This window comes from Azolla caroliniana, unplaced genomic scaffold (assembly GCF_043228905.1).
Source record: "Azolla caroliniana isolate FFs.n. ecotype wild unplaced genomic scaffold, voAzoCaro1.0.p SCAF_18, whole genome shotgun sequence".
NCBI lineage: Eukaryota > Viridiplantae > Streptophyta > Polypodiopsida > Salviniales > Salviniaceae > Azolla > Azolla caroliniana.
The window spans coordinates 4,399,112-4,471,200 of NW_028230453.1; the positions used below are offsets into that span (position 1 = coordinate 4,399,112).

The 72,089-nt window shown below is 42.3% G+C and overlaps 3 protein-coding genes and 1 pseudogene across 7 annotated transcripts in view; 3 read left to right on the forward strand and 1 right to left on the reverse strand.

Moving 5' to 3' along the window:
- Positions 1–20,273: 20,273 nt before the first annotated feature.
- LOC147852161 (uncharacterized) lies at positions 20,274–23,676 on the forward strand. Of its 4 annotated transcripts, XM_087334344.1 has the most exons (5): positions 20,274–20,549; positions 20,911–21,085; positions 22,402–22,681; positions 22,763–22,848; positions 23,516–23,676. In XM_087334344.1, coding segments are annotated over exons 1-5 (804 nt in total). In that variant the 5' UTR covers positions 20,274–20,288; the 3' UTR covers positions 23,518–23,676. The 4 variants fall into 4 exon arrangements, with proteins under 4 accessions (XP_087190470.1, XP_087190471.1, XP_087190472.1 ...); XM_087334345.1 differs by having other exon boundaries at positions 22,405–22,681; positions 22,763–23,676; XM_087334346.1 differs by having other exon boundaries at positions 20,911–21,073; positions 22,763–23,676.
- Positions 23,677–29,708: 6,032 nt separating this feature from the next.
- PEX13 (peroxin 13) lies at positions 29,709–34,777 on the reverse strand. The gene is made up of 5 exons (XM_087334275.1): positions 34,644–34,777; positions 33,309–33,554; positions 30,874–31,286; positions 30,702–30,794; positions 29,709–30,306 (listed from the first exon to the last, which is right to left on the reverse strand). Exons 1-5 carry the CDS (start codon positions 34,654–34,656, stop codon positions 30,088–30,090), a joined length of 984 nt encoding a protein of 327 aa, XP_087190401.1. The 5' UTR covers positions 34,657–34,777; the 3' UTR covers positions 29,709–30,087.
- Positions 34,778–36,491: 1,714 nt separating this feature from the next.
- Positions 36,492–54,613, forward strand: LOC147852163 (uncharacterized; annotated as a pseudogene).
- Positions 54,614–67,027: 12,414 nt separating this feature from the next.
- LOC147852164 (magnesium transporter, putative (DUF803)) overlaps positions 67,028–72,089 on the forward strand; it is a 9,217-nt gene continuing 4,155 nt past the window's right edge. For both annotated transcript variants that reach the window (XM_087334086.1, XM_087334085.1), the window contains exons 1-4: positions 67,028–67,187; positions 69,251–69,349; positions 69,664–69,793; positions 71,011–71,099. In XM_087334086.1, coding sequence (XP_087190212.1) covers positions 67,077–67,187; positions 69,251–69,349; positions 69,664–69,793; positions 71,011–71,099 — 429 coding nt within the window. In that variant the 5' untranslated portion in view covers positions 67,028–67,076. The remainder of the gene's footprint in view (positions 67,188–69,250; positions 69,350–69,663; positions 69,794–71,010; positions 71,100–72,089) is intronic.

Below are 72,089 nucleotides of genomic sequence, written 5' to 3' on the forward strand. Positions count from 1 at the left end.
CCACTTTCACGTCGGGTTCACCACTTGTGTCGTGCCTTTCGGCGCCGGATCGTTGCGTGAGTCAGGTGGGAACCATTGGGGTTTTGGACTAGGAGAAAGAAGAATTTGAGGCTAATCTAGTTATGAGTAGATTACAAGAAAGCGATATAGAAACTTGTGAATCCCACAAGTATAGATTATTAGATTTATTACTATTTAGAATCCCCATCCTTATGTAGTGATGAGGGAGTCTTATCAATCCATGCTTTTTCTTCTCTAACTACAGACTCCATGCTTTTCCTATAGATAGACTATATGCTTTATCTAAAGTGATCATGCGTTTTTTATCAACTATAGAGTTCATGCACGCTAGATATGCATGCGTAGTTTTTTCTTTTAGCATGCGTTTTCTTTTAACTAAAGTTTATCCTAGGTGAACTAAGCTTTCTATGTGGAACATCTACCTTTTAACATTAATGAAATGCTAGTGCAATGGTAAGACATTACATTAATAATATGGAGGTGCAAGGTTCGAATCTTTCCCTATGCATGTAATGCTTATTTTGATATTTTCTTCATATTTATTCAATCAGTTATTTTATATTATTTTCACGTAGTGTACGAAATACACTACGACAGCGTCCCAACATATGACCAGTAATCGTGACTAGTATAGCTCTTGGACACCTCTACAAGAGCCCATCAGTGTTGTAGTCGGGAACAATGCTCGATGTTCAGCCAAAGGAAACGAAACTGTCTCCCTCAAAGCAACGACTGGCGGGACAAAGCATCTCTCTCAAGTGTTGTACGTGCCAAATCTCAAGAAGAATCTATTGTCCATTTCTGCACTGACCGACTGATAGGAACTACACGCTCCCGATGAACAATGCTCGGCCACAACCGAGCTTAGAATCAAAACACAGAAAAACGGGGAATGAATGCACGACACAATGGAGAGAAGAGTACACAGGATGTTTACGTGGAAAACCCAAACACAGGAAAAACCACGGCAGTCCACTAACTGCTAACTATCACTATGTAACAATATACAATAGATGAACACAGAGGCAACGACCTCTTGTTCACTGTCTTCGCCACAGGCAGCGGTTACAACAGAGATACGAACTCTTCGTCTCTTTCTCTCTATCTCTCTCTCTCTGTACACTGTTGCGCTCTAATCTTGCGCCAACAAGAATGACAACAACTCTATACTAAGTTTTCCCTAAGTCATATTTATACTAATATGACTTTTCGGCTATTTACAAATATAGCCCCGATGGCCTCTCAGGAAACATATTTCCGAATATGTCCCTTCATCCGGTGAGCACTTCTCACCGGACCTTCACCATCCAGCTCTTGCCGAGTACTCCTCATCCGGTTCTCACCGGGTCTTCCGTAGCTGGGTACTCCTCATCCGGTTCTCACCGGGTCTTCCGTAGCCGGGTACTCCTCATCCAGTTCTCACCAGGTCTTCCGTTGCCGAGTACTCCAATCCCATTCGGAGGGACCTGTTTCCTAACAAACTCCCCCTTCACTCCGGCATGGGATGTCTTACTAGTCTGATCCGCTTCCGACATGCATCCAGCTTGTCAGGTATCAGTACTTTGGTCAGCATATCTGGCCCGTTCTCGGCCGTGTGGATCTTCATCAGCGCGAACTCTCGGTCTTCCACTTGCTCCCGGATCCAGTGATAACTACGCTGGATGTGCTTTGTCCTGGAGTGGTACGTTGCGTTCTTAGCAAGGTGGATGACACTTTGACTGTCGTAGTAGAGCCAGTATTCATCTTGCCGGATACCGAGCTCTCCGATGAAGTCCTTCATCCATAGTATTTCCTTGCCGTCTTCCACAGCCGCCATGTACTCCGCCTCCGTGGTTGACCTTGCAACCGTCTTCTGCAGCCTCGACTACCACGAAACAGCTCCCCCTGCATATGTCATTACATACCCGGATGTAGACCGGCTGGTATCCACATCAGCTGACATGTCCGAATCGGTAAAACCGTCAAGTTGAGGTTTACCGGAGCCGAATCAGAGACACATGTTCGAAGTGCACTTCAAGTACCGGAGTATCCATTTGACCGCGTTCCAGTGCTCCTTGCCGGGATTGCTCATAAACCGGCTCACCACTCCGACTGCGTATCCTATATCCGGTCGGGTACACACCATTGCGTACATTAAGCTCCCGATGACAGAGGCATATGGAACCTTCATCATATCAGTCTTCTCTACTTTCGTCTTCGGGCTTTGCTTACCGGATAATCTGCAGTTTGTCAGGAGTGTCGATCCGACCGGTTTCGCTTCTAACATGTTGAATCATTGAAGCACCTTTGTCACGTCTTTCTCTTGTGACAGCCACAATTGCTTCGTTGGCCGGTTCCGGATGATATGCATCCCCAGCATCTGTCTTGCCGGACCCAAGTCTTTCATTGCGAAGGTTCGATTGAGAGCCTTCTTCAACATCCGTATTTTGGCTTGGTCCCGTCCGACGATCAACATGTCGTCCACGGACAGAAGGAGTATCAGGAAGTCGCCTCCTTCGAACTTCTTCACAAACACGTAGTGATCGGCCTGCATCTTGTGGTACCCTTGATCGGTCATGAAGGAGTCGAACTTCCGGTACCATTGTCGGGGAGCCTGCTTCAGTCCGTACAGGCTCTTCTTCAACCGGCAAACCAGGTGCTCCTTCCCTTTCTCCACGAATCCTTCCGGTTGCTGCATGTAGATCTCCTCTTCGAGGTCACCGTGAAGGAATGTCGTCTTCACGTCTAGCTGCTCTACCTCGAGGTCCATGCTTGCCGCTATACTCAGCACCATCCAGATGGAGGTCATCTTTACTACCAGGGAAAATATCTTGTCGAAGTCCACGCCCTTCTTCTGCTGGAACCCCTTCACCACAATCCTCGCTTTGTATCTCGGGGGGTTGCCGGCATCTCCCGGTTTCAACTTGTACACCCACTTGTTTCGGAGTGCCGACTTTCCTTTTGGCAACTCCACCAATTCGTACGTATGGTTCTCATGCAGGGAATCCATCTCATCATGCATGGCACTTAACCATTTGCGGTTGTGGGTGTCATCCTTCGCTTCTTCGAAGCTTTCTGGCTCTCCCTCATCGGTCAGCAGCACATGCTCTGCATCCGGAAATCTCCGGGGGGCCCTTCCCTCTCTGAGAGGATATCTCCGTCTTTGGGCTTCGGTAACCGGCTCCTCCATTTGCTCTTCATCCGAATCCGATTCGGGGTCTTGGCTGGTTCCGGTTTTAGCTTCCTCTTCTGCCGGTTCGGTATCCTCACCGTAAACGGCTGGTTCCTCAAGTGCTAACTGGTCTCTTGCCGGTTGGGTCTGCTCATCGTAGAATCAATCCTTAACGGTCGACTCGGAGTTCATTATCTTCTTCTCCGACTCCCAGTCGGCGAGCACCTTTCCTCCATGAAGATAATATCTCGACTCCGGAATACCTTCTTGTCGGTCAGGTCCCACACTCGGTAGCCAAACTCATCGTCGTCGTAACCGAGGAATATGCATGGCCGGGTCTTTGGATCCAACTTTCCTCTCCGGTCCTTAGCAACATGCAAGTACGCGAGACACTCGAACACTTTCAGATGCTGGTAGGACACTTCCTTACCGGTCCAGACTCTCTGTGGCGTGTCTCCATCCAAGGGCACTGAGGGTGATCTGTTTATCACATACGTCGTTGTCGATAGCGCCTCAGCCCAAAACGTCTTGGGTACTTTTGCATGCGCCAGCATACTCCGGACCCTCTCCATTATGGTCCGGTTCATCCTCTCGGCCAGCCCGTTTAGTTCCGGCGTCTTTGGCACGGTAAATTCGAGCCGGATTCCCTTCGAGCGACAGTACTCCTCGAACTGCCCCCGGTATTCACCTCCGTTATCTGCTCGAACCGCCTTCAGCTTCCGGCCGGTCTCTCTTTCCACTCTCGCGTGGAGCTCTTTGAAGACGGATAGCACCTGATCCTTCGTCTTCAACGGTGTGGCCCACAACTTCCGGCTGTGGTCATCTATGAACGTCACGAAGTGCTGCGATCCTGCATGTGACTTCGTGTCCACTTGACACACATCAGTATGCACCAACTCCAATGGTGCATTACATCCCATCGGTGGCCTTGGTCGGAAGGAGGTTCGGTTTTGCTTATTGGCCAAACAGTCAGTGCACTTCTCCAAGTGCCACAGCTCACCGGCAGTATCAGATGCCACGTTCACTTCCTCCGGACATTCATCAGGTATAGCGTGTTTACCTTCCGGGCCCGAGCCACAATCAGGCTTCCTTTGCTGAACTTCATAACACCGTTCCGGATGCTACCCGTGTAGCCTTCATCATCTAGCCGACCGGCTGATATTAGGTTTAGACGAACCTCTGGAACGTGTCGGACATCCTTCAGCAGCAGCTTGCATCCGGTTGGTGTTGTCAACCACACGTCTCCTATGCCGACAATTCGACATGTACCTTCATTCCCCATCCGGACACAACCGTGATCACCGGCTGAGTAGGATGAGCAGCATTTCCAGTCCGGGGTAAGGTGGAACGACGCTCCGGAGTCGACCACCCAGGTCATCTCGTCGTCCGCAAGGTTTAGCTCACTCTCCTCGGTGATGAGCATCAACTCTTCTTCACTTGCCGCGATTGTCGTCGTTCCCTTCTGGTCCGGCCCCCTCCGGTCTTTACCGTTCCGGTCCGGTGTCCGCTTCGAATCAGTACCGTCGGTTTCCTTGTCTTTTCGAAAGTGCCGACAATTCTTCTGGAAGTGTCCCGGCTTGCCGCAATAGAAGCAAGTAGGCCTCCCCCTTGACTTTGACCGTGTCCCCGACTTTTCCCGGTTCTGGGGACTACGGTTCCTTTGTCTTCCGCATTCCGATTCGGTAAGAAGCTCTTTGGAATCAGAGCTCGTATCCTTATCTTTCCGACGCGCCTCCTCATCTAGCAAGCTCGACTTCACTCTTGCTAGGGATAACCGTTTCCCTTCTGGCCCAGCGTTGCCCAAAGTGACAACCAACGTCTCCCAGCTATCTGGGAGGGAACCGAGCAGGAGTAGCGCTAGTACCTCATCGGCGAGAGGTACTTCCAATGATGTTGCCTAGTGGATCAGCCCCTAGAATGCATTCATGTGCTCCGCCATGCTGGAGCCATCTTGGTACCGGAGTCTTACTAGCTTCCGAAATACCGAAACCTGATTAACAGCATTTTTGTTTTGAAACATAATGTTGATCTTCTCCCAGAGCTCATGAGCCTTGCTCTCTTCATTGAAGTTGTTGTATAGGCTCATGTCGATGAAGCACCGTATGTAAGCCGTTGTCTTCATGTGCATCACCTCCCATATCGTGGCGTTGATTTTTTCCGGTCTCTTGTCCCCGAACTGAACCGGCAACCAAAGATCTTTAACCACGAGCATGTCCCTCATCTTCGACTTCCACACGGAATAGTTGGAGCCGGTGAGCTTGAACATGCCTCCCAACAATTCGTCCATTTTCTATGTCGTTTCACTCTGATACCACTTTGACAAGAACTACACGCTCCCAATGAACAACGCTCGGCCACAACCGAGCTTAGAATCAAAACACAGAAAAACGGGGAATGAATGCACGACACAATGGAGAGAAGAGTACACAGGATGTTTACGTGGAAAACCCAAACACGGGAAAAACCACGGCAGTCCACTAACTGCTAACTATCACTATGTAACAATATACAATAGATGAACACAGAGGCAACGACCTCTTGTTCACTGTCTTCGCCACAGGCAGCGGTTACAACCGAGATACGAACTCTTCGTCTCTTTCTCTCTATCTCTCTCTCTCTGTACACTGTTGCACTCTAATCTTGCGCCAACAAGAATGAGAACAACTCTATACTAAGTTTGCCCTAAGTCATATTTATACTAATATGACTTTTCGGCTATTTACAAATATAGCCCCGATGGCCTCTCAGGAAACATATTTACGAATATGTCCCTTCATCCGGTGAGCACTTCTCACCGGGCCTTCACCATCCGGCTCTTGCCGGGTACTCCTCATCCGGTTCTCATCGGGTCTTCCGTAGCTGGGTACTCCTCATTCGTTTCTCACCAAGTCTTCCGTAGCCGGGTACTCCTCATCCGGTTCTCACCGGGTCTTCCGTTGCCGAGTACTCCAATCCCATCCGGAGGGACCTGTTTCCTAACACTGACAAGGTTCTTGATGTTCGATTCAAGAAGTCGGGTGTAGAAATAACATATTCTGCTGGCAAGGTTGTAGGAATAGGGGTAAGGCGCAACAATCTCTATGAGCTTAGCGCACTTACAATTTCTACTGACCACAGCACTACTAACACAAAGCAATGGCATGAGAGACTTGGGCATCTCAATGTTGTTGTGTTGAAGGAGATGAAGAAGTCGAATATGGTAGTTGGGTTGCCAACCCTATCTGACTTAAGTCATGTTTGTGATGCTTGTATGATGGGCAAGCATCAAAAATCAGTTATTCCAAAAGAGAGTCAAAATCGGACAAAGACTCCTCTACAGCTAATACACATCGACCTCTCTGGAATAATGGTGACTCCTGCAATGGGTGGGTCTCTCTACTATATGCTGCTAGTCGACGACATCAGTAGAAAGATGTGGGTTTACTTCCTTCGGGAGAAGGTGGAAGCTTTTAAAATCTTCAAAAGATGGCATAAGTTTGTTGAGCGAGAGTCCAAAAAGTTAGTGAAGGAGTTACGCTCTAATTGAGGTGGAGAATTCTTATCAATAGAATTTTGTGAGTATTGCAAAAGAGCATGGAATTAAGCGCCAACTTACAATTTCCTACACCCCACAACAAAATGGTGTTGTCGAACGTCAAAATCGAACAGTTGTCGAGATGTCTAGGTGTATGTTGAAGGCACAAGCGTTGCCTGACCCATTCTGGGCTGAAGTAGTGAATACAACAGTTTACATCCTCAATCAGAGCTACGCGAAGGCACTTCAAGGGAAAACACCCCACGAAGCTTATTCAGGCAAGAAACCTTCAATGTTGCACTTCAAAACCTTTGGGTGTACGTGCTACACACATGTTCCAAATGTGAGCAGAAAGAAGTTGCATGCTAAAAGCAAGAAGTGTATCTTTCTCAGATATAGTGAAGAGTCAAAGGCCTATCGACTCTACGATCCAGAGGCAAGAAAGATATTGACAAGCCGCGATGTGGTGTTTGATGAAGAACAACCACAGCTAGCTGAGAACAGCGATTCTCAAGTTATCTCATCAACTGAAGAGGTATTTTACTCAATCCCGACCCATTGTCCAGAAAAGGAAGTTGAACCATCTAATGGTAATGGCTCACTAGTTCAGCCTATGCTAGTCCCACATGTAAAGAAAATACCTAAGTGGGCTCAACAACTCTTCAATGAGAGTACTCCTAAAGTTGAGTTTCCTGAAACTTCAACTGATGGATTATGAAGATCAAGAAGAATACATGAGCAAGGGAGAACCTTTGACCACATTGTCAACATGGCTTTGATGGTGGACATCATCGGCTCAGTGAGTGAGCCGACCTCGGTGGAGGAAGCCATGGCCAACCCAAAGTGGAAAGAGGCGATGATATCAGAATATGATAGCATCATGAAAAATGACACATGGGAGTTGGTAGAGAGGCCAACAAAGAAGAAGGTGATAGGCACGAAGTGGGTGTGGAAAGTAAAGTATAAAGTTGATGTGTTACCCCGTACGAGTTGTACGGAGAGTCAAGTGTGATGAGCGAGGGTCGAATATTATCATGATGATGTTGTATATGTGTAGGGAACATAAATGTAATTGTGAGTTGATATGTATGTGAACACATGCACACGTGTGTGCATGTGGAGGGATACGATGAGGTGTGAGTGAGTGTCCAGTATGAATGCTCTATGGGGCTTACACCCCTTTGTAACTACCCCCTCTTGTACTATTTAACCCCTTATGGGGAATGAATGAAGGATGAACCATTTTCTCTCCTAATCTCTCTCTTGTCATCCCTCTTTCTCTCTCTCTCTTCCCCTCAACGTTGAATACCCTTGGGAGGGGGGTGGAGCCATTCTAGGCACCACCCCCCACCCCGCAATGCTTCTCTATGCTTCTCTATACGATCTCTCATCATCATGCCCGTCATCTCCACCATTACACAATGTCTATCTTCATCATCAATCATCTTTATCATGATTATCATCCTTGACCCTAACCCTAAAACGTACAACACCTTTTGGCGACCACTACGGCGACCCCCCTTTGGAAACGGAGTCAAAGAATGATACGCGGTGATGAAGGCCATAGCGAAGGCCATAGCGACATATTTGTGTGAGTGCAGGAAATGACAATGCGATGAAAGAATTCATGAATGGAAACGATGTTTGTGCAAGGTTGCGATTGGTGTCCATGTACGTGTTTCCGAATGCGGTTAGTGACAATGTGCGTGTTCGAATGCGTGGTGCAAGATGCACGGCTGGAAAAACAGCGACGCAGAGGGAACCGGTGCCAGCACGACCGGTAAGAGAAGCCCACCTGAAGACTGCGGTGGAAGACGCAGTGTGTGGAGCGGAGGCCGGCAGGATGTGCTGCGAATGCATGGGCTATGGTTCCAGAAGAAACAACGCAAAGAGAGTGGAACCGGAATCGGAACAAGAACCAAAGTTGGTTATCACCGAAGGGGCATCGAAGACAGAGAAGAAGATGCAGACGTGGACCAAACATCGACAACCAGAAAAAGGGACATCACAACAAACACACACATGCAAAGACAGCAGGACCAACGAGGGTGACTCGACAACAACATTGACGGACAAAAGGCTCAGGGCGCCAGACGAAGACAACGAGAGATGAAAACGGTTTCTGTCGGAGATACAGCCGGACAGAGACGGAAAGGGCCAGAGACCCCAAAAGCCATGAGCAAACCCTAGGTCGAACAGCGGGACAAATGGCCGAACGACGACGACGCTATACGGCAGAGGCCGGACAGCGGCGGCGAATGGCAACCCGAAACCCTACACAACAGTCAAAGAGTGGCCGAAGAGCAGCGGCCAGATTGTGTGCAGAGCGGGCAAGCGACGGACGAGGTTGGACTATGACGAACCGGCAGAGACGACAACAGAAACGGAAACAGGGCTGGATGGAAAGGCGCCGGACAAGACCGAACAACTCGAGTGAAGGACGAATGGCGATAGAAACGACCAGAAAGCCAACGACCGAACGGAGAACGGTGATGAAGACGGAAGATGACGGGACGGTTGCAGAGATGGAGAGACAACCAGAGTGGTAACGGTCGGCACAGTGACAAAGCAATGACCAGAACGGACCGGACAACCGGACAAACGACAAAAACGACCGGAAAGACGAAGGGACGACCGACCACAACAGTGAGGGAGACAGGGACGAAGCGGCCGAACAACGATAGTTGGAGCAGTGCCCCGATTGCGGCCGAACAGTGGCGGCCAACAAACGAACATACAATCGACAATGATGAAAGAGAAGAAGAAGATGAAGAAGAGAAGAAGGAAGGGAAGGAAAAGAAGAAGCACAAGAGGTGTTGGCGGCCAGACAACCGATGGTCGTAAAGAATAGAGACATCTGGACAGAGATGGCAGACCATAGAATGGCCGGACAGGGCCGACAGAGACGGCAATGACGCCAACGATGGCAGAACAGGAACGGAAAGCGGCGGCTGGACAGCCAAGTCCGAGCATCGGAGGACACCGATGGCAACGGCGATGGACCCAGAGACGGAAACAGAAAAAAAAAAACAGAGACCGAGACGGAGATGAACAGAGAAGGCCGTACAAACACACAACGACACACAAAAGCAGAGCGTGACAGCCACGGACAATGGACATAGCATAGCGGTGGTGAAAGAAGGAAGAAAAACGAGAAGAGAGGATGAAGATAAAAAGAGAGAAAGATGAAACAGAATCAGAAAAGAAGAAGAAGAAACAAACAACGATAAGAGAGAGAAAACGCAAACAGAAAACAAGAATAAGAAGAAACAAGAGAGGAAGAAGAAAAAGCAAGAAAGAAAACACAAAAAGAGAGGGGGGGGGCATGTAACAAATATTGAAACCCTGAGGGTACTGAATGAAATTGTCAAAATTCGAGGGTATGTATAAAAATTTTAAAACTTGAGGGCACCGACGAAATTGTAAAACTCATCCACCTAGAGAAATGGATGTGATCAACAACGACAACTCACACAAAATTAAAGGAAGATACACATACACACAACATTTTTGGACCCATGACGAAGTTCGTAAGTCGACAGAACGAGAATGTTCGTGTCGCGGAGATTTGCTGACCAACAAAGATGGTCGAGTCAAGCACTCCGATCGAGGGAGTCGATCGTTGAAAGGACCGATGGAAGTTCCGGTCGAAGAAATATCATCATCAAGGCATGTGGGATCGACGTGCAACGCACTTTCCCACGGGCGTGCCATATGTGTTACCCCGTACGAGTTGTACGGAGAGTCAAGTGTGATGAGCGAGGGTCGAATATTATCATGATGATGTTGTATATGTGTAGGGAACATAAATGTAATTGTGAGTTGATATGTATGTGAACACATGCACACGTGTGTGCATGTGGAGGGATACGATGAGGTGTGAGTGAGTGTCCAGTATGAATGCTCTATGGGGCTTACACCCCTTTGTAACTACCCCCTCTTGTACTATTTAACCCCTTATGGGGAATGAATGAAGGATGAACCATTTTCTCTCCTAATCTCTCTCTTGTCATCCTCTTTCTCTCTCTCTCTTCCCCTCAACGTTGAATACCCTTGGGAGGGGGGTGGAGCCATTCTAGGCACCACCCCCCACCCCGCAATGCTTCTCTATGCTTCTCTATACGATCTCTCATCATCATGCCCGTCATCTCCACCATTACACAATGTCTATCTTCATCATCAATCATCTTTATCATGATCCCATCGTGGTCGCCAAAAGGTGTCATACGTTTTAGGGTTAGGGTCAAGGATGATAATCATGATAAAGATGATTGATGATGAAGATAGACATTGTGTAATGGTGGAGATGACGGGCATGATGATGAGAGATCGTATAGAGAAGCATAGAGAAGCATTGCGGGGTGGGGGAGGGCATCTCAAGGAGGTATACGTGAAGCAACCACCGAGGTTTGAGATGCCGAATTTAGAAAACAAAGTATGCAAGCTGCAGAAGGCGTTGTATGGTCTAAAGCAAGCACCAAGAGCTTGGAACAAGAGGATAGACAACTTCTTACGATCAATCAACTTTAAGCAATGTGCTTCGGATGCAAGTATGTATGTCAAAATGAAGGACAGGAAACAAGTCATCATCATCATTTATGTGGATGACCTAATTCTTACTGGTGACCATGAAGAGTGCATTGGCCAAACACTGTCAGAACCAAGGATAAAAGATAGAGTGAAGAAGAAAGGAATGAAATAGTAAGAGAAGAATGGATGTATAAGATAGAGAAAGAAAGAGAAAGAAAGAGAATGGATACAAGATATGTAATGAGAGCTAAAGACTGGTGTTGATTCGAATTGATTTGAGAATACATGTATGCCCTTATTTATAGGTTCCTATAGAATAGCTTAGAGATTTCTAGAATGTTCTAGAATGTTCTAGACCTAGAATGCTCTAGGACATTCTAGAACATTCTATAATAATCTAGAGGTTTTACAATAATCAGTAATACAAGAAGTAGCTTTTATTGTTTCATATAACAATAAGCTATCTTAATGGTTGAGGTTTTCAAGTATGGATTACAAGGTTCGAGGTTCAAGTCCGGGTGACGCCATAATGGTCATGTGTTCATGACAAACACAAGAGTGTTTGAAAACTGAGTTTGAAATGACAGACTTGGGGATTCTACACTACTTCCTTGGAATTGAGGTTTGGCAAACTTCAATTGGCGTCTTCATGTCACAAAGAAAGTATGCAACAGAGATCTTGAAGACCTTTGGGATGATGGACAGTAAGTCGAAGTCAACTCCAATGGAGTCAAACTGCAAACTATCCCAAGAAGACCCATCACCAATGGTTGACATAAGGAAGTATAGACAGCTAGTAGGAAGTCTAATTTTCCTATACAACACTAGGCCGGATATTTGTTTTGCAGCCAATGTGGTGAGCCGATTCAGCAACAAGCCGAAGGAGACTCATTGGAAAGCTGCTCTTCGTGTATTAAAGTACATTGTGGGTACTTTAAATTACGGAATCTTCTACAAGCCAACAATTGACGAACTTAGTGGGTATTGCGACTCTAACTGGCCTGGAGATAGTGATTCTAGAAAATCAGTTTCTGGATATTGTTTTTCAATAGGTTCTGGAGTTGTTTCATGGAGTAGTAAAAAACAACCAACAATGGCACTATCTTCAACGGAGGCAGAATACAAAGCAGCATGCATAGCGGCATGTGAGGTAGTTTGGCTAAGAAGAATCCTTACGGATGTGGCATTTCCAATAAGGACGGCAACGGTATTGAGGTGTGACAATCAGAGTTGCATGGCCATTGCCAAGAACCCCGTATTTCATGCACGTACTAAACACATAGAGATTCAATATCACTATGTGCGGGAGCTAATAAATGATGAGATTGTGGAGCTTGAGTATTGTCCGACATCAGAAAATGTTGCGGATATCTTCACAAATACGCTTGGAGCATAACAGTTACAACAACACCTTCGACGACTAGGAGTTGGCCCAATTCCAAGTGAACTCAATGGGTTGATCATTGAGGGGGTGTGTTAGATATAATCAATGATCAACCCCAAGTTGTAAATCTATCCCCATATATGCTCTTAGAGTGCACATTTTGTGATAGTGCCCCAAATGAGGAGCGGCTAGTCTGCAACTCGACCATATGGGTCGATAAGGTGTTAATCTAGGAAACCGTAGATGCGTAGGACACAATGTATTTAAGAAAGAGAGAAATAGGTAATAGGATTGGCTAATCAAGTCAACTAGAATATTTTGTGGGCAAGTTATGATGTACTTAGTCTTGAAGTATGCGTCATTGACTTCAAGATAAGTACTATCTAGCACTAGCTTGTACCTAGGGAGTTGGTCATATTAAATGACAAGTCAGTTGACAGAAAAGGAATAGCTCCACTACTATCAACTGACTTGCACATTTAATGTTATACTTAGACCAAACATAAAAAGCAATCCACTTTCTTTTCACAGTGGTTGGCTTGATTATCAGTCCCCACTAATTTTGTAGTGAGTTGGTCCATATCCTATCTAAGCTCTAAGGTGTGAGTGCATGGGAAAACTACCATTGTGAGCTACTCTCATATGTAATAGAAGTTTTGTTTTCATATATCCCATCTCTGTAGTTGTAACTCTATATACTTATCTAATCGATTCTCAATATTTCTAACATACGAGAGGTATATATGCATGTTAGCAATGAGATAAGGTTGAATACGATGAATATGCCTTCTTGCCTCATATAGAACACAACATTAAAGATTGATGTTTGCAATGTAATATTCTAATTATGTCTTTTTAGCATCCTTTCACTTCTTTCCTTAGTGGTTACATTAATCTTTCTTCAATAATTGCATTTTTGAACCATTTTTTTATGTCAACAACCCAACCAGATGAGAGAATTTTGCTCTTTTGAATCCTTTGTAGTTCATATTCAACATTCCAAGCATGATGTGGTAATCTATGATTTGACATATTCTTGAGTTTTGTAATGTGTCTATATACTCTCTGTAGCACCAATATCTCTATAGGTCGAGCACTTGTTTCAAAGAGCATAACCTGATAGGAGGTGATGGATTTAACTCCCAATTATCTCCTTAAAAACATCTTTCGAATTTTCTTCATCCCCTTCCATACATTAAGAGATATGGTCTCCCCACACTTCTACACCATAAAACAAAACTTGTGCTACCATAGTATTAAATAACATTAGTTTCACTTCCCATCCATGAATATCACTCTAGTTGCATTAATTTTCCAACATATAATAACTTTTGCAACCAACTAAAAGTCTAGAATCAAAGCATGCACTCCATTTATTTGTGGCAAGTACATCGAGACCAAGATACTTAAAGCTTTGCACAAATTGTACATGTTCTCCCTTATATATAAGCATAGGGTATCAATGAAGTTGAATGGTTCACATTACCATCATTTTTGTTTTATCAACATTTATAGTTAGTCCACTACTTTGGCAAAATGCTTCTAATGCTCCAAGTAAATGTTGTATACCATCAACATTATATGAAGGGATAATCACACCATCCGTATATAAAACCAAAATATGATAAGAGTGAGTACAATATAGAGAAAGATAAAGCATGAGTGTATTTAGAAGGCTTGGGAGATATGAAAGAACCAAGGACAATGCATGAATGAGTCATGGATTGGACCACAAGGCTATAAAAGAATACTATTGTAAACATTAACTCAAAACTAACATAGTATCTATCTTTCTCTATTTGCTCCCTCATTGTTTTCAACCTCATTGGGGAGTTTCAAGCACCCTTGACTACGCCTACAATAAGCTTCTCAATTTAGGAGGTAGGATTTTTATTTTATGAATGTAAGATTTGATCCAAGTTAGCACGTTTTTTATTTCCATGGCATATGCATGTACATCCATGACCCTCTTCAATCTCATTACAATTTGGGATTTGTGCTGCAATAACCCAAAATGGGCTAATGATATTTTGTATGATCAAGTACCTTCATATTATTTTTGTATTTGGAATCATTGGAAGGAGCTATTGTGTTGCATTTTCCTTTTCCAAATATTAGCTTTGGGGAGTTAGTGGCTACTTGGTTCTTTATAAATAAATAAAAACTGTCTAAATTGAAATGAGCTTTATTGCAGGATGATTGGTGATAGCATTTGGATGATGGATAAGTGATGTAAGGAGTGGATTTTGGAACCTAAATTTGATTTGTGTTATGGTGACATGATGGCCCTAACTTTGGTTCCCATTCTTGTCTCTCATTTAAGGACAAAGTTCTTATAATATAGAGTCGTAGTGGTTAATTTACCTATGACTTCTACTTTGCACAAGCAACATGTTTGGTATGATGTGTTCCTTTCAAACAATGTTTAATGAGGATTATAATCATTGGTTCCTTAAATGTTCATTTTCGTCGTACATTCGGACTTACCCTTTAAACATGTCAAATGGGTTGACATTTCGTACATTTTCCCCCTTTCAATGGGTTTTTGCTCAACTTGGTTTGTTTTTGCCTCCACCGTCCGGTGTATTTTGGAATTTGTGTTTGATTTCTTTTATTATTAGGGCTTGTGGCACATTGGGAAATACACAATGTTTTTCTTTTTATTAGTAACATGATATTGTGAATCATATCCTTCGCTTGAAGAGGCTTTTGATATGGCAAATTCCATGTTGTGGGGTCTGCTCAATGGCATATGATAATTCGAGTGTTAAGGGCCCCAAATGTGATGTTGTCATCGCTTTAGTCATGCATTTTCCTTTTTTTGTAACTTTGTGTCATATAACACAATACATTTTCGAGGAAATAAAACAATTAGGGTTGACTAGGTCAATTGATTTCTATAAAATTGATTTAACAACCTATATTCAAATTCTTACTCATCATTAATTAATTAAATATTCATGGAATATTGTTATGGATGGTTAAGGAATAAGTAACGATATACATATGTAACATCAATGTGATACAAATGGTTGGTTCTAAACTATAGTTCGGCGTTGGGATGGCCCTTATGTTTAAATAGATAGTGGTTCCCTAGAAATAAGTTTTGCTTATTTGAGACTAGTAATTGATATTTTCCATGATCTAGAAAACTTTCGGATGGGAAATAGTTGACCGAATCCCTAGGTTTGGCCCGAATTAGTTATGACTAATCAATCTACAACATAAATGCAACATCCTTTAGTTTATACAAAATATAAATATTCCTCGTCATCTTGTTGCCTTAATGTTATAGTTTATTATACAAAACTTGTAGAAATCACGAGACACACAACCATTTTCGAATGACATACAAGGGCATCGTAATTACCCATGAACTATTTAAATGATTAAAATTTACCAATTTCTTCCCCTAGAAAAGATTTAAGTTCAAACTTCCCCAAATCCTTATTCTATTATGTATACCCACTTATGTTGTTGCTTCCTCTAAGACATTTCAAACTAGCCCATTTAATATATTTGCACATGAGGGTCTCATGCTGTTTAAACACTCAAGCTAATCATACTTTATGGTTTGATGAAAATTGCCACGTTATATGATTCATATTTAAATGATTGTTTTATTGTTTGGACATTGATGCATATATTACATGATCTTGAAGCTACCCTAGCATATATGTCTTATGGGATTCAACTACAATATGTCATAGGGAAAAACTCAATATGTGTTCTCGTATAGACTTTTTTTAAGTATTACAATTGCAAAATTTGAAAAACAATTCCTGGGAGATTTATGGGATGTCATTAGAAATGCATGTCTATTTGGTAAGGAAGAGATCAATTTTTACCCTTATTTGATCTACTGTTGTTCAGCTTAGAAAAGACGGCCATGGGTTTACTCTCAACATGGTATTGTTTCATCTAGCTAAACAATGGAATAAGTGAGTTTTGAACACGAGTTTAATAGGTTGATCAATATATTCCCCTACCATCACTAAGATCCTATCAATGGGAAAATTTCGAATTATTTTTACAATGGATATGAGCACATGTCATAGTTCCAATTAAGGTTTGAGCTAGGATTACAAGTTTACCACATTATTTCCAATTATAAGATATTTGTTGGTGAATTACACAAGCATGGACATGAGTGAAGAAGCTAGAGCTCGTTTCCTTTTGAAATGGAGAGGTTCTCCGATGTTGCAAATGGTGGATGGCAAAGCAAAGTGGATTTATCGGCCACCATGGTGGTTGTTCCCTCCAAGTATACCTAACATATAGATGGGTGCTACCACATGAAGAGATTGGAGGATGTCTATGCAAAATTTGGGTTGTATGAGGCCCACGTTGAGGGTATGCGGTCGAGTAATTCTATGCTCAACGGATGATGTGGTGATTAGGAGTTTTTTGTTGATTCCTTTATAGATGTTTTCTTTTTCGCAATGCAAGTTGGCCTGTAAGATACGAGTTGTATATTATCCTATGTACATTGACTTAACTAATGGAAGTAGTTTTTTTTTTTGGAAAAAAAATATATAATAATAATATTTTAGAAAATGACAATAATATGAAGTGAATCAATGCAAAATTGAAATCCATGTTTCAAGAAATGAATTTAATATGAAATGAACAGATGGCGAATTTGAAATCAACTAGCATGGAAGTGCAAAGAGAAACTTATGACAAAGTGGATGTCTCGTAGGCTACGTGGACACGTCACATTACCTTAAAAGTTTTGAACTCAATACAATTTACCCTCTTGTCGTATTTATCCCTTTTACCATCTATCCTAGGATTCAAAGGTTGGATCCATCATTGGACTTTAAAAAGGAAGGGCGTGCCATTCCTTCCTCTTTGTATCATTGATAACCATATGTAGGTAAATATTAATAACTCGATTTCAACACATCTAGATAGCTTGATCGAGGTCATATCTTAGTTTGCCTTTTAACATTAATGACTAGTTTTTATTCTTTCCCAAATATATGAATAATAAACTGAGGTGTTGTTTGTGGTGTCATGGTCATTGAATCTCAATGGTTTTGAAAGGTATTTGCCTCCACACTCATAAATATACGAGTGAGATGTTTGTGGTAAAAGAATGAGACAATATTTGGTTATTTATATGAGAAATTCATCTAAACAGTTACAAGTTTGCAATTTCTATCACAACTTACCAATTGTTTGTTCACCTCATCAATTTTCAAGTATTAGCATGCTTGTTTTGTATCTCCTTTGTTCATGTATGCTAGTTTATAAACGCAAAACGTGTATTGATGTTTTCATGTAAGATCACAATCACCAATGCTAACAATGTAACAATAACAAATGTTGGTTACAATATGATTTTGGCCTATTTATGTTACATTGCAATCTTACCTAAATATAGGATATTGAGTTCTGTATTTATATATATCAATTATATGGTTGGATAAACAAGGCCATTTTCTTACAATTAAAATCTGCTTAGAATAGTACAATATACATAGTTGATACAAAGATCAAGATAAACCATTAATGAGGAAACCATTAAAGAAGAGTATCATGCAAAGATGGCTAAGAATAGGCATCAACTTGAATAAAAGTTGAAAAGCAAACTGTTCATAAAGTTCAAAGTAATGATGCAATTTAAATGTTTAGTTATTTTATGATTTGATAATATTCCTAAAGTTGGTACAGATAAGCATTCACTAAGCATAGCAATAGTTGTATGCTTTATTCATTGGCACAATGTGTCGGAGATGCTTTGTAGTAATAGGGCAAATCTCCTTTGCATGCAGGAAATGCGATAGCTTGAGATCCTTTGGTAAATTCCCAAGGAAAAGCTAGGTATAAATCACCATTTTAAAGTTCATTCAATTGCACAAAAAATAAACACTACATGAAGGGCTTCTGTTGGTTCTCAAACTTTATGTGTCCTTCACATAATCCATGATTGATTCAATACTATAAGTTATCAATTTATGCCCAACTACCAGTCCATGAATAGAAACCACATTAATTAGCCGTAGAATTACGGAATTTTTATTCTCACAACTTATGAGGTTCTCAATAATCTACCTAAAAGGAGTTATGTTGGTAGAAATGGAAAGAAGTCAAAAGTTTTCCATCCATTGGTTGGTACACTTGTTGCCTTTTTGGTGGGAGAAGTAGTTGAAGTGTATATTAAAAAGTGTGAACCTAGTGGTGGGTGACATTTCACCTTTGTGGTAGGCATTGTTTACACATTGTTTGGTAAACGTGTGTCGACTAGATGTATTAGTCCGTGCAAAATTTTGTAACAAACAATGGCCATATAGTAGACATGTCAACATAAAGGAAAACTTAACGACAATAATATGATTGGCATCATTTTATTGAAAGGATTGTAGTGAGATGTTGAAGACGTATTGCCGTCCAAGAAGATAACCCTTGGGACCCAAAAAGAGTGTTTAAGAAAAGCTTCAACTTTTGATAAAAGAGGGGGCCGTATATGAGCATATGAAGAGACATGGGTGTGTTCAACTTGAAGAGGTTGTGCGCGGTAAAGCCATTGGCTAATTCATGGTGGGAACCACGCTCAAATACTCTAAATATACTTCATATCTAATGTTTGATTAATCCCCAACCTCAAGATTATGATTAGGGAACATGTGCAAATGTGGTATGCTTTAGCTAGACCTATTTATGCTCCATTTTGAATTTCAAGACAGGGAGAGCGATTGCTGGTCTCAATTGGAATAACATGGAGATCATAAAATACACTTGGTGTGTCTCATTGTTTCCTTGTAGACATTCGAATATATTCATGTAGTGTGTAGAGTTGTTTCCTTGTAAATGTTCCAATATATTCATATAGTGTGTGTGGAGTTGATAAGTGACTCCCAATGTACCAGAGTATTACTATTGAACATTGTAACACAATTGAGAGGGAGAATTGCAGCTAAGGAGGAAATATGTGTAGGGATTGGAGAACACATGAATTAGGATAAATGATGAAAAGGTATCTTGTTTGTAGGAATGTTGATAGTCAAAAAATCTAAAATTATTTTATAAACTTTTTGCTTTACATGATAGTCTTACCCTAGTAGTAAGTTTTTGACAATCAACCCAAGATGGTTGTAGATTAAAACCCTTAGTTTGACACATTGTTTTTACGTGATATATCACGTTTCCTAAACTACATGCTAGATCCTTGCATTGAACTTACTCCTAGATAAAGCAATAGGGAAGGGGTCAAAATTGACTCATATTGGATTGGTACTAAAATCTTAATCACATTTACGCCTATAGATAAAGGGGTAGTTGTATAAGTTAGAAAGAGACATAGTAGTACCCGATCCTAGATAAAGTAGTAGGCAAGTAGGCAAGGGGCCAATTTTAACTAGTTCTGCTTAGTATTGGATTGGTACAAATATCTTCATCGCATTTACACCTAAAAATAAAGTAGTAGTTGTATTAGCTAAAAAGAGATATAGAAAGCACAAGCCAATCAGGCCATGGTTGAGATGGACATGTTAATACTTGGAGATTGTGAGGGGTTAGTTCGATAAGTGAGGATGAGTCAAGTTGTTTTGGCCACAAATATATGGTGTAACAAAGATGTGTGAAACTAGGGACAACCATCCTACATTGATAGGCCAAATAAATATCTCACCCCTAGGATAATTCATAAAGGACAAATATTACAATATATATTTTTTGACGTTATGGTATATAATTATAGACAACATTTAGATTTTGGATCAAATCATATGGAAGAGATTTGCAATGAGATACCTCCATTGCCATACATGCAACATATCAATCATAAACTCATAAGGCATGATGAAGAACATCGTTATGCATATGAATGCCCCATTAATCCTCAACCTAACTCTAGCCCTAATTCCCCCACACAAGCTTATCATATACACAAATTGTCCCCCAAAAGCACCCTTTCCAACATGCCCATCGATCCTAAATCCATGGTTAGCTCTCTCTCTCTCTCTCTCTCTCTCTCTCTCTCTCAAAATTTCTCCTACATTTAGAGATAAAATATGTATCATGGCAATCTTCTTTCTTTGATTACTCTTACTCATTCTCAAATATTTTGTGGTGTTTATAGAATGATATCTACTAAAGCATAGGCATGGCCATATAATGTAAACTACATGAGGGACTACACCATTTGTTTCTAGCCACTAGATGGCATTAAATTACATGATCTTTACCAATAAGGATGTTAAATTATCATCATCATTACACACATCATTTGTAGAGAGACCCATGTATGTATGGAGAATTCTTGCTCTTTGTTTAATTAATAGAGTCTCTTATCTTTTTGCATAGTTTGACCGATCGTTGTCGCTTCCAACATTCCGAAAATTGCTAAGCTTTAATTATCGACCAAAGCCATCAGAGAGTTTAATAAATGTTCGCTCATTCGGTAGTTGTAGTAGCCTAGTATTACTTAACAAGGAGCATGGATCTGACATTGGTATGCTCGCATCAGGTATTGATGAAGGTAACTTTGGAAATTAATAATTCTAAATTTACACCTTATAGTTCCCTAGACAAGACAAATTGATTTATAAGGTGATCTAATGCTCCATTTGGTTGTTCTAATGAGGTCAAAATGATTGGCAAGAGTCACATGTAATCATATATATATATATCCATTAGGTGAAAATGATAGCAAGTCTGTAAGGTTGTACAACGAGCTAAACATCAAGTTAATTCAATTTTTAGCATCAAATGAGAGGATAGAAAACCATTAGTAATTTGCCTAGTGTTCTAGGCCATGTATGTTCAAGTTCATGCAATATATACATTGCACATCCTTCTACAAAAAGTCAACTAGTGTTGTAGATCCCTAGTTCCACATGTAGCTCATTATCTAGGGTGTATTTCTTATTTTAGTATTCTACTAATATAGACTAGAAAATAATTTCAATATGATCATCAATAAGATGGTTTGCCTTTCTTTATAGGACATCATGAAAATGCTTTGATTTACATTTAGATATGTACATGAAAGGCTACATGATTAGATCTAGTAAACTAGAAGCCTCCAAAAGTATAAAAATGAGATACTTGCATAGATAAAATTATGAAAAATCCTAGGAACAATAAGGCGCTAGGCCTATTTGACTCCATGAACTTCATGATGTAATTTTTTTGCCTTTTGAACATGGCTATCATAAGGTCAACTATATCAACATGTATAACAAATATGGTATCTTGTGTGACCCTTGAAGTGATTGTTATTATCTTCCTATCAAGATGATTGATTGACAAACGAATCAAACTATTTATGATGACCAAGTGCCATCACAATAGGCCAAAGTAACGTAACATGATGACTTCACAATCTAACATCTAATAATTTTCCTATGACGCCTTAAACGATTGGAACACAGTATTCCGCAAGCATTTACATACTTGTGTATATGCTTGTGAGTCATAACTTTTAGTTATTGCGGAAATCCTAAGATGAAACATAATGCCTCTATGGAATGTTGTATAGGGTGGCAATATTGATAAATACATCATATGACTATCATGGAGCATGCAAAGGGCACCTTTGATGTAAATAATTGCGTGTCTCTTCTATATCATCAAGTTTCAATATAATTTGTGTCAATCATAATGAGTTTCCCTTTGTTACTTCCCACACATTTTCTCTTACTAATAGATGCCTCCTTTTCCATCATGAATTTGCCTAGATACCACAAAGTATGTTCTTGGAAGGTCATCAAGCTCTATTGTAAGTGCAAGAACTTGATGATCATGTTTTACAATAAATGGTATAAAATATACCTATCCTCTTTTTCCATGTAGAAGGTACAGAAGTCCTCAAAGAGGAAGCAATTTGTAGAATATGCATGCTCGAGCTTGATGAAGGTAACGAGACATTCAGGATGGAGTGTAGTTGCAAAGGGGAGCTAGCTTTGGCACACCGAGAATGTACAATCAAATGGTTTAGTATTAAAGGGAACAACCAATGTGATATTTGTAATAGTCAAGTGTGCAACCTTCCTGTATTACTTTTTCGTCGATCCACATCTTTGCGCCAAAACAATGACCCATATTTAGTAGATGAGGTTGTTGAAGAAACCAGGTAAGATTTCTTCAAGAGCGCTTTTTTTTCACATTATGTTCTCTAAAAAAAGTGTAATGACTAAATTTTTTAATGCTATAGCTCATGGCGTCAAATGACAATGTCTATTCTCTCTAGTGCGTTGGAAGCTTTATGGCATAAGCTAGAAGAACTTTCAGAGTTTCCATAACTAGTGGAGGTTTCTTCTCAATTTTTTAGTCGATTGTTGTAAGAGATGTTCGAAAAAGGTTTCCTAAGGGATGGCTACATGCTTTTCCATGATCTCAAATATAGTTACCAAAGTTTGTTAAAATATTATGGTAAAGCATGCAACTTTTATTTTCGAGTTATGTCTTCAACTATAATTAGAATTCCGGTTCGACCATTATTGATAATTACAATGTTAAGAAAGCATTTGAATACTCCCATGATAATCTTAGTATGGTAACCTGACAATCGATATAAGCATATTTAAAAGGTCCAACCATCTACATTGTGCTGGATTTAGATTAATTTCATAGCCAACACATTTGTGGTAGTCACGAAATTGACAAATGACACTCACATTACGACATGAGATTATTTACATAGAGTCTATATGGCCGATTCAAGTAAATTAGGGATATCCTAAACCTTATCAATATATAACTAGTGATAATTTAGGTAGTGTGTTTGAGATTACTAGGGAGTTTGTTATTAGTCATCATTCATTAAAATCATTTATAAAGACAACAATGTCCCTATTGAATATTATCATTTACAATCTTATCAACTTTGAATATTATGTAGAGATCCCAACATAATCTCTTACATCAATGCCAAAAAGAACACTTGTGTAGATTCTAGGTGTGCCACAACAAGCTAATGTCTTATTTAGCTAGAGTTTTTCTTCCATGCCATGTTTGTGATACGAGATTATATCGATGTTTACCCTATTGTTGGCTAGACGGATAAGAGTGGATGGCAATCACTCTTAAGTTGTCGATGATAATGTTAACCATCTTCTCTTTTGGTTCTATCATTTAAGTATGAAAATGACAACTATTCTTAAGACTTAACATATATACTTTAACTTGGTTAAATACTGCATGGAAATCTAAAGAGAATGTATCCAATGCTTTCAAGTAATTTATATATTGCGCTTATACAATGTTGACTGTTTAGTGGCGGGACATTTTAAGATAAATAAGACATATATATCGATTAATGTAAATTCATAAAACTATAGGATAGTTAGGTAGGGTCTAGTATGTAAATATTAAAAGTGCAGTGAGAGTGTTTTCATGACTTGTTTTATCAAGAAAATGTCAATGTTGCAACAAAGATAATAAATGCACATATATATATTGAAAGCATATGTAGTGGAGTCCTTGTCCAATAACTAATCATTGTGGCATAGGAGATATGAACACTATTAACTTACACATGCTATACAACAATCAACAATAAAGTAACAAGGGCTCCTGCATGAACAAGTAAAGATAGAAGTGATGTAGAGGGTAGCCTAATTGAGAATCTCATACAGAAGTCTATGCAAAATGGATCAAGGAAAAACACATTGAGAGGTGTTGCAAACCCATGTTTAATATGTGATGAGTGCTTCATATGTGTATGAGGTTGATACCTCAATTGCGTATTGCGCACACTATTATGGGTGATTCGTGAGCATAGGGGGCAGAGGCCTCAGTTATATTTTGTGATTACATCATTGTTGGTTTATTCATTATTTAGGATTAGTCTAAGTGTATATATGTCATTGTATGTGTACATATGTGATCTTATACGTGTTATATACATATGAAGTACACTGGATGATTCCATGGCATGATATTGCTATGTCGGATAGTGTCCTTTTGGGGGGGATAAAGATCATGGTTACAATCTTCACATTTTTGTAGGGAAGAGGTTATCATTAATCATTGTCCCGTTTGCAATTGGCGAGTGTTACAAGCATGTCTATAACTATAGTTTTGCATGAATGGGAGGTCAAGGGTTCAAGTCTGAGTTGGACCATAAGAGACTAAGTGTATAAATGGATGGAATGGACATTATAATTATTTTTTGCTAGCATAAGTTGTTAGAGGAAAGGAGGAATGTGCACAGTTGGGAAAAAAGCATGGTACATGCTAAAATAATAATATTTAAACATCCATTGTTTTTATTTGGGAAAGAGCCTCTTGAATCCTATACTATGTGTTTCAAAATTTTAATATATTAATCCACATAAATAAACTATCTTGTGCAAAACCTTGTTTAAACTAATCAAGATCAAGCAAGGAGCACATCAAAAATTTCGGCACAGAATTCCGAGCTCAGAGGTCAAAGTTACAAGATTTAGTGTGTCACCGAGCAGTCACACTAGAAATTTGTCGTGTCATACAAAGCCTTCATCACGACGGATTTTTCGAATTTTAATTCCGTCGTTTGTTGCTACCATCACCAACGTCATCCAACATTAAGATATTATATATATATAATAATTAGTAAATAGGTAAATAAGTAAATAAATAATCGTAATAATAATAAGAACAATAATTATTATTATTATGTTAAATTATAATAATAATAATAATAGTAGTAGTAAAATAAAATAAGTAAATAAACATAAAATAATAATAAGATATTAATAAAACATTTAAATTAATTAAGTATATATTGTGAAATGCACATAGAGGGAACCCAAACTAGCTTGCCTTGCGTCTTACTTCTTGCTCAATTTATAGTTAATACATAGAAACCCATTTGGGTTGGTTTGGCTACATGCATGTTAAAAAGGTGGCACAAGGGAACAAAGGTACACCATAATATAATAGCTAAATAATATCAATAAGATAATATTGTGGTGTGCATGTGTTCCTTTGTGCTACCCTTTTAGCACACCCTTTTTAGCACGCATGTAGCTAAGCCAACCCAAATGGGTACCTTTGTATCGACGATAAATTGAGCAAGAAGTAAGAAGCTAAGTAGGCTGGTTTTGATCTCTTATGTGCATTTCACATATTAGTGGAGATGTAGGGCAAAAGTTTAGCCGCTAATAATAGTATCTCTTCCATTAGCGTCGCCTTAGTTCACCAGTTAGGCCTCCCGACATCCACCGCTCCCTCCATCCAAGTCCTTTTGGGCGATCACCAACATCTATACCACTCTCGCACGCAAGCCCGTGGCACCGTCGCCTTAGGCAATCTCACATTCTCACAACACTTTTATGTCTTGTCCCACCAACTCTTCCCCCTCACCTTAGGTTGCGATTGGTTCCTCAAGCGTCGCGCTATAATTGATTTCACTGCCCACCAACTTCTTGTCCCACGAGCTCCCCCAATCCCCCTCCTACACGATAACCCTCTTGTCCCCCGCCTTAGCCAAGTCCAGGTGGCCCTCACTCCACAGGAGCGTTTGATCTCTATCTACCAATTGCTAGCTTGTTTTCTATCACTAGCCCCATCCAACTATTATCTAATCAGGGCCATCGGTTCCATGGGGATGTCCTCAACGTCGTTGCATCTCAACTAAGTGTCATAATTGATTTCATTGCCCACCAACTTCTTGTCCCACGAGCTCCCCTGATCCCCCTCCTACATGATAACCCTCATGTCCCCCGCCTTAGCCAAGTCCAAGTGGCCCTCACTCCATATGAGTGTTTGATCTCTATATGCCAATTGCTAGCTCGTTTTCTATCACTAGCCCCATCCAACTATTATCTGATTAGGGCCGTCAGTTCCACGGGGATGTCCTCAACGTCGTTGCATCTCAACTAGGTGTCCAACAGGTGTTTACATCCCCATACCATCCTCAGACAAAGGGCCTCACCGAATGCCTCAACAAGTCTACCCTCAAGAAGGAGATTGCCACTTACATCGATCCATGCCACAAAACCTGGGATCAAATCTTGCCTTTCGTCACTCACGCCTACAATACATCTGTACAAACGTTGACACGAATCAACCCTTTTCGAGCACTCTACGGGCATGACCCTCACCTCCCACCAGAATCGTCCATTGACATCCATTCAAAACCTGCCAACATGGATAATGCCACTTGGGGGACTCTATCTCCTAGGGATCGGCAACGGCTCGGCTCAAGCCTAAACCGTTTGGCTTAGCCAGCTTGAAAACGGCTTAACGACTTAACGGCTCGGTTTAGGCTTGAACTTGCCTTAACGGTTTGAGCTCGGCTCGGCTTGGCTTGAGCCTCGCCAAACCGGCTCAAGTTGGCTAAACCGTTTAAGCCATTTATAAACTTTAGAGAGAGGGGGAGAGAGACAACAAACAAGGGGAAAGAGAGAGAGGGAGAGAGAGAGAGAGAGAGAGGGAGGGAGGGAGACTAAACAGACGAGACGATGGGAGAGAGAGAGAGTAAGGGAGAACTACACAAACGAGGAGAGAGAAAGAGAGGGAGGGAGACAACATATAAGGAGAGAGAGAGAGAGAGAGAGAGACTACACAGAGGGGGGAGAGAGAGAGAGAGGGAGAGAGTCGAGACCACAGAAGTGAGAGAGAGTGGGAGGGAGAGCTTGTACAATGTATAGTATATAGTATATAGTATATAGTGGATCATCTAAGAGAGGGAGGGAGGTAGGGAGAGAGAGGGGGGGGGGGGGGGGGGGAGGTTTCTAAACCGGTTTCCAAGCCGTTTACCAAACCGGTTTAGGCTAAACTGGTTTGTGAACTGGCTCGGCTCAGGTTTGAGATCCCGTAAACGGTTTAGGCTTAGCCAGTTTGGCTTGGATCAGGCCAAACCGGCTAAGCCTAAACCGAACCGTTGCCAATCCCTACTATCTCCAACAGATGCCCCCCCTCCTTCGACAAGCCAACTCTCGAAACCTACAAGTCATACAACAATGCCAGAAGCATCGAGGGATTCGGCTCATTCACCGCAATTCGTGCCATCAGATCCACTACATACTTGCTCTGATGTGATACCAACAACCGATTCACCTCCACCCATGTTGCATGCATCAAGCCTTATGCCACCTTAGGCCCATCTTCTAACCCTCGTCCTTTCCCCATATCGTAAACCTCCTTGTTCTCAGGGGGGAAATGTAGTGTGCATGCGTTCCTTTGTGCCACCCTTTTAGCACACCCTTTTTAGCATGCATGTAGCTAAGCCAACCCACCCTTTTCGCACACCCTTTTTAGCACACATGTAGCTAACCCAACCCAAATGGGTATCTTTGTATCGACTATAATTTGAGCAAGAAGTAAGAAGCTAAGGAGACTGGTTTTGATCTCTTATGTGCATTTCACAATATATATACAATAAATAATTAGTAAATGAAAAATAATAAATAGTAATGCTAATAATAATAATTAAATAACATAATTAAATAAACCTAAAATAATAATAAGAGTTTAATACAATATTTAAATCAATTAATTCATTATTTAATTAATAGGATTAACAACGAATTACCTACCTCTCTCACATCGATAAATATTGATCAACATACATTAAACTAGACATGCACGATAATATATAGACATTAACACTGAAATACCTATACATCTTCACATTACACACATCCACACCATCACAAATGCCAAAATATTTATAATAGGCTATCTGTAAAGAACATCAACATCCTCAAACACTATACCTAGAAGACTTGATTTGACCCATCCTCTCCAGTTCAACTTCTCGATGGTCTCGTTCTAACTCACATGTAGGCACGTAACTTCGTGATAGGGATGTCATACTCGCTAAGTGAGGTGTGTGTGTGGTGAATGGAGGTGGCTAGTGTTTAAGCGATTGTGTGGAGAAATGTGGCGATGAAAGGGTGTGTGTGTGTGTGTGTGTGTGTGTGTGTGTGTGTGTGTGTGTGTGTGTGTGTTTGTCACGGTAGGGTTAGAGTATAGGGGAGGTGGGAAGGGTTTAGGGTTGGACAACCTTTGACCTTGCCTCGATATAGTCTTTCCAACTTTTATACATTCTCACACCTAGCCTTGGTCCATGTTTTCCATTAAACTACATGCCAGAGAGGTGTTATAGATGATGAAAACCTATTAGCCAAGACAATCCACCCATACCACATGACCTTTTGTATGATCTGATAGTTCCTTCTAATACCTAGCCATCAACCCAACCCTAAACCTTGATTTCCATATCATCCTATCCATTGCCACACATAAGGACATCCTCTCAACTTCTTTCTTACTCTTTCTCCCAATATTGCTCTCTCCCTACATCGTCCCCTACAAACTCAATTTAAAGTGAACTACATCTCACCATTCTATAGGAATGTATCATGGATCAACACTAAACTCAATTTAAGGTGAACTACAACTCACCATCCTATAGGAATGCATCATGGATCAACACTATATATTGCCATCATTCTTAGGCCTATGTGTGTTGTAATATTTCCTTAGCCCCTACACATCCACATTACACAACACCCAAGCTTTTCCTTTGAAATTCATCACCCCACAAATTGTGCATATTGAACTAATTACGTCCACATGACACAACGTCAAGCTTGCCATCTAAACATTAAGTACACATGTCTAATCATTTAATCACTTGAACCTCTAAGGTAGTGTTTCAACCAATTGCAGAAACCATCATGAAAATCCAAGTTTCCAAGAGAAAATTGTTTGTGGATTGTCTCAAATGAAGAGATATGAAATGGAAGTATGCACACAAAGGATGCCAAACACTAATAAACAACACAATAACATAGAGCACCAAAAATGGAATTGTTTTCGTAGGCTACAAACATGAAGTCATTTTTCATGAAGAGGAAGTGGAAAGAAGCATGCAAGTAGGAGGAAGGTAAATAAACATCAAGAACAAAACCAGAAGTGCCTATACAGATCCACAAGTGATGACTTCAATGAAGCAAAATAGATGTCACAATATAAATCCACACAAGATGGATCTTCATTACAAATGAAGGTTTGAGATGAGAACATGTTAGTGCAAAAAGGTGAAGGAGTGCCAATGTTAAGCAATGTCATGCATAATTGTGATTAATACAATTAGTGCATTATTCTCATGCATCATCAAATAGAACTCCATGAAGGCATAATGTAAGCCATGCTACAATAGTAAATCATCTCAAAAGCACTATATTCATGTCGCCATGTCGATGAATAAACCAATATTTCCAATACAACCAACCAGACATTTCTCGAGTAAAATCTAAAAACAACAGCCACTACTTTTAACTCTTATTAGGTCCAATAACATCAATAGATTCATGCTTCGATAAAAGCATTGGGGGATTGACATTCCAATAAAGCTTTTCAGGCGCTTGATGGATGTGAAATTGGACATGGAAATACTTATCAGTGACTTGGATATCGCAGGGGGTAGACGACTAGGATATATAGAATATACATTTGAAACGAATTTCTTTTTGTTACCAAGAATGCTTTAGAAAAGATACATAGCTCCAAACTGTGGCTTCTTTCTTACTGTCCCTTTTTCTTTCAACCAGACATACTTGTGCCATCACCAGACCACACATTATCCCAACCACCTCCAGCTTCCTTTGGACCCTCGAGAAAGAGATTTGTGGGTCTTTGAGGACCAGGCAATTGCGGCATGTTTGGTGCGTTTGGAAGGAGCTTTGGGCGGCCATGAATACCAAGCATACGCAGCACAAACCTAGCAAGTTCTCCATAAAGCATTCCTGACCGGTCAAATAACTGCAAGACAAAGACAAAGTTTCTGTGAACAAAAAATAAGACACTACATGTAAAGAACGATATGCTTATGGTTTTTATGGCATTTGAAATATAAAGAAAGAAGTATGTCAAGTGTGTGTTTTATGGTTCTCAAATATATTGAAATACCTCTGCTTTCCTTTAATAGATTTTACATTTACAATATTACAAATAAACAAAATACAAGAAATAGATTGATAAGCCTTTCTTTTGGATCATTGTATGTACTTTTATGGATTTCAAAGTTACGATCCTACAGATATTTCAACACATCAAAATAGCATGAAACAAATGCTATTTTTACTCCTTTGAACTATATTGATTAAAGTCGACATTTTCAGAAGTCTAATAAATAATAAAGCATATATGGCATGCACCTGAAGCAAGGCAGTAATGAAAAAATGAAAAGCTTGAGTGTTCTGATCCACCAGAAACGAGACCCGGCCAAAGAAAACCACCACACCATGCATCTGCCCAAAGACAAGATACAGGGTAAGACGCAATGATACAAGATTAAACACAACACAGCTAAAAAGAAAAGATTCTTACCACTTTTAGCATAGATTGCCAAAATGTAGGAGGGGCAGCCGGAGGACCAAAAGGATCATTTGGATCTCCTTGCCCATTCTCTAAAGAACCCGGGCCACCCATGCCCATGCCCATGCCCATACCCATACCCATGCCCATGCCCATGCCCATGCCATAACCACCTCCATACATGCTATTACCATAACCACCCCCATACATGCTGCTTCCACCATAACCACCCCCATACAGGCTGCTTCCACCGTAACCACTCCCATACATGCTGCTTCCACCATAACCACCCCCATACAGGCTGCTTCCACCGTAGCCGCCTCCATACATGCCACCACCTACACCGTACATTCCCCCCCTATTGTGGTTGAGGTTGCTAGAGTATGGGCTTGCTCCATAAGAAGTAGTCCCAATGCCAGAGTATCCTGCAATTCATATAAAATAAATCAGTGAATAGAACAAATGAAACAATCCCTATGCAATCAAATTCACAATGAGCATATCATATCAACTATATTCGCAGTGTAAACTCATAATCTTAGATGATAATTTCTAATATAATTATGAAACTTTGCTGTATAACAATGCTACTTCGTATAATGAGCTGCTTCATATCATGACAGTAATGAATGACCATAATTTTGTTGTATATTACCCTCAAGTAAAACCAGATTATTCCTAGCCAAAGCCTACTCATAGTTTCTTAATTACTTCCATTAACACATGTAAGTTGGTCATCAGGAGTGGCAAAGAGAAATACGCGCAGGTCCATGACAACTGCTTAGGATGGCATTTAGAATTCAGAACGAAATTACTATTACACTTCCACACTATGCTTCTGATGCTTGACATGACATTTTTTAAATTACTTTTCACCATTTTCAGATAAACTTATGCATCCTGGAATATGGTTTTGACAAACATCTAGGTGCAGTTAATTTATAGTGACTGTAAGCATTAACTACATCGCTATAATTCAATTCACTTGCTCACCCTTCTCTGAGATCTCTGCACAGATTGAAAAGAGTCTGGAGTTTTTGAATTGAATCATATTCATAATTTAGCATTTAAGTATGGTTCTAGAGTCAACTGTTTTCACGTCTGCGAGAGGCAATGTTTTATATCCTTTATTATACAGATTTTGGAACATTCCTGTGTGCCACTAGTTAGAGGTTGCAATCACATTACTTCCATATAAAATATTTAATAATTTGATTTTTTCAGTAGGATAGGTATATAAGTCAGGTAGGGAACAGGAACGGATGAAATGTGTTACTCCATTTCCGATGCAGTAAGAAACACCAGGACTGTGTTCTAGATTTATTAAGCGTAAATAACTACATTCACACAAACAATCAAATTTACATAATAAGACACGTGATTTTTAAATACTTTTAAATTGATGCCCAAGGGAAATAAACCAATATATTCAGCAGTCAATGGTTAATATTTGTCAGTTGCTCAAATTGTTACCGCTTACATATATCCCTTGTAAGAGAAGCATGAATAACAAGGAAAGCCGTTCGGTACAAGAAAAAGAAGAAATGTCAAATGGAAAAGACTGTCCTAAAACGTTTTTGCCACAAAAGCTAAAATTGGGTGCAATGATTACTTGTGCGTGAAGGTCACAGCTTAAAGACCTGGACAAGCAATGGTAAATTAACATGGGTAATAGAGAAAAATTTCGCCCTTGATATATGATGGCAACTAGTGCTAGCTTAAACATCAACCTCCAGGAGTGTAACCTATCAATAATCCATTGTAAGGCCTCCAATATGAGAAGCCAAATTGAAATTGGGTCTTGGTACGATTCTCAGTTTAGACATTAAAAGAAGAGTTAATATGAGAAGCTAGTATCTAGTCCTCATCCCCAGGTAGTAATCTGAAATCCTGGGTCTGTGAGGCATGACCTACTAACTAGAGTGCACCTATTGGACATTATCAGTTGTACTTACCTCTTGTTATCATGTGAAATACTATTATCCTCCCAGCTTCATCTATTGTGCATTTGCAATCAAAAGCTACTATTCTTTATTTCCAATTCACACAAGCACCATAACATCTCTTGTTAGAAAGCGCAGCCGTGGCAGAATGTGGCCACCCCTCTTGTTATACTCAAACACTGTTATTCTCTCAGATTTTATCCACTATTTTCATATTCAACCGCCCAGAAATCCTTATTTTTTATCTGAATCCTTATTTCTGGTCTGCAAAATTTACTTACACCACATGCAGTTCTATTCAGATATGAAGATAACGTAGGGCTTTGATCCACATTCAGAGTTGTTTCCAAAATGATAGAAGTTGAAGACTACGATAACTCCGGTGTTTCTTGCTTCTGAATGTTGCATGTGAAATTTGTACTAAACTTCTATTGCAGAATATTGCCATTGACAATTACAGTGAAAGGCCATGAAGGTTATTATGAAACATAATTAGCAATTTACCTCCAGGTGCAGTCCGCTCCCAAGGCCGAGGAGGCATGGGCCGATTGACAGCCATTCCATTTTGAGTGCTCATACTTGAATTATTTCCGATCCCATTCGTATTTGTTTTGTCGTTGGAATCAGACACACCCGATGATTCCACAACTGCAGCAGTGCTATTGTGGCCAGACGGAGGTCTGAAAGGTGATGGCCCTGAAGAACTGGTTCCTGCCCGTTCCCATGGCTTGGGAGGTGCACCTGATCCACCTGACATTAGATTTACGTTTTTACCATTCATCATCAGCAAAACAACCAAAAGAAAGACAATTACCTTAAGACCTAAAACATGACAATTGATCCAGCACAGGTCCAGTTTAATTACTATTTATAATGATCAGCAAAAAAAAGGATATATTTTAAACTAAACCATACTATCTAAACAGAAGAGCAAAACGTAGCCGTGGAATGCAACAAATAACACGCCTGAGCTTACTATTGTTTACGATCCATTATCTGCAGAAAGAGGGCAAATGTTTTATAAAACCCTAAAAACGTAGCATCTGATCCAACTGAGATTAGGGATGTTGACCATACATTATCAGCAAAACGGAAGCAAAAATCAATCCTAGCTCTTATAAACCAAACAGAGGCAATAAATCTTGACCCTAAATCCTAATGACATAACATCTGATCCACCTTATTAGGGTTTTTGCCATTTAATATCAGGAAACAGAAGAAAATAGCAATCCCAACCCTAAAACTAAACTAAGAGATTCAGAACCTGGAGAAACGAAATCCCAGCAGACTCAAAAACAGAAAGAAAAATTTATAACGCAGTAGCATACAGAATCTTGAACCCTATACCGCAAAAAATAACAGGCGATCCACCCAATGGCATAAGAAACAAAACAGGTCACCGAACAGAAGAAAATTAAACAATCATCCTAATCCACAAAATACATAAGCTAGTACGCGTGATTAGAGTTATCATTAAATGAGCAAAACAGAAAGCAATCGGAATATTAACCTTCAGGCTTCAGCATAATACAAATCATAACCTTAACCCTAAAAATGGGAAATTGAGGAGCACGGAAATCAAAGAACCTAAACCTAACACTAACAGAAGAATAAATAACCCTAAAAAAAAGGAGATTTACGGTCAATAGAAATATACGAACCTAAACCTAAACCTAGTAATAACAGAAATGATTCATAACCTGGAAAAAATAGTAGCAACCGTAACCCTAAGAACATAGGTTTAGGAACAATGAAATATGGAAACCTAAACCTAGAAAAATAGATCCAGATCAAGGGAGATAAAAGAAAACCAAACCCTAAACGTAAACCTAAGATTACCTGGCGATGCCATGAGACCAGACCTCCGAGGGTGTGCGTATTAGGTGGGTGATGAGAGGATTTATGGGCACTGCTTCTTCTGCTTCTTCTTCTTCTTCTTCTGTTGTAATTCTTCCAGTCTCATATGGGGAACAGCAGAAAGAGGAGAAATCTACAGACAGAGCAGAGCATATACGTACATGTATGGCTTCAGAAACTCTACTAAAACTGGGTCTCTTGTTCTGCAAAATTACAAAATTAGGCCCACACAAATCCAATCTCTCCCTTCCTCTTTCTTCTCTTGTTACATGTGTGTTGTGTGTGTGTGTGTCTCCTCTCTCTCTCTCTCTCTTTCTTCTCTTGTTACATGTGTGTGTGTGTGTGTGTGTGTGTGTGTGTGTGTGTGTGTGTGTGTCATTGGACTTAAGGAAGGTGCATCCCCTGACGAGGATGCACAAACACTCGGGAAAATGTTAGGGTACACAGCTGCCCTACCTATCACCAAAGCTTGGAGGGCCGGACGCGACACAACTAGGAAGAGAGCCTTAGTTCTTCAATTTAAAGACTTAGACTCTAGAATCACTTTCTTTAAGAAGAGACCAATTCTTCGAGGATTGGGTGGGGACCCGATCTATCTCGATGAAGACCTCACCAAGATGCAAATTGAGCATCGCAAGAGTTGTATGCCACAAGTTATGCAAGCTCGTAAAGAAGGGCATCACGCCTTTTATCGAGATGGGAGAGTGATCATAAATGATCGCACTACTAATTGACGGCGTGTGGCCCATGTGACAGGAAACACACTTAGGATGACCTTATGGAATTGCAACGACACACTCTGGACACACCCCCGGCCACCTAGAGGAGATATTGAAGGTATCAGATATAGTTTGCCTAGTAGAAACACACCAAAGCCCAAATAGGGGACTCCCACGAGTCGAAGGATTTCGTTGGGAGTCGTCTTTTAGACAAACCTCACGTCGATGCACTACCAGGGGATCTGGAGGTGTCGCAATATTGTTTCGGAGAGAGCTACATAATAGGATAGAAATACTGAGCACAGACCCAAAAGCTCGTTTTATGTGGGCGAAAGTCTCCACAAGCAAGGACAAGGCAGTTTCGCCATTTGTTACTTCCCCCTGAAGGGCTCTCGTTATAATCTAGCTAGCGAGGCGAGATTAGTTGATGAAGGAGTGCCACATGGGCCTTCCCCATATGAACCTCTATCGGATGACATAATCCGATACTCTTCCCAGGGAGAAGTATTCCTTGTAGGAGACTTTAATGCGAGAACCAAATCCCGACAATGCACAATATTTCAAATGAATAGAAACCTAGAAATGGTAAATGTCGATCCTTTAGACATAGGCACCACACGTAGATCAAAGGATCAAGGTGCGGACGCCACGAGCTTTGGCCATCATTTGCTCGAACTGGGCAGTCGGCACCAGATGGTCATATATAATGGTTTAGCCAAGTGGAAGGGCTTGGAATAGCTCATGTTTCCCACATGGAGGAGGGGAAAACACGGTTGATTATCTAATAGGACGCCTTGAGGCTACCCACACGATTAACTCCTTCCGGGTGGCCCCATGCCCTATTGGCGCGGACCATAGTTTCTTATACTTCGAGCTAAAATGCGATATCTCTAACGTCACCAATTCTAGTCAACCACGCCATCACACCACAATACATTTCACACATGAACTCTCTGATATATATGCTCAACATGTTCAAGCCCATCTCTCCTTCCTTGATCCCTCCCTACCTTTAGAGAGCCTTAGTACGAAACTCACACACATCCTTCACTCTACAGCAATTAGCAGTTTCCCATACATGAAACACTCCAATCAAGGTAAATTAGGATTTATGCCACAAAATAGATGGTATGATGAGGATTGTGGGTACTTACATAGACAACTTACAATATCGCAACTCAATGGTAGTATTACCTCAGTACAAGCTTGCAAGGAAATGCGCAACATGACACGTCGTAAGAGACGAGCATGGGAGGCATCCCAATATTGGGAACTCTACCATATGCTCATGAGTAGTGATTGTGCCACTGCGTGGAAGAGATTACGGTAACCAAGACCACAAACACCCATCAAAGATCCCGAAACCTGGCACACTTATATAGAGAGACTTTACCAAATCCCAAACCAACCACCCATTCCACTGCCTTCTACACCCCGACCTACTCTAGGGACACTCTTCATGACCTCTAGGGTCATGAAGGTCATAAAGAAATTACAACATAGGAAGTCCATGGACCACACAGGATTGCGAGCAGAACACATCATATATGCGAGAGAGTGCCTAGCTCCCTTGCTAACTCTAATCTTCAATCGTGCCCTCGCTGAGGGTTTTCCACCAAAATGGACCATGAACACAGTGGCCCCCATACATAAAGGGGGGGACCCCATGGACCCAAATACATATAGGACCATTATGATAGGTCATACCCTTGCTAAATTATATGGTGCAGTAATGGAGGTAGAGCTTAGCGATTATATGGAGACCTTAAATCTTCGTGCACCGGAACAGGTTGGCTTTAGACGAGCCTTCTCCACTATTGATCATATCTTCACACTTAGATGCTTAATTGACCAGACTAAGGCTTGCAAGAAGAAACTATATTGTTGTCTTGTGGACTTCTGCAAAGCTTTTGACACGGTCCCTAGAGAGCGGTTGTTTGATAGGCTTAAGAGCTTGAGGATACCAGATGACATGGTTTGGGCCATCTACGCACTATATGAACAGGTGTCCGGGTGTGTTCGATGCCCAGGTGGCCTATCCGATAGTTTCACTAGCACTATTGGTGTAAAACAAGGTTGCCCCCTATCTCCGACTCTTTTTGGGATCTACATTGATGAGATCACAGATTTTATTGCTCGTAAGGGAGGCAATGGAGTAGTCCTTGGGGATACGCAGGTGCGTATCCTGCTCTATGCAGACGACATAGTTTTGCTCTCTAAATCTGAACACGACCAACAAAGGCACCTTAATGCCAAGTAGATGACTTTTGCATACAACGAGGATTGGTAGTGAATCTAGGGAAAACTAAAGTCCTTATCTTCCACACGTCGGCCCAAGTTAGAGCTAAGTGTCACCTAACTATCTCTCATAGCCCAGTTGAGGTGGTTGGATCATATGTCTATCTTGAGGTCACTTTCAATGCCCGCTCAGGTAAATTTTCAATGACACAAGCAGCAAAGGATAAACTTACAAGAGGACATGCATCCCTCTCAGTCCTCAAGAGACAATGTCATCAAGCATACTTCCAAGAGCCACGAACTAAAGGGTCGCTCTTTGACTCATTAGTGACTCCCTCTCTCATGTATGCATCAGCGGTTTGGGCTCCAGGACTACCATCTTTCATGTGGACGCAATTAGAGAGACCATTGGTGATGATGTTATCACGCCAACTCCAAAGCAAATCATCGGTCCCACATGACATTATTAGGGCTGAGTTCGCTCTACCCCCGATATTAGTAGAAGCACTTTTTCAACTTTTAGTCTTTATCCATAGGATACATAACCAACCACTTGATAGAATATCCCATCAAGCCTTTAAGGCTTCTCGAGCACTATATGAGTCCGGCTATACTAGCTCATGGTATGGCATGATGGTGAGTTGGCTTCTTGTGAACGGTCTAGACATTAATAACCTCCCCCCCCTTAAGTACGACCACGCGACTGATAAGACTTTAATCTCTCATGAGGACCGTAATAAAGTAATATGCCAAGAAATATGGCAAATTTATACTTGGTATACATGGATCACCCCACTAGAGCCACTCCCATCTAAGATGTTGTACTATAAGGAACCCTTCATGCACTTCTCTAAGTTAGGTTTTATTACGTGGCCAAAATATCTAGATGTATTCTTACCACATGCACTAAGGGTTGCCATTGGTCAACTTAGAATATCATCTCACTGACTTGAGATTGAGAATGGACATACTAATGGAGTCCCTAGGGAGGAAAGGATATGTAGGTTATGCCACATAGAGATAGAGGATGAGTACCATTTTACATGCAAATGTCCCACCTATGCCGAGATAAGGGCAAAATACCAAGACATACTTGGTTCCTCTCCCACCCTCCCTAAACTATTAAATACACTAGATATAAAGAAACTAGGCAGATACATCTTAGAATTGAAACAACATAGAGAGAATAAGCTACAAAACGTTGATAATAATGTTGCTAATGTTTACCAGCACGTAACAAATGAAGTTTTTCAGGAACATGGGGAGACAATGAATGTCGACACACCTGCACCACTCGGGCTTTTCCTTGATGAAGCAGAAAATCAAAGAAGAACCAAACGCCCTCGGATGTCAGGTTTCAAAGCAACCCGACGAGATGTCAAAGCAATAAAGAAAATAAGGGAACGTGAGCTACACCGCCTAGAAGCCATGGCGGGGGCACTCTATACACCGGCACCATGGGTCACACCCACACCAAATACCTTTGACCTCCCACTTCTTTTTGAGAGACTTGGGTGGAAATGAAATTAGACTTAATGCAAAGTTTTGTACACTACTAGAACTCTTTTAGCTTAAGCTATTTTCTTTTATTTTAGTTTTGATGATTGGATAAACACTCATTTTTGTTGTAAACCAACTGTCTCATGGGCCAATTTTGGCCTCAAAAGCCGTTAATATATCTTTCTCTCTCTCTCTCTCTCTCTCTCTCTCTCTCTCTCTCTCTCTATGTATGTATGTGTGTGTGTCGTCGGCCTTGTGCTTCACTTTGAAGATCCACCCGGCATCCAATTGCCTTCTGGTGGTGTGACGAAGGGACGAGATCCCCTGTCTCGTTCTTGGAGAGTGCTTGCATCTCCGCATTCATCGTTTCAACCCATCGTGGGTCTTTAGCGGCTTCAAAAAAGGTTCCCGGCTCTCGGACTATCGCCACCTTCATCACAAATGCATAATGATATGCCATGCAGTTGTTGTAGCCGAATCGGCTGACTATGTTCTTCTCTCGGGTGAAGTGACGTGGTTCTCCTAGTGTCCTCATGATGGGCACATCCAGTCCACCATACTCAATGTCGAGTGAGTGAGTCGATTCATTTCCATCTGTGTCTTCGTACTTAGGCATTTTGGCCTTACCTTTGGTGTCTGTCTTCGGACTTGTCCGTGATGTGCTTTGGTAGCTTGGAGGCTCTTGTGGTCCACTCAACCTAGTTGAGATTGGACTTACCTATGATGTGAACCTCAATCGATCATCCTCCTCCACATCTATGTCGAACTTGGTTTCGACTGGGTTGGATGGAGCTAAGTCGATTGTGTACTAGAATGTTGACTCATTGAATACAACATCCCTACTCACTCGTACCTTCTTGGTAGAGGGGTTGAAGCACTTATATGCTTTTTGCTCGAGTGAGTATCCCACGAGGATACATTTTTCCAACTTAGGATCGAGCTTCTACCTTTCTCATCGGGAATATGTACATATGCTATGCAGTTCGAGCCGACAACGGTGGAGAGTATTGAGGGCAATTTAAGGAGTACTGCTAGTCGAAAGGAATTCAACTCGAATTCACCGTACCAAAGACGCCAGAACTAAACGGGTTGGGCGAAAGAATGGACCGAACCGCAATGGTGAGAGTCTGGAGCATGCTTGCACATGCCAAGCTGCCCAAGACATTTTAGGTTGAGGCGCTGATGATGGCAACGTACGTGATAAAAAAATCACCCTCAACGCCCTCGGAAGGAAACGTACCACAGACAGTGTGGATTGGCAAAGACGTCTCATACTGGCATCTGAAGGGCGTTCGACTATTTTGCCTATGTGCACATCACAAAGGAAAAACGGGGAAAACTAGACCCGAAAACTCGGCCCTGCATATTCCTTGGATAAGGTGATGATGAGTTTGGCTATTGGTTGTGGGACGTAGCCGAGAAGAAAGTGATCTGAAGTAGAGACAAGACCATCGCCGATTGGGAGTCGAAGAAGAAGTAGTATCCTCCGGATCGACCGATAGAGATCAGTTGGAAGATACAAGGATCTATCCAGTTGAAAGTGGGATGTTAGTTGAAGACCATACTGAACCGGCCAAATTTGGACAACGAACCAAACCGGCCAAAGAAGGGTCGGATGCCGGAATCGGAAAAGAGTTCGAATCGGATTCAGATGAAGAACCGACGGTAGAAAATCAAGGAAGAAGATACCCTCTTAGAGAGAGAAGAGGCCCCCGGAGATTTCCATATGCAGAGCATGTATTGCTGACCAACGAGGGAGAGTCGGAAAGCTTTGAAGAAGCAAAGAAAGACACCCACAACCACAGGTGGTTGAATGCCATGGAGGATGAGATGGATTCCCTGCATGAGAACCACACATACAAATTGACAGAGTTGCCGAAGGGAAAAGGAGTGCTTCGGAACAAGTGGGTGGTGTACAAACTAAAACCGGGAGACACCGAAAATCCACCAAGGTACAAAGCCCTCATCATTGTGAAGGGTTTCCAACATAAGAAAGGTGTGGATTTTGATGAGATCTTTGCTCTGGTAGTCAAGATGACATCCATCTGGAATATGTTGAGCATAACGGCAAGCATGGACCTCGAGGTCGAGCAGCTAGATGTCAAGACGACGTTCCTACATGGGGACCTTGAGGAGGAGATCTACATGCAACAACCGGAGGGATTTGTCAAGAAAGGGAAGGAGAACTTGGTGTGTTGGTTGAAGAAGAGCTTATACAGACTGAAACAAAGCTCCCCGGCAATGGTACCAACAGTTCGACTCCTTCATGACCAACCAAGGATACCACAAGATGTAGGCCGACCACTGCGTGTTCGTGAAGAATTTTGATGGAGGAGACTTCCTAATTCTCCTACTGTACATGGATGACATGTTGATCATTGGACGAGATCGTATCAAAATCAGAATGCTGAAAAAGGCCCTGAGGCGGTCCTTCTCAATGAAAGATATGGGTCTGACGAGACAAATCCTGGGGATGCATATAATCCGAGACTGGACGAACAAGCTATTGTGGTTGTCACAAGAAAAGTATGTGACAAAGGTGCTTCGAAGGTTCACCATGTCGGATGCGAAGCCAATATGGTGAACACTTCCGAAAAACTACAAGCTATTGAAATTCCGTGCTCGGCCACAACCGAGGAACAGGATCGATTCACAGAAAACGGGAAATACAACAATGCACGAAAGACAATAGAGAGAAAGGTACACTGGATGTTTTACGTGGAAAACCCTAAATGGGAAAAACCACGGGAGCCTCAAACTCCAACTATCACTATGAACAGGGATGTACACTGGTGAAGCTACAAGGCAACAACCTTGAGCTCACTGTCTTCGCCACAGGCGGCGGCAATACACAGAGGCAACGACCTCTTCGTCTCTCTCTCTCTCTCTCTCTCGGCTGCTCTCACTTCGCATGAAAATTAAGCAACAACCTCGTAAAACTGTTTGCCCTAAGTCACATTTATACATATATGACTTTCGGGATATTTACAAATATAGCCCTGCATCCGGATCTCTCTCTCCGGGTACATTCGTCATCCGGCTCCGCAGCCGGGGTCTTCATCATCCGGATCCGTATCCGGGTACTCTTCATCCGGCTTCATGCCGGGTACTCTTCATCCGGTTCCGTAACCGCAACCGGGCTTGCCGTCATTCATCTCCGGACATCCCATCCGGAGGGACCGTAATCCCAACAAACTCCCCCTTCACTTCGGCATGGGATGTCTCTCCAATCCGATCCTCTTCCGGCATGCTTCCAGCTTGTCGGGTGTGAGCACCTTGGTCAGCATATCCGACCCGTTCTCGTCAGTGTGGATCTTCGTCAGCACGAACTCCTCGTCTTCTATCCTCTCCCGGATCCAGTGGTATCTCCGCTGGATGTGTTTCGTCCGGGAATGGTAGGCCGCGTTCTTCGCAAGGTGGATGGCACTCTGACTGTCGCAGTAGAGCCGGTACTCCTCCTGTTGGATACCGAGCTCTCTAATGAAGTCCTTCATCCATATTATTTCCTTGCCGGCTTCAACAGCTGCCATGTACTCCGCCTCCGTGGTTGACAACGCAACCGTCTTCTGCAGCCTCGACTGCCACGAAACGGCTCCCCCTGCATAGGTCATCACATACCCTGATGTGGACCGGCTGGTATCTGCATCAGCCGACATATCCGAATCGGTGAAGCCGTCGAGTTGGGGCTTACCGGAGCCGAATCGAAGGCACACGTTTGCCGTGCCCTTCAGGTATCGGAGTGTCCACTTGACCGCGTTCCAATGCTCTTTGCCAGGATTGCTCATGTACCGGCTTACCACTCCGACTGCATATCCTATGTCCGGTCTCGTACACACCATGGCGTACATCAAGCTCCCGACGGCTGAGGCATACGGCACTTTCATCATATCCTCCTTCTCAGCCTTTGTCTTGGGGCTCTGCTTGCTGGACAACTTGCAGTTTGCTGGGAGGGTTGACCCGACCGGTCTTGCTTCCGACATGTTGAACCGGTGAAGCACCTTCGTCACGTACTTCTCCTGTGACAGCCACAACTGCTTCTTCTTCCGGTCCCGGATGATGTGCATCCCTAGTATTTTCCTTGCCGGACCCAGGTCCTTCATTGAGAAGGTTTGGTGAAGAGCCTTCTTCAGCATCCGTATCTTGACCTGGTCCCGTCCGACGATCAACATGTCGTCCACGTACAGGAGGAGTATTAGAAAGTCTCCTCCTTCGAACTTCTTCACAAACACGCAGTGGTCGGACTGCGTTTTGAGGTACCCTTCGTCGGTCATGAAGGAGTCGAACTTCCGGTACCATTGCCGGGGAGCCTGCTTCAATCCGTAAAGGCTCTTCTTCAACCGGCATACCAGGTGCTCCTTCCCTTTCTTCTCGAATCCTTCCGGTTGCTGCATGTAGATCTCTTCATCGAGGTCACCGTGAAGGAATGCCGTCTTCACGTCCATCTGTTCTACCTCGAGGTCCATGCTTGCCGCTATGCTCAGCACCGTCCGGATAGAGGTCATCTTCACTACCGGGGCAAATATCTCGTCGAAGTCGACGCCCTTCTTCTGCTAGAACCCCTTCACCACGATCCTGGCTTTGTATCTCTGGGGGTTTCCGGCATCTCCCGGTTTCAGCTTGAACACCCACTTGTTTCGAAGTGCCCGCTTTCCTTTCGGCAACTCCACAAGTTCATATGTGTGGTTCTCATGCAGGGAATCCATCTCCTCCTGCATGGCACTTAACCACCTGCGGCTCTGGGTGTCGTGCTTTGCTTCTTCAAAGCTCTCCGGCTCCCCCTCGTCGGTTAGCAGCACGTGCTCTGGTTCCGGAAATCTCCGGGGGGCCCTTCTCTCTCTTAGAGGATATCTCCGTTCGGGAGCTTCGGTAACCGGTTCTTCCGATTCTTCTTCTTCATCCGAATCCATTTCGGGATCGGGGCCGGTTCCGGTATCATTTTCATCTTCTTCGGCCGGTTCTGTTTCTTCACCGTCTTCGGCCGGGTCTTCGAGTGTTAACCGGTCCCTTGCCGGTCGGGACTGCTCCTCGTAGAGTTTATCCTCACCGGTCGACTTGGAGCTCTTCATCTTCTTCTCCGACTCCCAGTCGGCGAGCGTCTTGTCCTCCATGAAAATGATATCTCGACTCCTGAATATCTTCTTGTCGACCGGGTCCCATACTCGGTAGCCGAACTCGTCGTCGCCGTAACCGAGGAATATGCATGGCCGGGTCTTTGGATCTAACTTTCCTCTCCGGTCCTTTGCCACATGCACGTATGTGAGACACCCGAACACCTTCAGATGCCGGTAGGACACTTCCTTACCGGTCCACACTTTCTGCGGCGTGTCTCCGTCCAAAGGTACTGAGGGTGATCTATTTATCACATACGTCGCCGTCGACATTGCCTCAGCCCAAAATCCCTTGGGTAGTTTCGCATGCGCTAGCATACTCCGGACCCTCTCCATTATGGTCCGGTTCATCCTCTCGGCCAGCCCGTTCAGTTCCGGCGTCTTCGGCACAGTAAAGTCGAGCCGGATTCCCTTCGAGCGACAGTACTCCTGGAACTGCCCCCGGTATTCCCCTCCGTTATCCGCTCGTATCGCTTTCAGCTTCTTGCCGGATTCTCTTTCCACTCTCGCGTGGAGTTCTCTGAAGACGGACAACACTTGGTCCTTTGTCTTCAACGGTGCCGTCCACAGCTTCCGGCTGTGATCATCAATGAATGTCACGAAGTACTGGGCTCCGCCATGTGACTTCGTTTCTACCTGACACACATCAGTGTGCACCAGCTCCAAGGGTGCGCTACGTCTCGTCTGTGGCCTTGAGTGGAAGGAGGTCCGGTTTTGCTTACCGGCCAGGCAGTCGGTGCACTTCTCCAGGTGCACATGCTTCACTGGAATAAGGTTGTCTTCTGCAAGCCTCTTCATCCCCTTATCACTCATGTGGCACAGTCTTTTGTGCCACAGCTCACCGGCAGTGTCGGCTGCTACATTCAGCTCTTCCGGACATAACCGGGCATTCATCAGGTACAGAGTGTTGACCTTCCGGGCCCGAGCCACTATCAGGCTCCCCTTGCTGAACTTCATTACGCCGTTCCGGATGCTACCCGTGTAGCCTTCATCATCTAGCCTCCCGGCCGAGATCAGGTTCAATCGGACCTCCGGAACGTGTCGCACATCCTTCAACAGCATCTTGCATCCGGTTGATGTCATCAGCCACACGTCTCCTATACCGGCAATTCGGCATGTACCTTCATTTCCCATCCGGACAAAACCGTGCTCACCGGCTGTGTAGGATGAGAAGTATTTCTTCTCCGGGGTCAGGTGGAACGACGCTCCGGAATCGACCACCCAGGTCATCTCTACGCCGGCAAGGTTCAGCTCCCTCTCTTCGGTAATGAGCATTATCTCTTCTTCACTTGCCGCGAGTGCCGTCGTTCCTTTCCGGTCCTGCCCTCGCCGATCCGGACCTCTCCGGTCCGTGGCTCCCCGGTATGCACCGTTTCTCTCCGGTGACTTCTTCGAATCGGTGTCGTCGGCTCCGTTGTCCTTTCGGTAATGCCGACAATTCTTCCGGAAGTGCCCCGGCTTCCCACAGTGGAAGCAAATGGGTCTTCCTCTTGACTGCGACCGGGTCCCCGACTTCTCCCGTCTTTGCGGACTCCGGTTCCAGTGTCTTCCCCGTTCCGATTCGGTAAGCAGCGCCTTCGAGTCGGAGGCCGGTTCTTTATCTCTCCGACGCGCTTCTTCATTTAGAATGCTTGTCTTTACCGTTTGTAGGGACAAGTTGTCTTCCGTGCAGGAGGTGCTGAGAGTCACCACCAAGTTCTCCCAGCTGTCCGGCAATGTACACATCAGGATGATGGCTTGCATTGCATCCTCCAACGGGAACTTGATCGCCGCAAGCTGGTTCACGAATCCCATGAACGTGCTTACGTGTTCCACCATACTCTCGCCGTCCCGGTACTTGAGGTTCACTATCTTTCTCATCAGGGAGGTCCGGTTCAACGCATTCTTCCTCTCATAGAGGCCCGACAGCTTCTTCCACATCTCATAGGCGTTCGTATCGTTCGCCACATGTTGCAGGACACTTACATCGACATATTGCCGGATCGTCGCTACTGCTTTCCGGTTCAGGAGCTTCCACTCCGACTCAAGTACTCCCTTCGGTATTTCCGACCTGTCAATCGGTTCGTACAGGTCCCGAACAATCAGAAGATCCTCCATCTTGATCTTCCAGTCGGCGTAATTCTGCACATTCAGCACCATCATTCCCGGCTGCCCGCTACCGCCGCCTTCCATCTTCTGTGTTACCGTCGCTCTGATACCACTTTATTGAAATTCCGTGCTCGGCCACAACCGAGGAACAGGATCGATTCACAGAAAACGGGAAATACAACAATGCACGAAAGACAATAGAGAGAAAGGTACACTGGATGTTTTACGTGGAAAACCCTAAATGGGAAAAACCACGGGAGCCTCAAACTCCAACTATCACTATGAACAGGGATGTACACTGGTGAAGCTACAAGGCAACAACCTTGAGCTCACTGTCTTCGCCACAGGCGGCGGCAATACACAGAGGCAACGACCTCTTCGTCTCTCTCTCTCTCTCTCTCTCGGCTGCTCTCACTTCGCATGAAAATTAAGCAACAACCTCGTAAAACTGTTTGCCCTAAGTCACATTTATACATATATGACTTTCGGGATATTTACAAATATAGCCCTGCATCCGGATCTCTCTCTCCGGGTACATTCGTCATCCGGCTCCGTAGCCGGGGTCTTCATCATCCGGATCCGTATCCGGGTACTCTTCATCCGGCTTCATGCCGGGTACTCTTCATCCGGTTCCGTAACCGCAACCGGGCTTGCCGTCATTCATCTCCGGACATCCCATCCGGAGGGACCGTAATCCCAACACAAGCTGACCGGGAAACAAAGCCCAAAGACAAAGCCGGAGAGGCCGGAGAAGTCTGAGATGATGAAGGTACCATACGCCTCTGCAGTCAGAAGTCTGGTGTATGCCATGGAGTGTACTAGACCGGACATAGGATATTGTTGGGAATAGACCTCGGCCACAACCGAGCCTTTAAACTTAATGAAAGAACAAAAAACAAAAGTGGAGGTTCGTACACTTACACCGAAGAGATGATACAAGATGTTTACGTGGAAAACCCTAAGAGGGAAAAAACCACGAGAGACCACAAGCTCCAACTATCACTATATGAGGAAGGAGGTACAATAGAAGACTCAGAGGCAACGACCTCGTGCTCTATGTCTTTGCCAACTGATGGTTACAATAGAAACTAAATTTGTATCTCACACTCTCTCTCTTTCTCACGTTCTATGTACAACGATGATACAACAACTACAGTAAAATGATTTCCCTAAGTCATATTTATACTTATATGAATTTTGGGCTATTTACAAATATAGCCTCAATAGGCTCACCATGAAACATATTTACACATATATCCTTCGATTCGGTTTGCACCGGATCCATCTAGATTCACTCGATCTGGTTTCTGGGTCTCATCCGGAACCCTTCCGGATCCGGTCCTTCATCCGACTCGTCTGGTTCTCATCCGGATCCCATTCGGAGGGACCTAATTCCCAACAAACTCCCCCTTCACTCCGGCATGGGATTTCTGTTAGTCTGATTCGTCTTCGGCACGTGTCCAGCTTGTCGGTTAAAAGCACCTTCGTCAACATATCCAATACATTCTCCTTTGTGTGGATCTTCGTCAGCACGAAGTCTTGATCTTCTACCTTCCCCCGGAGCCAATGATATCTTCTCTAGATGTGTTTGGTCTGGGAATGGTAGGCCACATTCTTCGCAAGGTAGATGGCACTTTGATTGTCGTAGTAGAGCCGGAATTCCTCTTCTTGGATCCCTAGCTCTCCAATAAAGTCCTTCATCCAGATTACTTCCTTGCCGGCTTCCGCAGTTGCCATGTACTCCGCTTCCGTTGTCGATAGTGCAACGGACTTCTGCAACCTCGACTGTCACGATACGGCTCCTCCTACATAAGTCATGGCATATCCGAATGTAGACCGGTCGATATTTGCATCAACCAACATATCCGAATCGGTAAATCCGTCCAGTAGGGGTTTATCGGAGCCAAACCGGAGGCACATACTCGAGGTGCCTTTCAGATACCAAAGTATCCACTTCACCGCGTTCCAGTGCTCTTTTCCCAGATTACTCATGAACCGGTTAACTACTCCAACAACATATGCAATATCCGGCCAGGTGCACACCATTGCTTAAATCAAGCTTCCGACGGCAGAGGCATATAGTATCTTCATCATAGCTGACTTCTCTACCTTCGTCCTCGGGATCTGTTTTCCGGACAACTTGCAATTCACCAGCAGTGTTGAACCAACTGGCTTTGCGTCTGCCATGTTGAACCTCTGAAGCACCTTCGTCACGTACTTCTCTTGTGACAGCCACAACATCTTCTTCGACCGGTCCCGGATAATGTGCATCCCCAAAATCTGTCTTGCCAGACCCAAATCTTTCATTGAGAAGATCCAGTTCTAGGCCTTCTTCAACATTCAGATCTTGATTTGGTCTCGTCTGACGATTAGCTTGTCGTCCACGTACAGAAGGAGTATTTGGAAGTCTCCTCCATTGAAGTTCTTCACAAATACACAGTGATCAGCTTGTGTCTTGTGGTACCCTTGTTCGGTCATGACGGAGTCAAACCGGTATATTGCTAGGGAGCTTGCTTCAATCCGTATAAGCTCTTCTTCAGCCGGCACACCAGGTGCTCCTTCCCTTTCTTATCAAATCCTTCCGGTTGTTGCATGTAGATTTCTTCCTCGAGTTCACCATGAAGGAGCATCGTCTTGATGTCCAACTGCTCGACCTCGAGGTCCATGCTTGTTGTTATGCTCAATACCGTTTGAATGGATGTCATCTTTACAACCAGGGCTAAGATCTCATCAAAATCCACACCTTTCTTCTGCTAAAACCCCTTCACCACGATCCGGGCTTCGTACCTTAGTGGATTTCCGACATCTCCCGGTTTCAACTTGTACACCCACTTGTTCCGGAGTGCCCTCTTTCCTTTCGTCAGCTCATATGTATGGTTCTCCTGCAAAGAATCCATCTCATCCTGTGTGGCACTTAACCACTTGCGGTTGTGCGTGTCTTTCTTTGCTTCCTCGAAGCTTTCCGGCTCCCCCTCGTCGGTCAGCAGCACATTAGCTACATCCGGAAATCTCCGGGGGGTCCTTCTCTCTTTGAGAGGATATCTCCAACCTTGGTTTTCAGCAATCGGTTCCTCCGTCTGTCCCTCATCCTCATCTGATTCGGGATCTTGTCCGGTTCCAGTGTCTTCTTCTTCTTCTTCGGTCAGTTCAGTTTCTTGTCCGAATTTGACCAGTTCGTCGAGTGTCATCCAGTTACCGGCTAACATCCAGTTTCCAACCGGGTAAGTCCTTGTGTCCTCAAACCGGTTTTCATTTGACGATCCGGAGTTCTTCACCTTCTTCTCCGACTCCCAGTTGTAATGGTCATGTCTTCCATGAAGACTATATCCCGACTCCGAAACACCTTCTTGTCAACCAGGTCCCACACTCGATAACCAAACTCATCATCGTCGTATCCAAGGAATATGAATGGTCGGGACTTCAGGTCCAACTTTGCTCTCTTGTCCTTTGTGACATGCACATATGCGAGACACCTGAACACCTTCAGATACCGGTAAGACACGTCTTTACCAGTCCATACTCTCTATGTTGTGTCTCCTTCCAAGGGTGCCGAGGGTGATATGTTAATCACGTACGTCACCATCATCATCGCCTCAGCCCAAAACGTCTTGGATAACTTTGCATGTGCTAGCATGCTTCGGAAAGAGGTTCTGTTTTGCTTCCCGGTCAAGCAATCAGTGCACTTATCAAGATGCACGTCTTTCACCTCCGAAATGAGGTTATCTTCGGCAAGTCTTCTCATCCCCTTCTGGCTCATGTGGCACAGTCTCTTGTGCCACAGCTCATCGGCAATGTTGGATGCTACATTCACTTCTTCCCGGCATATACGGTCATGCATTAGATACATCGTGTTGATCTTTCGGGCTCGCACCATAATTAGGCTTCCCTTGCTGAACTCCGTGACTCCGTTCCGGATGCTACCCATGTAGCCTTCATGATCTAGCTGACCTGCTGATATTAGGTTCAACCGAACCTCTAGAACATGTTAGACATCTTTTACCAACAACTTGCATCCGGTTGATGTCGTCAACAACACATCTCCTATGCCGATGATTCGGCAGGTCCTTTCATTCCCCATCCGGACACAACCATGATCTTCGGCTGTGTAGGATGAGAAGCATCTCTGGTCTGGTGTCAGGTGGAACGACGCTCCGGAATCGACAACCCACATTGTCTCGTCGCCGACAATGTTGAACTCATTCTCCTCTGTGATGAGCAACAATTCTTCTTCACTTGTCGCGATTGCCGACATTCCCTTTCGATCCGAACAGTTCCGGTCCAAACCGTTCCGGTCTGAACTCTTCTTCAAATCGGCACCGTCAGTTCCTTTCTCTTTCCGGAAATGTCGACAGTTCTTCTAGAAGGGCCCTGTCTTCCCACAATAGAAGCAAGTAGGCCTCCCCCTTTGACTTCGACCTTGTCCCCAAATTTTCCCGATTCTGGGAACTTCGGTTTCGGTTTCTCCCTCATTGTGTGTCGGATTCGGAAATCAGGGCTTTTGAGTTGGAGATCACTTCCTTGTCTTTCCAACGTGCCTCTTCATCTAGCAAGCTCGACTTCACTCTTGCTAGGGATAATTGCTTTCCTTCCGGCCCGGCGTTGCCCAAAGTGAGAACTAGCGTCTCCCAGCTATCCGGGAGGGAACCGAACAATAGCAACGCAAGTACCTCATCGGCCAGAGGTACTTCCAATGAGGTGGCTTGATTTATGAGCCCATGGAAGGCATTCATGTGCTCCCCCATACTAGAGCCATCTTGATATCTGGTCTCACCAGCTTCCGGAAAACTGAGACTCAATTCACGGCCTTCTTGTTTTGGAACATGATGCCTACCTTCTCCTAGAGTTCATGAGCCTTGCTTTCTTCATTGAAGCTGTTGTACAGGCTCATGTCGATGAAGCATCTGATGTATGTCGTCGTCTTCATGTGCATCACCTCCCATGTCGTGGCATCAATCTTGTTCGGTTTCTTGTCCCCGAACTGTACCGACAACCAGAGATATTTGACCACGAGCATGTCCCTCATCTTCGACTTCCACACTGGGTAGTTGGAGCTGGGGAGGTTGAACATGCTTCTGAATGACTCTTCCATTTTCTTGTTCGCTCTAATACCAGTTTGTGCGGAATGGAGCTCGGCCACAACTGAGCCTTTAAACTTAATGAAAGAACAAAAAACAGAGTGGAGGTTCGTACACTTACACTGAAGAGATGACACAGGATGTTTACGTGGAAAACCCTAACATGGAAAAAACCACGGGAGCCCACAAGCTCCAACTATCACTATATGAGGAAGGAGGTACAACAGGAGACTCAGAGGCAACAACCTCGAGCTCTATGTCTTCGCCAACCGGTGGTTACAATAGAAACTAATTCTGTATCTCACTCTTTCTCTCTTTCTCACGTTCTATGTACAACGATGATACAACAACTAGAGTAAAGTGATTTCCCTAAGTAATATTTATACTTATATGAATTTTGGTATATTTACAAATATAGCCTTAATGGGCTCACCATGAAACATATTTACACATATATCCTTGGATCCGGTTTGCACCGGATCCATCCGAATTCACTTGATCCAGTTTCCGGGTCTCATCCAGAACCCTTTTGGATCTGGTTCCTTCATCTGGTTCGTCTAACCCGGCTCCTCTAGTTCTCATCCGGATCCCATCCGAAGGGACCGAATTCCCAACAGATATGTAGTCAGAGTAGTCAGCCGGTTCATGAGCAATCCAGGAAGAGAACATTGGGCCGTCGTCAAGTGGATACTCCAATACCTGAAAGTCACCTCGAGCATGTGCCTCCGACTCGACTCAGGTAAACCCCAACAAGAAGGTTTCACCGATTCAGACATGTCGGTTGATGCAGATACTAGCAAGTCTATGTCCAGATACGTCATGACTTATGCAAGAGGAGCCGTATCGTGGCAGTCGAGGCTACAGAAGTCCGTGGCACTGTTGACAATGGAAGCAGAGGACATGGAAGTTGTAGAAGCTGACAAGGAAGTAATTTAGATAAAGGACTTCATCGAAGAGTTAGGAATCCGACAGGAAGAATACGATTGCTCCACTGCGATAGTCAAAGTGCCATTTACCTTGCGAAGAATGTGGCCTACCACTTCGGGACCAAGCACATCTAGAGCAGATACCATTGGCTCCGGGAGAGGGCAGAAGAAAAAGACTTTGTTTTGATAATGATACAGATGGAGGAGAACAGGTCGGACAGGCTGACCAAGGTGTTGTCAGCCGACAAGCTGGATGCATGCCATAGATGGATCAGGTTTACGAAGAGCCCATGTCGGAGTGAAGGGGAGATTGTTGAGATATCGGTCCCTCTGGATGGGGACCGGTCGAGCTGGAGGATGGATCTGAAGGAGTCCGACAAGATCCGGTGTGAACCGTGAGTGGGGACATATTAGTAAATATGTTCCGATGGGACTGTTTGTTGGTCAAATTTGTAAATAGTACCAAAGTTATATGAGTATAAATATAACTAGGGAATTTTTAGTTATATATGAGGTTGTTAGTGTTGTTGTTATATATATATATATATATATAGAGAGAGAGAGAGAGAGAGAGAGACAAACAAACAAACAGAAAGTTGTTTTCCGTTGTAACCATCGGTAGGCGAAGATATAGAGCTCAAGGTCGTTGCTTCTGAAACTTGCATTGATTGTACCTCCCTCTCATTTATAGTGATCTTGTTTGGAGCATGTGGGCTACCGTTGTTTTTGCTTCCTTGAGGTTTTTCCACGTAAAACTGTGCGTCGTCTTGCTTTCAATTTCTTCCATTGAGCTTGGTTTGTTCAAACTCGTTTGTGGCCGAGCACGATTCTCAACACACTCCTCTATGTCGGCGTTGTCTTTACAACCCTTGGCATACATTGCCAATTTTATCTCGAGTGAATTGAGGATGAACATTCGACCTTCTCTTCCACTACGGGCAACAAGTCGTCCTTCTTTTTCGATAAAGCATCCTCCATCGTTGAAGCGAACTTGCATACCTTGCTCCACAATCTAGCCAACCGAGACCAGGTTCTTTGTTATTGTTAGAACATGCAAGACGTTCTTGATGTAGGTTTGGTTGCCTTCTTCCCCAAATGGGACATTATCGACATATTGAATGGGGTGAATTATGTCATCCCCAGTCTCCACATAGTCGGGTCGTTCAGGCTTTCGTAGATTTCGGAACCAATCCTCATGAGACGTCATGCGGTTGGATGCACCCAAGTCGACAAACTATGCATCTTTTGAGTTGGAGGTGTTGGTCAGGTTGGAGGTTGTCATAGAGTTCACTTTGTGCCTCATCACAAACATTCCGCCACCATCGTGATAGTCGGAGTTTGAGGTGTAGTTGGTGAGTTGTCGACTTGTGGAGGCCGACTCACTATCTGTACTAGGCGGAGTTACTCTATCGACTCGGTTCGGCATGATAGCTCCCCCTTCTACCTAACGTTCCGCCTTGTGCGTTCGCACCGTCTTGTCGGTAGTTGAAGTTTTGTTTCCGGGGTTGGCTTTGGTTGTACCGATGTGAATGCATCGAAGAAGTATTCCTTGCCTCCATCTAGCCAAAGACATTATACATGCCGACCTGTTTCCTTTTCGACTCCACTTTTGAATTTTTGGAAGTGTGCAAACACTTCACTCTTTTGCCTCATGGGGAAGATCCAGGTGTGTCTAGAGAAGTTGTCGATAAAGGTCATGTAATATCGGCTCTGATACCAACTGTTAGAGTTAGATCCTAATGTAAGCATATGATAAGGAAATATAAATAGATAAGAAATCGATAAGTTGATCCACCTGACCACTCCCAAGAGAAGGGATCGAGATGGACTCGAGTGTCGATCAGCGTCTCATACCACCGCCATGGCATCAAGTTGTACCTAGTATTGGCGCGCTCACTACAAGAGTTTGATCACGACGAGTTCAGAGTCTCGACGTAGTCAAGAGATGTCAAATTATGGTAGCTAGGCCTCATATGTTATCAATGCGTATGAGATCAATACCTCAATTGTTATATACATAGAATGTAATATTTGTGTTTGTGCAAGCATTCAAATGTTTGAAAACGAACACATTTGAAATGGGAAAAATACATGCTCCTTATAATGTAAGTTTAATGGTAAAGGTCATGGCTATTTTGTTTTTCGATTAATTCAGACTCAAGAAAATCTGAGTCTGGGTCAATCTCTGTTGATAAACAATCTGACGGTAAAGATTTTAATAATAATAATTTAGACTTTGGAAAAGAGGCAATCCCTATTAATAAACAATCTAACAATAAAGATTCTAAAATATCGTAAGTATTACAATCGTATATACATCGAAGGACATTAAAATGTCTATTAGCTCTTTATCATTTTTTTCATTCATTATTATTATAATTTAGCTCACCCTAGTGGTTAGGAGTCATGCTATTGTTGTTTATGTCTTGGGTTTGATTCCCAATTTTCTCATCTCTCTCTCTCATTGGTACCTAGCAAAATTTTATGTTAGTGTTATAATAGCTTTTTTCTTCTAATTTTTATTATTAGAACTAAGCACAACCTACTTGTAAGTTCTTGTGCCACTATTACTTGTGTCTTGGGTTCAATTCCTAACTTTCTCGTATCCTCTTGTTAGTGTCATGGCAAAATTGTATATTAGTGTCATGTTCCTTTTTCTTCTTTTTCTTTCTTTCCTAGTTATTAGAAATGAGCTCACCCGAGTGGTAAGTTGTTATGCTACTACTGCCTATGTCATGGCAAAATTTTATGTTAGTGTCATTTTCCTTTTTCTTTCTTTCTTTCTTTCTTTCTTTGTTATTAGAAATTAGGTCACCCTAGTGGTAAGTTGTTATGCTACTACTGCCTATGTCATGGCAAAATTTTATGTTAGTGTCATTTTCCTTTTTCTTTCTTTCTTTCTTTCTTTCTTTGTTATTAGAAATTAGGTCACCCTAGTGGTAAGTTGTTATGCTACTACTGCCTATGTCATGTCTTTTGATAACTTTGACAACACAAATTCTTGACAATGTCTTGTTCTTGAACATGAACATTTAAAAGCTCTTCATCATGCGGACTATTCATCAATAGTACATTGCATCGCGTAAGAATATATGAAAACTTATCAATCAATTTCTTACATCTTTTAGCATTAGTCATACCATACATACGATGAATATCATTGATGTTTTGTAGTGTTGTATCCCATGCATGCCTCAAAGGAGAATTAAACCTCAAAGGAACTCGATCAAGCAATGTTTTGTACATGTTGTGGTGTCCCTTTCATTGTGCATTTCACAATATCCACCCCATGTTTATTAAACTCAAAATAGATGGGGAAATGATCCGATGTCACAACCTCTTGCATAATTGACATATTAAGCATCTCTTGCAAAAAGGACTCATTATGCATAACATACATTCTATCTAACCTACTCCATGTTTCCTTATATTGCATAGACTGAAATGTAAACCTAACCTCATCTTGATGCAACCATTTCCATACATCCAACTTCAAAACCTCGGATGCCAAATAGTCCCAAACTGCTTGCTCCAGATAATCCATCAATAAGAATCGTGATGTAGATTGTGAAGCATCAACATATATTAAAATCACCCATTAACAAACCAACACGGCCCACTAATAATCGTGGATACATTGAAGACCATAACTCAATGCGTTGATTAGTATTATTGGGTGCATAGATTCCTAGCACCCATATCAAATCCTCAAAATACTTGACTTCCATCACCAAAAAACGTCCATACAGATCACTATAGACTATATGTGGACAAAACCAATTACGAATAATCATGACAACCCCTGAGTAATGATGTGATAATTGTCCTGCATAATATGCGAAATATCCGCGCAAACGTAACACAGATCCTGCTAAATTATGACACTTATGTTCAACTGTACATATAACATCTCATTCTTTATCAAATAAAGTTTTCCATAATATATATTTCTTATGAGGAGAAGATGCCCCTCGCACATTCCATGATACCACTTTCATTTAACACCTTTAGTAAGAACTTGCTCTTATGAGCAAGTGTATTCATGAATGTACTAACTACTTGTTCAAGAGCTACATAAGGATTTGTGTGTACTACATCCCCTCCAACAATATTAGGGTTTTGTTGTCTAGCTCCACGAGAATGAAGTCCTTGATTTAATTGAGGTCGTACCACCCTTCCTAAATAATCGAATTTTAATTGGTTGGACAATCTCTGATTTTGCACTTGTTTCTACCAATGATTTTTCTTAAACCCCTCATTCAATCTCAAATTATCTTTTGGTAATGCCTTATTGTTAGTATTTTTTGTGTCCCTTTGTATGACAACACCCTTCCCTTTTATCTTATGCTTCACTTGATGCCACTCTCCATCTTCAACATATGGGTCATCGTTAATGCATACTCCATTCTCCTCCCCAACACCTCTAACATGACCATGAACTTTAGGATCTCACTCTAACCCATGAGATGTTCCCTCATCCATGACCATATCAACCATTGAGACAATATCCTTCTCAACATCTTCCTTATTTTTCCCTTTGACATTATTTTATGGGGATAGTTCACCATGATATTGGCATTCAGCCATAAAATGTCCCAATTTACCACATTTAAAACAATGTCCCGCAAAAGTTTCCCATTGAAGCTTAAAATGAAATCGACCAAATCAAGATGTATCTATACTCAACCATCTGGAAGTTTACAACTTGTATCCCATAACATGCATCTACATTTGTTCAATGAATTAACATGAGGAGCAACCAAAACTTTACCAATTTGAGACATCAATCCTGGTAGTAAATCCCAAAAGAATGAGTTACTACAATCAACAGTCACCCAAATTGGACATTGTTGTTTTAATAAATCTTTATAATCCACCACCGAAACCCATTCCATCACATGCACTAATCTTCTATAAAAAAAGATTGGTACCTTTGCAATCAAAGTCGTACGGTGTTTTGATGATCGAAAAACCACATCATAGAAACCTTTTGGACCCACATAGACATCCTCAACACAATTAGACATCTCTCTCTCTCTCTCTCTCTCTCTCTCTCTCTCTCTCTCTCTCTCTCTCTCCCCTTATTCCCATTTACTCTTTTGAGATGGGTGATCATGGTAAAGCATTAATCAACCTCATTCATATGTGTTGGTGATCTCCCTTCTTAATCAAGGTGTTGGCATTTTCCATGTGTAGCTTTTTACTTCCATGTGTGTTTATATTGATGTTTAAATCCTCTTAAAGTTCAAGTTATCTTCTTAATTAGGGTCATCTTAGTGAGGTGAGAGTGATGGTTCACAAGATTAGGGTTCACAAGGTTAGTAGCTCGAGAGCAATTGCTAGCCACTCTCACCTAGTTGCCACCAATAGAGTTTAAGGTGGTTTGAATCCCTCGGCCAATGATAGCGATGTGGAGGCAAACTCCACTAATACATAAAGGTGTGCTCAACATCACATGCTTGGAGCTGACACATCCCACAAACTAACCTTAAATTTTGGAAACACTTGCTTCAGATCCTGATAGTTTCTTGTAAACTCTCCTCAAATTATCGTCCTCAAAGTGACTGTGAAACCAAGCATATATATTAAACATTAGAACAATATCTTCATTGTTTTATCAATTACCAACGTGATAGTTGGGTTTACTTTTGTATATTGCTTGAATTTTGCAAGGTTCATGTACAATAATTTGGATCATTCTTCTATAAGACATGACATTGATCCACTTTTTCACAAATATAGGATATCCTCTTTCAGGATAATGCTTGATCATCTATAAGTTTTGAAAAACCCCATTGTTAAGGATCATCCACTTCAATTCCAACAAATTCAAGTTAATCTTTCCCACCATTCACATAAGGCTCAACCCACACATAAGAAGGCTACAAAATTTCAACATTGTGGCTCCCCACTTGATAAACTTAAGTTTTGATTTGAGAATTGTGTACAATTATTATGGCGTAATGTGAAAAACACCAACCCATGTGATAAGCTAGATTATCAATGTCTTGGTTTAGTTTTTACTTTTGGTCAAATTGTAATGTTACATCATCTTGATCTCTATCCACATATGCATCTCAATGACCTAGCATTCAATGTCTCATTGTTGGAACCATATGCTTCTAGATTTGTCGTTCCACTCTCACTCCTAGCTAAACTTGTTGATGACCATGAATTCGAAGTTGAAGTCATGTTGAACTACAAAATTGTGTGCAACAAGCTATGTTATAGACTAGTTTTAATATATACACCCAATTATTGGACTTGGGATCTTGGTCAAAACCTCACCAATGCTCTAAAGCTTGTTGTGAATGTAAACGTGCGGAAGCGTTAGACAGAACCAGCTCAGCTGGATAGCAATAGAGAATAAGATGAAGGTTTAATGGAGAAGCTTAATACACACAGAGAGTATACGCAAGAGAGACCGAGAGAGAGAGAGAGAGAGAGAGAGAGAGAGAGAGAGAGAGAGAGAGAGAGAGAGAGAGAGCAGAACATAAACTCAATTCAAAATATCACTCTGAAAGACTTTGTACATACAACGTGCTAAACAACACTATTTATACAAGTCCATAAAGGACTGATAGAAGTACTGACAGGTACTTCAATATTCCTATGTGTGACGGACACTAACTATGAGACAATGATTACCTAGTAGTCTAGCCTATTACTAGGCTTCCGGTTCCCGCTCGAATCCGTCTCCCCGATCTGGCCGGTTGTTTCGGGATACCATCCGGATACCAATCCGGCTCATCCTTCCGGATGCTGATCCGGATCCGGTTGAGCTTGCTCGCTCAACACTCCCCCTCAAGCTTAACTTGAGGTCGGATCATGGTGTTAGTGTCCATGGCAGCCGGTTCTTCTACGCGGCTCCTTTTGGCGTTGCTCTGCCTTGCTCGCGCTCCTCGTCCAGTCCGGTCCTGTTTGCCACAACCCTTTTGGTTCTGCGCACCTCAACCTCCTTGGTCGGCTTGTCTGCTCAATAGGCCCATTTCAACTCCCTTGCTGTTGCAACTCCGGTGCTTGTCGACCCATCGTTTCCTTCATGTTGGCGTCGACTTCCGCTGCGTCTGTGTCCGTTTGGCCTTTAGTTGATCTGGCTTCTCCGAATCTTGAACCAAATCGGATTCCTTCTATTCGTTCCAGTTCTTGTCTGAATCGGTGTTCTCCAACTCGTCTTCCAATTTCAGGCCCTTCACCATATCAGACCATGTCCAAGTCTTGGCCTTCTCCTTCCGGTCGGCTCTGTCCTTCTTGACTCTATCGTCGTTGCCGCTCGTTCCGACTTGTTCGGACGTGTCGAATTTTTTCGTCAACTTGGCTTCCTTTTTTCCTTTGTGTCCCCCTTTGTTGGTTCTTTCTTCCTCTCCGGCTCCTTGTCCGGTGCCATCCATTCCCTTTCCTTTTCTCCCCCTCAAGTGCGGCACATCGAGATGTTGAATATTGAGCATCTCCAAAAAATGTTGCAACTTGTCTAATCCTAGCATCTTGGTGAAGATGTCGAAAACTTGTCGATCCGTGTGAACATACTGAAGTTTAACTTCACCGTTCAGAACCCGCTCCCGAACAAAGTGAAAATGCACTTCTATGTGCTTTGTTTGAGCATGGAATACAGGGTTCCCGGTGAGCTGAATGCTGCTCATGTTGTCACAGTAGATCAGGATCAAGGTCGGTACCTCGATCTGGAGGTCACGCAGTAGTTGCCGAAGCCAAATGGATTCATAGGTGGCATTGGTAGCGCGCGGTACTTAGCCTCAGTGCTCGACAAAGCCACTGTTGCCTGCTTTTTGCTGCTCCACGCAACAGCCACGCTACCTAGAGAAAACATGTAACCGGAGGTGGATCGGCGATCCGATGCATCATCGGCCTAGTCGGCATCTGTATATCCGACTAGCTTTTCGGTCATACCATGTTGGTATAACAATCCCCGGTCCTTCGTGCCGCCCACATACCGGAGTAGCCGGTGTGCGCACTGAAAAGGTGCTCGACGGTCGGCTTCTGCATGAACTGGTTGATCACTCCGACCGGATAACTAAGGTCGGGTCGAGTGATTGTCAGATATATGAGGCTTCCAACAATTTGTCAGAACCATTTCTCATTGCAGGCCGGTCCGGAGTTGGGACAGAGCTTCTAGTTCCGGTCCAGGGGTGTGAAGACAGGTCGGCATTCCGGCATGCCAAACTTGTACAACATGTTCAACACATAGTGTCGTTGTGAGAGCAATATGCCGTCGAGGGTTCGGATTACCTCGATCCTAAGAAAATAATGAAGGTCCCCCAGGTCCTTCATTTCAAATGCGTCTGACAACTGGGACTTTACTCGGCCGATTTCATTGCGTTTGGGTCTGGTGATGAGTAAATCATCAACCTAAAGTAGGATGCAAACCAAACCATCCGAACCTTGTCTGATGAACAATGAGGAGTCGGATTTAGAGGTCACAAACCCCATCTTACACAACCGGTGCGTGATCTTCGCATTCCAAGCTCGAGGGGCTTGTTTCAGACCGTAAAGCGACTTCTTAAGCCGGCATACCGCCGACTTGTTCATCTCCGACAGAAATCCGGGGGGTTGGATCATTAAGACCTCTTCTTGAAGGTCGCCTTGAAGAAACGCATTCTTCACATCCATCTGGCGAAGATGCCACCCCCTTGCTGCGGCAACCGCCAATACCACACGAACCATCATCACCTTCGCTACCGGAGCGAAGGTCTCGTCGTAGTCGATTCCATGGGTTTGAGCGTATCCCTTCGCCACTAACCGAGCCTTGTACCGGTTAACCAAACCGTTGGCATTGTACTTTACCTTGTACACCCATTTGCAACTGATCGGTTTACACAGTCGGGGGGACGACGAGGTCCCATTTGTCGTTGGCATCGAGTGCTCGCATTTCTTTTTCCATAGCGGCATGCCAATTTGCATCCTTTGCCACTTCTGCGTAACTATCCGACTCACGCACTTCCGCTACTTTGGTCATGTACGCATAGTGATGCACCATGTATTCATTGTACCCATACCGCGTAACGGGGTTCTTCATGCGGGAAGACCGGCATAACTTGTCATCACCCGGTTTGGGGCCCTTCTTGGCCGGTTCGGACTTTGTTCCCGAAGATCCGCCTTCATCCTTTCTGGACTCGGATTCGCTCCGATCCGACTCAACGTTGCCAGTTTCGTATTCCGGCATCTTCTTCTTCCCCTTCTCTTTGCGCGTGAACCGTCTCCTCGGTTCCTTGCGTGGGGAGAGCACGACAGAGTCTCCACTACTCGCCGGTTCTTCATCCGACTGGTCATCTCGACTCAGTCGCTCATTCGGTCCACTGAGCCGGAATGAGATCAGACTCTCTTCTAGAGTGCCGGAGTTTTCATCTTCTACCTGCCCCTCTTGGGCTCACTAGCCTCATCTTCCGGAATCGGGTCTTCGTTGGGAGTTGGAGTCGGTAAGGAGTACCATGATGCCGTCTCATCAAACTCGACATCTCGGCTTACTCGAACCTACTTAGTCTAGGGGTTACTTATACCCCTTCTGCTCATGCGAGTAGCCGACTAGGATACACTTCTCCGACTTCGGATCCAGCTTCCTCCGCTTCCCATCCGGTACATGCACATATGCTATGCTATCGAATATCCGAAGGTGTCTCAAATTCAGTTTCCGCTCGAAATACAGCTCATGTGATGACACCTTGTCTCCGATCCGGTTTTGGATGTAGACGACCGTCTGGACCGCCTCAACCCAGTAGAATTGGGACAAGCTCTTCTCCTCCAGCATTTCCCTTGTTGCGTCGACAATCGACCGGTTCTTCCTTTCAGCCACACCGTTTTGCTCCAGCGTGTATCTGTAGCTGAATTCTCTCTAAATTCCGTTATGTTGCAGATAACTGTTGAATTGGCCGGAAAAGTATTCTTTTCCGCCATCTGACCACAAGCACTTGACCTTCCTTTCTGTTTCCCGTTCAACTAAGCTTTGCGAGTTCCAGAAACATTCGAAGACTTCGCTCTTCCGTTCGATGAGGTAGATCCACGTGTGCCGGTTGTAGTCGTCGATGAAGGAGACGAAGTATCGACTCCCGCCAAGACTAACGTTCTATGTCGATCCCCATACATTCGAATGTATTAGATCGAGCTTGTTACGGCTCCGGTTTCATTCGGTGGGGAACGGAAGCCAGTGTTGTTTCCCGAGTTGGTAGGCTTCACAAATTTCAGCCTTTCGGCCACTAAATTTCGGCAAACCGAAGACAACTTGTTTTGATTGCAGGTCCTGAAGCCTCCGGTAGTTAACGTGGCCGATCCACTTGTGCCACAGGTCGATGTCCGACTCGACCTTTTGCCCTTTGGCAAACATGGCGGTGTCAACTTCATTGGTGTTGAGGATGAACATCCTCCCTTCTCTACACCCTTGCGCAATTATCTGGCCTTCTTCCTCGATGAAGCACCCTAGGTGTGTAAACCGCACCTACATCCCCTGGTCGATGATTTGTCCAACTGACACCAGGTTCTTTGTGATAGTCGAAACGTGTAGTACGTTCATCAGCTTCCCCTTTTATCTAACATGGCTTAAAGGGACTTCTCTGACATGCACAATCGGGTGAGGGGTGTCGTCTCCGGTTTCGACAATCCCCGGTTGTTCTAGCTTCTCCAAAAAGGAGAACCACTCTTTATGGCTCGTCATGTGGTTGGACGCTCCAAAATCAACATACCATACTTCCTCCGATTTGGAAGTAGTCTTCTTCATTGAGTTAGCCTTGTGCTTCATCACGAAGGCTGGCCCTTTACCGTTTTTCCCAGTTCCGGATCCTTCTGATCCTTCCGCGTAGTGCGAGCTTTGCCGGTTCTCTCGACCGGTTTTGCCGGATCCGGATTTGTCTGAATCAGCGCGCTTCTTCCAACACTCGCTTTCCCTATGGACCTTTTTGCCACAGTACCAGCATTTTGTGTCGGCCTTTCCTTGCCAGTTCCTAGCGCTGCTTTGACTCCCCCTGCTTGTGGAGGGTTTGGAACTGTTGTCGGCACCACCTCCGTGCCTCCGGTACTGCTCTTGCCGACCACCTCCATTGCGTGTTGACCCACCTCGTCCACCATGTCCATGGGGTCGATCTGTCTCTGTGTACAACATCCGGTCGTCCGATTGAGTGGTCCTTGACCCACTCGCGTGGTTTTCTTCGACCATCAGCATCGATTGCAAGTCGAAGAAAGACAGTGGTTTCTCCTGGGTGCATATCGCTGTCCGGATTGGCCCGTACCTTTGCGCTAGACCACCGAGGTAGATTTGTACCATCTCTTCTTCGTCCACCGTCACATTGATGGACTCGAGTGCGTCGCAAATCTCCTTTATCTTGGTGGTGTAATCCGTAACCGACATGTCTCTTTGCCATATGTTGTTCAGCTCTTGCCTAAGCTGCAACTTATGGGCAGTGGTACTCGCGGCGAAAATCTTCCTTAGATTTCCCCAGGCCTCCTTCGCTGTGTTTGCATCCTTTATGTAGCCGAGCATCTAGTCGTGCACACAGGACGCGAGGCAATACAATACTTGGCTCACTCCTTGCTCCCAAACCTGGAAGTACTTGTGTGCCGGCTTCGACGCTACCTCATTCGTTCCTTCCACGAAGCTCCAATATCCATGCCCCAACAGGTACTGCTGCATTTTATATGACCAGGACGCGTAGTTGCTTCAGTCGAGCTTCTCTGTTGGAAGTGAACTCGCCATTCCTCTGTCCATATCTCCTCTCTGTCTATTGTTACCGAGTATTAGGGTTTGTCTTCAAAAGCGCCAGTCAGCTACAATGGTTCTCAACCCTCGCGCTCTGATACCATGTGAATGTAAACATGCGGAAGCGTTAGACAGAACCGGCTCAGTCGGATAACAACAGAGAATAAGATGAAGGTTTAATGGAGAAGCTTAATACACACAGAGAGTATACGCGGGAGAGACCAAGAGAAAAAGAGAGAGAGAGAGAGAGAGAGTAGAACATAAACTCAATTCAAAATATCACTCTGAAAAGACTCTGTACATACAACGTGCTAAACAACACTATTTATACAAGTCCATAAAGGACTAATAGAAGTACTGACAGGTACTTCAATATTCCTATGTGCGATTGACAGACAATGATTACCTAGTAGTCTAGCCTACTACTAGGCATCTGATTCCCACTCGAATCCGGCTCTCCGATCCGTCTCCCCGATCCGGCCGGTTGTTTCCAGATACCATTCGGATACCGATCCGGCTCAGGCTTCTTCAGCCGATCCGGATCCAGTTGAGCTTGCTCGCTCAACACTTGTCATTGAATTTCATAATTGATATCCTAATAAGTTGAGTTCTAATTCATGTAGTATGAATTGTGGTTCACTTTTTGTCAAAGTAGGGGAATAGCATCATGACACCGTAACATGTCATAGATTTTATGGGAGGCATTGGGATTTGGTAGTATAATATTTCTAACAATTCATACATCGTATTCATATGTTCATGTACATATTGTAATATCTTATGCTATATGTACATACTATGACACTTTGACCTATGCTTAACTACCAAATGGCATTTTGTTGTCAAAGCTATTTTGGTTAAACATCAATCTTTGACTCATTCGTGTAAATTATGTCCTGCTTATTCATAATACAAATTCCTTTTTTTCCTTATCTTTCTTTTCTTTTAACTCTTTTCTTATTCAATGTAGTTTTTGGCTTCAATTCGTGACACCGTGAATGTCTCTTCCCTTTTAGAGGCAACTTCTTAAGTCTTACACATGCATCATGATTCTTCAATGATAAAAAATGAATATATATTTGAAATAGAGCCATAACACATATTTTTCCCACATTTGATTGGTCATGTAAGTTCTTACAATGCATAAACAAATTCATAAGAGTTAATTTACAATAAGTTTCAACATGCTTCTCCCCTTTAGATTTCCCCAAAATTTACGACATGCATGTGCTCTCTCTTGGGCGAAGAGAAATGGTCAAATTAACTTGCCTTATTCTTCTTTGTCTTTTTAATAAATCGTTTGTATGCATATAGATACTTTTGATAATTTTCTTTATCTTTCACTACGTTTAAACTTGTAAAGTACTTTTGGGCTTAGTGAACCATTTTTTAATTAAGCACGTCTAAACTCATAAAGCACTTTTGGGTTTCTTTGCATTATTTATCAAACCATTTTTCCCATTAAGCTACATTGAATGATACATTTGTAAGAGAATGTTTGACTTAATAACATTTATTTGCACATAGATAACTAGATTTCTTAAAATTTTTGGAGTTCATATCCTAGAGTTGCATCATTTTAGACATTTATCTTTTATAATATGTTGTCAACCATCTTGGCATACACAAAGGTTTTCTTTTAAAGTTTGTGCACGAATATAGTTGTCCTGCAATGTTTAAACTTCACATGTACTCAAGTTCTTTCACACATTTAAGATCAAGGCGTAAAGTCTAATGTTTACATTCCAAAGTCCAATACCCAAGTGAAAGATCATATATATGATGATCCAAGATACTTTGTGAAAATATCATATAATCAGTCACACTATTTCTTTTGTGTTTTCTACATGCAAAACCATCAATATCATTCTATGGAGCTAGCCATTTTCAATAAGCATTCTTGTACTATTGTATATTTGTCGAAAATAACTTTCCATATTGACATGAATTGTTTTCATCAATAAAAGGGCGACTAGACTAGTGTATATTAGCTTGCATCCTTAAGATAGAGAACATGAAAATTTGTCATGTGTCTTCTTGCAAAATTCTCATACACGCGTTTAATTCGCCAAAGGCAATAATATTTCCCTCGGCTTTAATGAAGTAAGCAATGCCATAATCTAGATTGATAGAAGATCAATATGTATGTATCTAAACAAGCGAATTTGTGATGAGGAATTATGGCACCTAATCATACCATGAAACGATATAGGAATGTAATGTGTTGTGTCAATGCGCATCAACTTGAACGATAGAAATGTTATAGTCCAATCCTCACTTCATTAAAACATGGCACCCCCTTGTCCATTTCGTGGATGTCTTGGATTTCTTACCAATACCCAAAGATTGTGCGCATCTGCATATGTCCAAACAATTGAATCCTAAGGAGTATTGTGCCTCCCCATGTACTGACAAGAGAGTATCTATGTCAATGCCCACATTCCATGGGTATCCAAACACACGGAGAGCAAGCCAAAGCCAAGTGCAGGTCAATTGGTCGGAGTTTACAATATTTGTCAAGCAAGGAACCCATACATTTTAACCCCCCCTCTTGTACACTACATGTGCGCAACATCACTAAGTAAAATAGAGAGGAGAAGAGGCAACAGGGAGATTTGAACCCTAGTGGGGCACAAACGGGCCCAGTTGTTAAGTCAACAAAATTGACATACATGCACCATAGCAACATGTCTCCTATATATAGGAGACATGTATATATGTCATAGTATGTATGCCTGTGTATCTCTCTCTATCCATACATAGATACATACATACATACATATATATTTATAAATTATAATACATCATTATTAATTAATTATATGTATGTATATAATTATAATTATATATATACATAATATACATATGTAATATATAATTAATGTAGATGGATGTATGTATGTATGTATGTATGTATGTATGTATGTATGTATGTATGTATGTACATATATATATATGATCATGATTGGAGATCCATTTTCTTCTTCTCTCTTTCCTCTTCCTCTGCTTCCTTTTCTCTGTCTCTCTGATTGAGAGAGAGAGAGAGAGAGAGAGAGAGAGAAGATGTGGGTCGCTGTTTTCTTCACTCTCCTTGCCTCAGCTGGAAACAGCATTGGGAAAGTCCTTCAAAAACAGGGAACCAAAGGCCTCCCTGAGCTCTCTCTCAGCATCAAGGTACATACATACCATAGCATTTGTACATACGTTGTTCTTATAGCTATTTGTTCGTTTACCTTGTTTCATCTCTTTTTATTCTTCTTTCATTTTCTCGCACGTTGACGTTTATTGCTAATGCATTTTCTGGGATTTGTTTCTCGTTTATTATCGCCGTTTATTAATCTATTCCATTTTTTTTTTCCAACTCTTAATTGATTTTCTCTATCATTTCATTTTTTTATCGAGTTTTTTCTTTATTCCTCATTAAATTTCCGTAATTTCTTTATCAAATTTGTTTCTGTTTCATTATTATTATTATTATTACATAAATTTCTCTGTGTTTTCTTCTTCTTTCGTTTATTAATTAAAAAACTTTCCCCATATTGGTGATATTAAATTTCTCTTTCTTTATGCTTATAACCTCTAATTTCATTATATGTAGACTCTATATCTTTGTAAAGGTGTTCTTTTTAATTTAAAGCTACCATTATTATATTAATTTTCTTTCTTCTCTATTTTACTCTATAGATTTGAATCCCCATCAGTGGGAGAAATTTGCATTGTTTTGGTGATTTATTGACGCATCCTTGGTCTGATTCATGCAAAACTCAATATGAAAAATAAGGAGAACTATCCACATGTCTATGTGAATGCAAAGAAATCTATTGTTTTTGAGATGTAGAAAACTATGTGTAAATCTATTTAAGTCTACATTTTGACATGGTTGAAACCCATGTGAGGATGAGGAAATCTATGCACATAATCTAGATTCTATACGAGCATAAATAAATCTATATTGTTTTTTGGAGCCTTGAGGTATAGAAAACTGCATAAAGGAGAATATGTCTAAATGACCTGTACATGGAAAGTATGCATTGATAAATGGTATACTTTGATCTGGTTGAAGCCCACACGTGCATAAGGAAATCAATGCATTTATTTATTCATTGAAGTGTGGAGAAATCTACAGTATATGTGCTGTAGGAAAAACCGCTATGTCAATCTTGAACATCATATATAGTGTTCGAGGTGTAGATAACTTTATAAATTAATATAATTTGTATGCCTATTATGTGAAAGCATACATTGATAAATCTGCGTACTGATATTGTTAGACTATATATGGCCATTAAGAAATCTGTCATCAAGAAATAAATTGGGTTTTAAGGTGTGGATATGGTTTTGGACCCTTGTGAGTATAAGAGGATCAGCAAGGATTTTGCATTGCCAATTCTACATGTGGATATGGTTGGGCATATGTGATACAGCATAGGTAGACATAAACATGAAGAAATTGAGGCTGAAGAAAACGCCTCAAATCTATATAACGTATACCTGTTAACAAAAGCTATAGTGTTGTAGATGTAGAAGACCATAAAGAGCATCAATAAACAAAATTGATAATGTTCTAGGTATAGAAGACCATAAAAAGCAGACTATATCCATAGAATCATGATACAACATAGATCTACATATATCTCGATAGATACAACAGCAGAGCACTAGATAAAATGTATCTTTAGGCTAGGGCATACATGATATAGCATAGATCTACCTAAACATGAATGAATTGAGGGTGATTTTGTTTTATAAATCTATATAACCTATACCAGTTACATGAAAAGTTTGCATTGACTGGAACCTATACGAGTGTTTGCGTAAAAGATCATAAAAATTAACAGAAAAAACTCATAGTGTTGTAGAAGCAGAAGAACTAAAAAGCAGAATATATTTTAATCTATAGAATCACTTGACATGAATGGATCTCAAATGATCTATATGGATGCAACAAGGACTCACCAGAGCATTAGGGGATCTGCGGGCACATAAGCATTAAAGTGCATAATGTAAGGTTCATGAATGCCTAAAATTGTAAAATGCTTGTAAATAACCAGACATGATTAACTGAATACTTTTCAAACTATCATGTGCCATTGTTGTATTCTATAATTCTTTGATACATAAGACATGATCTATTAGGTATTAAAAATGCAGAATACTGTATAAACCAGAAATCTTTCTGCATAAACTGCATGCACGGATTTTGAAACCGCTCATCTGTGATTTGTGCAATGTAATAGGTGATGCAAGCATACATTTCAAGCCGCACATGGACAATTGGGTTCTTTCTGGATATCCTTGGGGCATTGGCAATGCTGAAAGCGGTGTCAGAGGCACCTGTAAGTGCCAAATTATTCAATACGCAATGTTAATCGAGATTTTCATTAAAATATTTCTCTATTGTTGATGACATTGATAAGGAACCTACAAAATTAATTGATTGATGCTTCATTATATATGAGAGATTGCTAACGATTAGTGATAAGTATGATGCAAGAAAGTCAATAGATTTCTGTGAAAATGTTGACTGTTAGTGCTCTTGCAAGTGGAAAGGAACTAGTTTACTGCTCAAAAGACATTGAAAATTCTGATTTGATCTATAATAATGTATTGACTCGGATCTTGGTGATCAATCAATTGGAATTTGGAGCAGGTTTCAGTTGTTCAACCAGTTTCAGGATGTGGGCTTGCAATATTAGCAGTCTTTTCTCACTTCTATTTGCATGAAACAATGAACACTCTCGACTGGCTAGGTGTACTCTTAGCTGGAATTGGAACAATCGGTAAGTTGAGCCTTTTTATTATTATCTGATATGATAAATACTAAGAGGGATATGATCATTGTAAATAAGTTTAGATTCCATTAGATAACCCCTTTAACCACTAGTTCTCATTATTCATGTGTGTTTTTTGGTTCCCATTTCCACACTAAGTGAATCTACATTCTTACTCCTTTTCCTCTCTTTTGTGTCCTAAATATGAAAGGACCCTGCGTTATTGAAATGGCCATTAATAGGGCAATATTCCTACATTTTTAACATCAACATGAAGGGTAGTTCTTTGCCAGGTAGTTAGATATACCAAGAATAAATTCGGTTGTTGCACTTTCAACATCACGGTTATATGGAACTAAATATGAAAGGACCCTGTGTTATTGAAATGGCCATTAATAGGGCAATATTCCTACATTTTTAACATCAACATGAAGGGTAGTTCTTTGCCAGTATAGATTAGTACGTAGTTAGATATACCAAGAATAAATTCGGTTGTTGCTCCATGTGTGATAGGGCAGATCAAGACCTCTTTATACCAGCTAGAGATTTAGATAGGTAATGTGCATGCAAATTTATGGAAGAACAGATTGACCAATTGTGCCATCAAGATGTGGAATTGAAAGAACACTATGTTTGCTATTGTACTATTTTGGAATAAGAGGGAGATATCAGTGTCTCTTCAAACAAGTTTTTGGTCCATTACACAAGCTAATGGAATAGGAAGACCGGCAGAGCTTGGGACTATTCTTGCTAGAACTCAAGAGACATAGAGGGAAGTTGCTGGACAACATCGAACAACAAAATCGCAACAGCTCATCTAGAAAAAAGCCCATGACTTTCTTTACCTCCATCACTCCTCATGCTTCAAATCACCCAAGGGATACACATGTAGGTCTTGACCATAGCTCTCAAGAGGGGTTATAGTAAATCAAGCAATAGCAATCTTTTGAGTACATAGGCCACACTCATTTGGGCCATAGCCCCCACTTTTGTCATTGGCAGATAATGGCCAATATCACTTCCTCGCTTTCGAGACCTCGTCATCTTGGATCTTCCATGTTGGGGATATTTCAAAGTCAAGAAGTTTCAGTTAATTAGATGCTATTATGCCTTACACAGTTCCACTAATTTATTTATATTTATTTTGGTTTGTTCTTAAAAATGAGACAACATTTTAAGATGTGAATCTCTCATTTGGTCTCATGGGACATTTCTTTCTTTGACAGGTGTTGGAATTGCTGGAGAGGAACAAAATAGTTCAGATCTACATGCTTCCCGTTTGATTTGGTTTATCCTTTGGGCATTTCTTCTTTTTGTAGGTATCAACCATATGACTGTTTTTCTTTTATTGTAAAGTGTAATTAAAGGCCATTCTCCAATTTCTGGACATCAGTTTGTATACTCGGTTTGTTGATCATATTTTGATTAGAATTTGATTCATTTGATATATAGACATACAATACCTACATGTACAACACTATGGTCATGGAATTAATGGCAAGTATGACTACACATTTATGAAACTAGACATCACATTTCTTCAAAGAAAAACAACTCCTTGAACATCAGATCTCGCACAGCTATCACCTTCAATGAAACTATGCACAGGTAAACATAAATGGCCTCATGAACAGTTCTCTATTTTGTAGATTTGAAAGTCAACGCCAGCCATTATCATGGAATACGCTCCACAAATAACTGTGATATGATTAAGTGAACATTATCATGACGTCCTGTTGGACCAAAGACACAGCACGTGAGCATGGATAACTGATGGAGGGGCGTAGAAATGCTTAACTCTTTACAGGCCTCAAAGGGATTCCTGGTTTTGTAATCTAAGAGGTGCACGCAGGATAACTTCAGATGCAAGGCATGATATATTATGTGAATTCAATCTCTAAGGGCATCATTGTGCATCATTGTTGCAAGATGTATTTACTCCTGAAACACAAAAGATCACAGATTGTAAATCATGTGCACATAGTGTATTCACGAGAACTTGTTGAATATTGTTGCAACATATAGTTGCAATTGTGTGCCACTAATGATAATAATATTCTGTTGGCAGCATCAAATATTTTATACCCGCAATTTCCCCAGACAAATTCAGAGAAACCATGGACTAATTGGCTCTTTCTTGGCCAAAAACCTATGTCAACCTACGTCTGAGCTTGCAATATGATATGACTATAGGTTGATTGTTGAGCACTCTCAGATGGCAAAGCATGAAATTAGGAAACTAGAGGGATACTGTAGTGTTTAGCCTAGTTGGGTTGAAGGGTTGATTCTGGAATTTAGTGTCATG

What these genes read in the sequence shown, in the direction of transcription:
- LOC147852161 (XM_087334344.1), top strand. Translation starts at nt 20,289, where the DNA reads ATGGTATATAATTATAGACAACATTTAGATTTTGGATCAAATCATATG. An exon ending in CCATCGATCCTAAATCCATG is followed by an intron (nt 20,550 to 20,910) that starts GTTAGCTCTCTC and finishes CTTTTTGCATAG; the next exon opens with TTTGACCGATCGTTGTCGCT. An exon ending in GAGGTTGTTGAAGAAACCAG is followed by an intron (nt 22,682 to 22,762) that starts GTAAGATTTCTT and finishes TTAATGCTATAG; the next exon opens with CTCATGGCGTCAAATGACAA.
- PEX13 (XM_087334275.1), bottom strand. An exon ending in GGCAATCTATGCTAAAAGTG is followed by an intron (nt 30,795 to 30,873) that starts GTAAGAATCTTT and finishes GTCTTTGGGCAG; the next exon opens with ATGCATGGTGTGGTGGTTTT. An exon ending in TCATTACTGCCTTGCTTCAG is followed by an intron (nt 30,307 to 30,701) that starts GTGCATGCCATA and finishes TTTGTCTTGCAG; the next exon opens with TTATTTGACCGGTCAGGAAT.